Below are 72,089 nucleotides of genomic sequence, written 5' to 3' on the forward strand. Positions count from 1 at the left end.
CATGACCTAAAACATTACTATTGGGACGACCCCCTCCTTTTTAAAAGAGGCCCCGATGGAATCTTTAGACGTTGTGTACCCGAGGAAGAAATAGGAAGTATAATAACACATTGTCATTCAGCACCATGTGGAGGACACCATAGCACATCTAGAACCTGCGCCAAAATCCTCCAATCTGGACTCTTTTGGCCCAACCTATGGAAAGACGTTTACTTTGCCGTATTAAATTGTGATAGGTGCCAACGAACCAGAAATATCTCGAGACGTGACGAAATGCCTCAAAAGGGCATCCTAGAAGTAGAAATATTTGACGTCTGGGGAATAGACTTTATGGGTCCGTTTCCATCATCATTCGGAAATAAATATATACTCGTAGCTGTCGATTACGTTTCGAAATGGATAGAAGCTGTCGCCTCTCCTACAAACGACACACGAGTAGTAATCAAAATCTTCAAAAACGTTATCTTCCCTAGGTTTGGTGTGCCAAGACTGGTAATTAGCGATGGTGGGTCTCATTTCATTTCAAGAATCCTTGAAAAACTCCTTCGAAAATATGGAGTAAATCATCGAATAGCTACACCATACCATCCACAAACAAGCGAACAAGTAGAAATATCTAACCGAGAAATAAAGCAAATATTGGAGAAAACTGTTGCTATATCTAGAAAGGATTGGTCATCCAAGTTAAATGAAGCTTTATGGGCTTATAGAACAGCTTTCAAAACTCCAATTGGAACCACCCCATTCAAACTCGTTTATGGAAAATCATGCCACCTTCCGATAGAGTTAGAACATAAAGCCTATTGGGCCATTAAGAATTTAAATTTAAATTACACTACTGCTGGTGAAAAACGACTTCTAGACATAAATGAATTGGACGAACTTAGACAAGACGCTTACGAAAACGCCAAAATCTATAAAGAAAGAACGAAAAAATGGCATGACAAACGTATATCTAGGAAAAAATTTAGCATAGGCGATAAAGTACTATTATTTAATTCTAGACTGAAATTATTTCCTGGAAAGTTACGATCTAGATGGTCTGGTCCTTTCGAAATTACGAAAATATTTCCGAGCGGAGCGATAGAAATCAAAGGAGAAACCGTCAAACCTTTTGTCGTAAATGGGCAACGTCTTAAGTATTACCATCATCTCGAACACGACGAAAACATTCAAATTTTTAAACTTGACGAGCTGCCCGCTCATTCAGAAAAATGATCTTTATTTTAAATCGTCGAGCTTACGACATAAAACAAAGCGCTTGGTGGGAGACAACCCACAGTTTTTCTTCTTATTTTTATTTTTTATTTAAAATATTCTATTCTATTTTTGAATTATTTTAATTTCCTATTTTTTGTTTTTATGCTTTTCTTTCCATATCTTATAATAATTATTATAATTATAACCGCTATTTTAAATCGTAAAGAAATATCTCCTTTTTATAATTATAATTATTATTATAACTTGTTACACTTTTAATTTTATTTTTCTCTTTATTTTTCTTTTAAACAACACTAGCCTAGTTCTAACTTAATTTTCATATTTTCAACTTATAGGCTTACTTAACTACTAACCCATCAAGATGCAAGAAGTTGACAATATGGAAGTTGTGTTCCGTGGTAGAGGGCAAGAAGCGAGATATGCTAAGCTAGCTGAGAGGCAAATGGATTTGACTCGCTATCCTCACCACCCGACTATGGAAAGGTTAGGTATCGCAGAAAGCGTCATGCACTTGCTGAACCAAATCGGTTGGACCGGTTCTCACCTGTTCCGCAAGTTTAGTACTTACCGAAAGCTCACTCTGGAATTCTTGAGCTCTTTGACTTATCTGCCTAATTGTGGACAAGGATTGAGGAAAGGAGTTATCCTCTTTCGACTCTTTGGATTAGAATATCAGTTTTGCATCCGAGATTTTGCTGAAATGTTGGAAATCCCTCATGGATCAGATGCATACACCACAGTCCCTGAAGAAAGTCTTGCCTACTGGGAGTTGGAAAGATTTTGGGGTAAGATCACTGGTAACGACAACCCTGGAGAAAACGAGTTTCAATCCGAGAACATTCATAACCCTGCTTTCAGATACCTGCATAAGATCATCGCTCACTACATCTTCGGTAAACCCGAAAATGTCACTGAAGTTTCTAGAGAAGAGTTATTCATCATGTTCTGCACCTCTCAGAATCGTCCGGTCAACGCTATCGCATTTATGCTAGCAAACTTCGAGCGCATCACGCAAGACGGAGTTTCACCTATTCTGATCGGCGGATTCGTCACTATGATTGCAAATGCTATAGGTCTGAGACAACCACTGCTTAGATTGACACCTTTTGGTTCCTACAACTCTATGAACATTCGCTTTTGCTTTAATCGTGGTATCATTGGTAACCTTGGACCTGATCAGTTTGATTTACTCATTGATAATAAAGTACTAGATTAGTTCACCTTACCGAATCCGAGGATGAGTGTGCACAACCCTGCTAACTGGCTTTACTATGATCAAATCCCTGAAAGAGAGTCATCTCTAGAAAAACCACAAGCTTATAAACATTTAGATGATGCCATGTATGTAGCAGAACAAGATTCTGAACCTGACACTCCTCCTGGATACTATGAAAATGGACATATACCCGTAGATTATCTTGAACCTGAATACGAACCTATGCATGAGGATGATCATGTGCCTGAATATGAGCCTCTACCTGAAGATGAACCCACTCCTGAGTATGAGCCTGAGACTCCTACTAGTTCACAAGAAATTCAATCTGAAGACATGACTGACGTCGAGCTTGAACAACAACAACCTGCTGCATCTGCTGAATCAGTGGCCCCAAGAAATGCTCCTCCAAGGATCGAGCCTGCTCCTAATCAGAACACGCATGGGCAAGCCATCGATGCACTGCAACACGAAGTACAACATGTGCGCAACGAGCTACACACTCTGCAAATGCACTTCTTCAATTTCATCGACACCGTCAATGCTCAATTCGACGAAGTTTTCAAACACATTTATTCTAATGTGCACAACAACAGACGTGGCTAGATGTTGACGCTTAGATTATTAGATTTTATTTCTAGTTTTAGCAATTTCCAATTCCTAGTTTAGAATTTAATTTTCTGCATTTTTACATTCTGTTTCTATCAACACTCAGTACCAGTTTTAATTTTAATGCATTATTTATATTCATTTACTGCTACTGTGTTATACTGCACTGCTATTAACTGCTATATATTCCTGAACGCATATAATATATTCAGCTTGGTTACCATTATTTTTGCTGTTTATAGTATTAAAATATGACACTGTTCTGAACAATTTATCACACTATATTGTACCTGTCAGAAACTGTCCAGACCAGTACATGCGTGAAAACCACTCCCTAGGCTAAGGAGACGCACGTCTCCACCCATGTGGGACCACCCATCTGCATGTTACAGACAGGAGACGCACGTCTCCATATCTTGTCCCCCAGCAGACTGCCTGCCTGAGACGCGCGTCTCCCAAGGGCAGCAGCTGCTTTGCTTCGTTGACCACGCAGAGGCATCAATTCTCCCTCTAAGAATTTTGAATTTTGAATTTCAAAATTCTTCATTCAATATTCTTCCTTCTCCCCATAATTTCTTCCATTTAAACACCATAAACCACATTCATCCTCCATCACCACCTCTTTAACTCTACATCATTTCCCATTTCTCTATTCCATTCAAAATTCAAACACCACCATAAATCTCTATCAATTCTATATTTACTCCACCATTTTCAAACCTCACTATAAAACCACACCACCACCACTCTTTTTCTCCACAACCTCCAAACCATTTTTTTTCTACTCTTCTATTTCTCCACACTATCTCCTTCCAAACACACAATGCCTCCGCGTTTAATCATTCGAAGCGTACGCCCTGAGAGACCTCCTCCCAACCTTGAACACATTATATTTTGAGAGGAAGACGACAATGCTCAACGAACCAAATACCTCGCTTTCTATGAACGTTCGGTTGTCCCCACGAAATTCGTGAACATCGAATGTCTAGAAACTCTGGGTCTGATAGATGGTGTCACCTGTTTGCTCACAAAATCTAGCCTACACCACCTCTGTACCGAACCCGTACCCACTTATGAGCTGCTCGTCTTAGAGTTTTTAAGCTCTTTCCATTACGACACTCCTTCTGATCAACCACTTTTAACCGGTAACATCCAATTTCGGATGTTTAACCGTGAATTTATTTTGGATCAAGAAACAGTTGCTACGTATTTGCATTTTAACAATGCACCAAATGCTCACCGCACAATCTTTCAAGAACTAAATGGCCGACCTTGGGAGGAACTCGCTTTCGAATTTTGGTTTAATCTGACTGGCGAAATTCCTACCGGTTGGAGGACCCTTCATGCTTCTCATATTCAAAACCCCGCTATACGTTATTTTCAACGTGTCTTGGGTCACACTATTTTTGCAAGATCCAACAACCACAAGGTAAACCAAAATGAATTATTTTTCTTATACTGTGCGCTAAATAATATCCGTTTCAATGCCGCACCATTTATGCTCCAACACATCCAAGGCTGCATCAACGCCCCCGCTACAAACCCTTTCCTGTTTGGCGGCATTATTACTACCTTGGCCTGTGCCTTAGGTCTTGCTGATGACCTCATCTCACTTTCCCACCTCATGATGCCTGCTCAATCCCTCGATCTCACTTACTGCCGTGACTCTCACTTGGTTTCACCCCGTCATGATGGCCGCTACACTCTGGTCATCAACAAAGTTCTAATTCCAAATGTCATCCTGCCATGCCCAGAGCAAATCAACATCCGTTACGTTCAGCGTTGGAGGCTTATTAATGAAAATCCTCAAGAAAACCAACCTGAACATCATAATGAGCCAGTGGATGCAATGGAACAAGAGTTCAACCAAGCACAAGCTGATTTCAACATACCTCCTCAAAACAATCCTCCGCCTATTACTCTCGATGCCATGTATGCTGCAATTCAACGCCAAGACCAACTCTTTCAAGCTATGCAGACAAATCAAAACGAAACACTAAGGCTTATTCGAGAGATGCAACAAGAGCACCGTGACTACGCTATTAGGAACGAAGGCCAATACACTGAAATTGCTACACAATTGCATGATCTTAACATTCGTGTAAATGGTTCTCCTACTGATAGACGTCGCCGTGTTCGTACAAGAGGCGCAAGCAGTTCCCGCAACCGCAACAATGAGGAGTAGTTCACATGCATTGAGGACACTGCATCATCTAAGTCTGGGGGAGTCGTATTACTCGCTTTATTATCATTTCCTTTTATTTTATTTTATTTTCTTTCCTTGTAATGTTTTCTTTTCAAATTCAATAAAGCATATTTATGGAATTTCAAGTCTTATATGTTTAATTCCGTGGCTATTACAATTTCTTCCACTCTCTTGAGCCATAACAAAATTTTTTACTCCAAAACGATAAACGCATAACCCCACACGTTCGAGAAGTACGAAGCTACTCAAATACTTAACACATAGAAATCACAATAAAGATTCAAGACAATACCCTTATCGTCCCGACACTCTAAAACCCCCGAGTGTGCGTAACCGATTTGAGTATCCTTTATACCGAAAACCATCGACTTTAATTTTTGAAGTAACCCTTATTAGTTTATTCTAGCAGTCGGCACCGTCTTAGACACCAACTACGCAGAGAGTCGATGAATATAAGTGTATGATCCTTATAATTATAATTATGTGCTTAACCGCTAATAGAAATGTGCCTACTAAGTAAGGTGATCCTCACAAGATCATTTAACCTAACGGTCACAGATCTCAAATACAAAGAAATTAAAAACTCATTGTTGATTGGTTCAGAAGTTACCTGGTACTGAACTTGGTAGGAAGGACTATTGTCCGATTCCCCACAATCTACAAATGAGCGCTAAGGAGTATACCACGTAAATGTGCCAGAACTCCATAAGAAGGATCATAGTCACTAACCGGCTACTCTGCTATGTGCGTGTCAAGATAATGGGCTTAATGTGACTGCGCGCGAATGAAAAGGGTAAAACAAGATGATGAGTCAAGGTCAAGCTATAATGGCATGATTCGGATTGGTATGCACGCTGGGAGTTGTCTAGTGTCGCTACTGTAAGTCTATTGCTAGGATCTACCGCATAATTTTCAAACGAAAATACTCTGTAGCTGAGTATGACCGAACGACGTGGTGGAAGTGTATTTCATTTCACTGTCCTCCTGTTTTTATCTTATTATTTGCTTGAGGACAAGCAAAGGTTCAAGTCTGGGGGAATTTGATAACACGATTTTATATCATATATTTAGCCTGAAATCCATAAATATTTATAGCATTTTCCGTTAATTATATTGTTTTATTATGATATTATGCGAGTATTTGCTTTGTTTCAGGTTTTACGCTCTTATTGAGATTATTTGTGAAAAGGAGAAGAAATGGAGCTAAATGACTACTATTTGTACCTAAAAGATGAAAAAGGGGTGCTGAAGTAAGAAAGGGGTGCAAAAAGGAGACCCAAAAGCCCAAAGAGAGAGACCAGCCCACGAAGGAGCTGGAAAGACCTAAAGAGCACGTGGAGACGCCCGTCTCCAACGTCTCTCTCTGCCACGTCACGATGAGGAGACATCCGTCTCCAACTCCCCCTATATTTTCTCCACTTGAGACGCATGTCTCAAGTCATTTTGCTGAGTCTCCCTAAAAAAGTGGAGACGTGCGTCTCCGAGTCCCAGCCCAGAAGTGCTACATTCACGGAATCCAACTGCAAAAGTTCACCTATAAATAGAGGCTGCTACTTCAGTCCAAGGGGTCCGATTTTCTGCTAACGAAGTGCTGCCGAAATTATTCTGCGACCATCATTTACTTTGTTGCTTTCAATTCAACTGCTTTAATTTTCTCACAGAAATTTCCACTCCGGAGATTGTTGTGAACCTTTTATAAATCTAGCCTTACGTTAGATTTATCCTTTTTATTCCTTGTTTTAAATTTCTGCCCGTTAATTTCCGAAGAACGATCCAGCCAACCTGTGGTGGAAGTTCGATACTTCAAGATTCCATTCAATTCAGATTTATTTTATTTCAGGTTTATCATTTACCACTTTATTTATTATTGTTATTGCATGATATATTGTATGCCATTTAACATGCCTTTTATTATAAACCAAATTAATTTATGCATGCTTAACCGTATTAATATGTCTGGCTAATTAACTAAGATATCGGTATGTAAAGTAAGTTAACCGTGGGATCCGAAATAAATTGGCTTAATTATATTTTATTAAATATCACTTGTTTTTGGTTTGTATGTCTAATTTAATTAGTAGTCTTAAAACCAACAGAGCGAAAGTTTGAGGGGTTAAGACGGTCAAAGGTTAAAATCAATAGAGCGAAAGTTTGAGATCTTTAACTGGATAGTAGACATAGGACATTAGTTTTAAGGATGACGAAAGCGTATTAAAACTAATTAGAACTTATTTATTTTCTAAAAATGTTTTTACACCCGCGCGGGATGGCGAAAGCGTACGTTAGAGATATTAGCATGTTCCGAGTCAACAGAGCGAAAGTTTGAGATTAGGAGATTTAAGTAGATAACAATTTCATAAAACAAGCATTTTATTAATTACGTTGTTTCCAAAAAGCTTTTCTAAAATCTAATGGGATGGCGAAAGCGTACATTACGAGTTAGGACAGTAGTCTAAATCAACAGAGCGAGAGTTTGAGAGGAGGACTTTTAATCAATTGAATTAATAAAGATTTTTAATCGAATTAATACATTAGCCAATGGACCCTCGGATCACCTAAAGTTAAACGAAATACATACCGATATCGATCTATTATTATATTTCTTAGAATTCACAATCACTTCCCCTTAGAAACAATCAAAATATTACTAGTCTTAGCTTTACATAGTAACCTTAGATAACGGTAGATCGATTCATAGTCCCTGTGGATTCGATATCTTTTAAAACTACACGACACGACTGTGCACTTGCAGTCATAAGATTAATAGACACGTAAAGTCGCGATCAAGTTTTTGGCGCCGTTATCGGGGACTATTTAAGTCGATATCGTAACTCACTGTTACACCGTAGAGACTAGGGCAATTCTTTCCTTTCTTTTTGAACGATTGTATGCCAAATACTCGTTCACAAGGAGGAGATTTAATACAACGAATTAACGAGATCGAACGTTTTATTAACGTCAAACGTCGAGCTCGCAATCTTCCCGAAGTAGCACCAATTCCGATTAATCAGGAATTGATCTTTACTGATCAAATCAATCAAATTACCCCGAAGTTAGAGATGGCTGCTATTCGTCCTTTTAGAGACTATGCCGCTCCTTCACGCGCTGAACCGCACTCAAGTATCGCACCACTTGCGATTGAGGCGAACAATTTCGAACTGAAACCTTCGTTGGTACAAGCTGTTCAACAGAACCAATTCTCTGGAAGCACTGCAGACGACCCCAACCTCCATTTATCTGTGTTCGTGCAATATGCCGACACTGTCAAAGCTAACAACGTTAGTTCCGAAGCTATTCGATTACGGCTCTTTCCTTTCTCCTTGAGAGATAGAGCTAGAGCATGGCTTCAATCCATACCTTCTAATTCCATAACTACATGGGACGAATTGAAGAGAGTATTCTTAGCTAGATATTTTCCGCCTAGCAAAACCGCTATGCTAAGAGGTCAAATCAACGGATTTACCCAGAAAGATAACGAATCACTCTTCGAAACTTGGGAACGATACAAGGACATGCTTAGACTATGCCCTCATCATGGACTCGAACCATGGCTGATCATCCATACTTTCTATGGTGGTCTACTTTATAACACTAAAATGACTATAGATGCCGCTGCTGGCGGAGCATTAATGGACAAACCCCATGATGAAGCTTACAACCTCATAGAGAACATGGCACAAAACCATTACCAATGGGGTGGAGAACGAGCCGCTCTAGAGAAAACCCAAATCAAAGGAGGAATGTACGAAGTAAGTGGTATAGACTGCGTTAACGCTAAAGTAGACGCTTTAACTCAAAATATCGAAAACTTAACCATCACTCCTTCAGCCACCGCTGCTGCTGTAGCACCTAACTGCAAAATTTGTGGATTGACTGGACACGCAGTTGTCGAATGTCAACTCTTGACTGGTATCCCATCTGATCAAGTAAACTATGCTCAAGGAAACCCTTATTCTAACACGTACAATCCTGGATGGAAGAACCACCCAAACTTTTTGTATAAGAACAACAATGCGTTGTACGCGCTTGGACAAGCACCTGCTGTCCCACCTGGCTATCAAAAAGCGCCTGTAGCTGCTCAAAACGCCCCTAGGAAGTCGAACCTAGAAATCATGATGGAAAACTTTATAGCTTCCCAACAACAAACCAACAAGGACTTCCTAAATCAAAACATCCATAATAGTGAGCCACTAAAACAATTATCGAACAAAGTAGATGCTTTAGCTACACATAACAAAATGTTAGAAACTCAAATTTCACAAGTAGCTCAACAACAAGCACCTACCGCTGCCCCCGCTGGCACGTTTCCTGCTCAACCACAACCTAATCCTAAAGGACATGCGAACGTGATAACACTACGAAGTGGAACGAACTACGATGGACCTTAAGTGATTAGTATCAATTTTATGTGGGAATGACTACTTATTTAGTTATCTTAAGTGATTAGTCTCAAATTGTTGAATTCATGATTTGTATCTTAAGTGATTAGTATTAATTTTATGTGGGAATGACTACTTATTCAGTTATCTATCCGCCTTGACTTCTTTGGTGTGTTCTTTCCCCTCTCTCTCTCTCTCTCTCTCTCTCTCTCTCTCTCTCTCTCTCTCTCTCTCCATTGAGGATAATGTATGTTTTAAGTGTGGGGGGATGTCATTTATTTTATTTCTGTTGTTTTCTTCTTTTCTGTTTTAAAAAAATGCATGTTTTTTCATTGGTTTTTGGGGTTGCAAGTGTTGTTTAAATAATTTATTTGTTCTCTTGACTAAAGAATCATGGTGTGATGTGGTTGACTTTCTTTGCATTTTTAGTATGATAAAGTGGACTTATTCTAATTAAGCATCATTTTTTGTAGATCATTATCTTTGGTGAGAATTTGAGTCTTATAATGGATGCCAATTTTCATTTCTTTTTCTTTCTTGTGTGATTTCACTCATGTTTGTTAGTTACACTAAAACTTGAATTGAGAGCATTTTTAAATAAGAGATGAGAGGAAGAAATATCAACCATTAGATTCATCAAGAGAGAGAAATTAATATATTCCAAGAATTAGAGATTAAAGACTAGTTGATATGATTTAGTTAAGTAAAATAATTTCTTTTATTTTTAAAATTTAAAAGTAATTAAATTTGTTTAGTTATTTAATTTTATAAAATTGTTTTTGTAAATTATGTTCTATTTATAAATTCTGAAACTGAAAAATAATTAAAATAGATTTGCGATATATTGAATTTTACTTTTGGTAATTGAAAAGAGAGAAAAAACAAGAAAAACAATATAGTTTTTTTTTTTATCAAATTTAGGTGATATCTAAAATGAGGGAGCATTTAAGTCCCTCATGGGTGTACCACTACTAGAATACCATTAGATCTATTGAAGTCCCTCATGGGTGTACCACTACTAGAATACCATTAGCTCTATTGAAACAATCTAAAGGTTCAAATTCTTTTAAATCAAAGAAGTTACAACAATGTCTTCCCCTATCCAATCTTCACCCCCTTAATATTTTTCCTAGTGAAACCTTTATAATATCAAAGGCTTTATTGATGGCACAGAGAGGATAAACATTTCCAAATTCAATAAAACTAGGTGATCATTTCCATGCCGTTAATACTTTTTTAGAGAAATATTCATAATAACAATTTACAATGTTCTTCCCCTCTCTCTCTATATCATCTTCCTTCATTGTCTCTCTTTGCTCATTTCTTTCTATGTGTAAATGATTTATTTTTTATATTTAATGAGAAAGAAATTGATCAGAAATCAAAATATAAAACAAAGATGATTAGTTTTTTATATTTAATGAGAAAGAAATTAATCAAAGATAAAAAAATAAAACAAAGAGAAGAAACTTAGAATTAACTTATAAAGAAATTTTCAATGGGTCTCAAAATTTAAAAAGGAAAAATAAAAATCTAAGAACCACACCATGAAAATGTTTAGAGGACAGTGGTTAGGGGATAACGAGGAGTAGGGGTGCTCGCGGTGCGGTTTGGGCGGTTTTGACGAAAAAAATCATCCGAACCGCAAGAGAAAAAATAGTGCGGTTTGGTTTGGTTCGGTTGGCTTTTAAAAAAAATCCGAACCAAACCAAACCAAACTAATGCGGTTTGGTTCGGTTCGGTTTTTTACAAATATTTTATTGAGCCATATATATATATATATATATATATATATATATATGACAACATAATTTTATATTTAGACATTCATACACTAACCAATAACAACAAAATTCGTCATATTTTGACAACGATTTTCTATTTAATATGTAAAAATTAAATTAGACAAAAATGGAATATTAAACATAAAATAATAGCATAAAACAATATAAAAATTATTATAATGATACAAAAAAATAGAAGAGACGAAAGATTAGTGAAGGTGAAAAAGAAAACGAAAAAGTGTTGAGAGATTAGAGAAGAAGATGTGCGATAAAAATGAAACTGAAATACGGAACATTTACATAAAAATGAGAAGGTGAAAAAGAAAGAATATAGGAGAGTAAAGATTATAGAAGAAGAGAGAAGATGTATGTGGCAAAGAAGGTGAAATAATGTTATTAGAGATTTGAGAAGATCGGGACTGAAATTATATGTGTAAGGATGAGAAAATTGTTCGTAATCATAAGGCTAATGTATAATAGGTTTAATTTTGGGTTGGATGTGAGTTAAGTAAAATTTAGGTTGTAACATAATGCGGTTTGATTCGGTTTACAAAATACAAACCGCAAACCGAACCACACCGTGCGGTTTTGTTAAAAAATGACCAAAACTAATCCGAACCAAATGCGGTTTTTTGCGATTTCGGTTTGGTTTAGTTTGGTTTGCGGTTTTCTATTGGGTTGGTTTGGTTTTGAGCACCCCTAACGAGGAGGTTAACAAGAAGAAGAAAAAGGAAAAAAGTAACTGTAAAAGAAAAGGAAGAATTCAATACTAGCAAACATAAGTGTTACCTTTTTTATTTTAATAAATCTCAACCCTTAAATTAATTTAAAAGATCTAATATACATTGGTGAGGGACTTAATTGCTCCCTCATTCTAGAATTCACCTGAAGTTTATAATTTATAATATTGTGTAATTCAAAAATGTAATATATATATATATATATATATATATATATATATATATATATATATATATATATATATATATATATATATATATATATATATATATATATATATATATATGAGGAGGGTTATATTGACTCCAAGAGTAAGTGTTCAACACTTACTCCATATAAAATTAACTTTTAACATTTCAATTTTAAAGTTTTCATACTCACCAAAAAAAATGGTATATATATATATATATATATATATATATATATATATATATATATATATATATATATATATATATATATATATATATATATATATATATATATATACCATTTTTTTTGGTGAGTATGAAAACTTTAAAATTGAAATGTTAAAAGTTAATTTTGTACCTTAAGAGTGTGTTTGGATGGAGCATTTTAACGAGGGAAAGTAATTTTTTTAGGGAATTTAAAATGATTTAACCAAAATCCATTATTTTGATACAAAAATGAAGAATTGTTAAAATGATGGAAATTTATGAAATATTTCATCTAAGTTAAATTTAATTATTTTGAAATGACACCAAAAACCAAAGAATTTAGAATTCCTCTCATGTTCTATAAAATATATTTGTTATTATTATTTCTTCAAATTTTATAAATTGGTTCTTATATTTTTCAAAATTATAAATTGACCCCAAAAATTTTCAAAAAATTACAAATTGGTCTTAATAATTTTTAAAATTTACAATTTAGTCCTTCAAATTTTTAAAAATTGCAAATTAGTCCCTGCTTTTTTATTTTTTAATTTGGTCCAAAAATTTTAAATTTTATAAAAAATGACACCAAAAGTCTAACAATGAATTATCTTAATACTCCATCCAAACAAAATAATTTAAAAATAAATGGATTTGAATTGAATCATTTGAATTGCTTTAAATTTTAAATTGCTTTAAAATGAACAACTTTGGTAGCTGGAAAAATATATAAAAGTTGAAAAACTTGATAGAAGAGGCATTTACATTTCTGGGCATAAATGAGAGCATATAACTATATTAGTGAGTTAGCTAATGGCATTGAAAGTATAGAAGGTTCAATTCAATATTCTATTCCTTTTGGCATCCGACCAAAAAGTAAATATAAAAATAAAGACCACATATCATAAAATCTAAAATTCATTGATAAAAATCAAAACATGAACAGAATTTAAAATCTACCGAGGAAGAACTCGAAGCAGGTTCACGACTTCAGAAAGCATGCTCACCAACTTCTTATAGTCTTCTTCTAGCCTGTCCACTTTAACAGAACATGTAGCAAATTTTTCAAAATCTGCTCTGGTCAAGGTCACCATTTCATCATTATTATCAGAATTAGCAGAAGCATTAGCTAATTGATCTAAAGTTATCTCAGATTTTCCTTCGTAATGATCTGGATTCAATGGCATTTTCTTATTCAATGAGTTGTGACACAAGGAAGCTACTCGTTGCAAGATGAGGGCTTGTTCAACAAGATGTTCCAGTCTCTTTTCAGGTATCATCACAGTCGGGGGAATCAGATCCTGTAGTTCCTCCAATAGTTTTGACCGAGTCCTAGCTCCTTGGCCAGACGGTGACAACATGCATGAAGAAAGTTTGCGAATTTTAGTACTGTCATCACAAAGATGTGTAATCTCAGTCCTCAATGTCTTTAATGCCTCCATGACCTTATCCTCGTCAAGAAGCTCAAAAAACTTCTGTTCTAATATTAAAATTGAGGCAGCCTTGATAATGCTTTCATCTTCTAGACCAATTTGATTCAATGTGGCTACACTTTTGTCCCAATCACCATCAAGTATCTGCTGCTTAAACAGATTTACCGCAGACGAATTCAGAGATATGCCAGACTCCTCCTCTAAGTGTTCCCCACTCTTTTTGTAACCAAGAGAATACAATGCCTTCGTAATCATCCTTACAAACTCCCCTCTTTTTAAGACCCCTTTTGAAGCAACATCTTCGTCGTCCCCTTCGGCTGATACGTCACTTGAACATACAACACGCACCTTAGAAGTTGAACCGTTAGAGAGACTGACTAATTCTTGAGAAGACAATTTTGCTCGTTTCAAAGCTGGTTCTTTATCTTCCACACTTTCCATCAAATAACAACCAGTAACAAAATGCCCTACAAAAATAGGTAAGATAAATTTCTGCACAGGAACAGCATAACTAAATAATCAAATACCATAGAACTCAACAATGCATTTTGAAACACTTATTTGGTGTTACCATAAACAAATAACCTTGAAGCTTGTTGCAATTATTGTTTTGAAATATAAATAATTCTTATTCTTGTTTACTTGAATTACTTTGGCCATATACCCGCATGTTACGCAACAAGGAAATGGAAGTAGTGTTGAAAAACTGCTAACGTAGATATAAGAAAACTAAACTGTCTAATTGCAACTGTCTTCTATGTCAATTGCCAACTTAAAAACTTCTTATTTTCCATTGATAAACAGAATAAAATGATAAGCTTTTTTGGGAGTTTGAAGAGAAAGATGTAATAAAAAGAATAGAGAGACTTAAGGGCGAGAGTTTTTGATATTTAATTTTAATCATAATACAAAAGCCCTTAGTTTGGAGAATTTATAAATTATATTGAAGGAGAAGTTTTGAAGGTTTTGGAGAGTTTGGATAAATTGTTAAATTATAATCTATATTGTTAAAATATTTTAAAAAATAAAAATATATTAATGATAAATATTCATTTATCATTCTATACAAAATCATTCTTTAAAAAAATGTGAAACAACAACAACAAGCCTTATCGCACTAGGAGTGGTCAGCTACATGGATCAACATTCATTGTTCTATCCAGGTCTATCTAAGACCAAGCTTTTATCCAAAACGGTTTTGGCAAATACCAATACCAATACCAATACCACCATTTTCTATATTAAAAACCAAATTGTGGTTAATTCACACCACGACGACCGGCCGGAATCAGTGTCGCGACACCTGTACCGACCAAAATCGCGAAAACCTTTACGCGACCGTTTTTTAAAACCATACTCTTGTAGTTTTTCTAAATCTTCCTCTACCTTTAGTTATTTGACAAATAATTTATCAGTTTTCTCTCTACATGCATAAATCATCTAAATCTATTTTCCACTATCTTTTCTACAATAGGCCGCAAAATCACGAGAGTTTACGCAGCATAGATAGAGGATTCAAAAATCGTGAATCGTAAAGTCCTACTATTGGTAGAAGAAGAGAGAAGTTTGAACCTGAATCAATTCAGAAAACGGTGAGTCAACAACGTCAGAGAACGTCTTGTTGAATGAAAGAGGGAGCTTGAACAAGAGTTGGAGGAAATTATTCTGTTTCTCACAATAATAAGGAAGAAGAATGAAGAAAGAGAATTTAAGCTGAAATAACTTTAGTAACGGTTGAGTATAGGGGCACCATATGATATATTTTTCTTTAAAAGGAGTTATTATGATCCTGTCTATATGAATTTCCATTTTTAAAATAAATAATAAATAGGAATTTAATAAAATCCAGCCCATATCCAGACCCGTTTTACAAAATTTCTAAAAAAAACCTTAAAAACAGAATACCGAGTTTATCCATATGATCTTGGCTATGATTCAGCACGCCGGCATGTGATTAGAGCATCAACTCGGGCAAGTTCACGAGTTAACTCGCGATCCTGCATACACTAAGTGCCATCCCATCACTCTATCTAATATTATCATTTATTTATTTCTTTTCAAATCTCCTTCTCAGAAGCCTTCTCCTCTGTATCTCCTAACTCGCAAACATAGCCTTACACATAGATAAAGGGTTTTAAAAAATATGTGATATATTAGTTTTTTCCTAAACCCTAAATCCTTACAACAATGAACAAGTGATCAAAGTAAACACTAGAAACACAAAGCTATATTCAGCATCAAAACACACTACAATCTCTAACCCTACAGAACAACACCAAAATTGATAACAAACATCATTTGAGATCAATAAATTCAACTTTCTAATTTAACAAACAAAAATCACAACTTCATAATCGAAAGGATGTGCAACATGACAATTTGAATCGAAAACCGAAAATCCAGGAACTGCAAAAGAAAAAAAAATACGGTAGTGATAATGATCAACCTACTTACCAGAGAAGCGATATGAAAGTCGCCGGAGCCAGATGAATAAACCGCAGCCGATTCGACCTTCTGTTGTTTCTTCTTCCTTTCTTATTTTGTTTGGCCTCAAACCGTTCTCTTCGTCTTTCTACTCTGCAGTTATCGAGCAGAGGAAAAGAGTGGAGTGGGAGTTCTATATATATAGAGAAAACTTTGGACGATTATTCTACTCAATTGCTCTTTATTTTATTTTTTTCTTTTAGTTATTTTATTTATTAATATTCCTTAATCTATTATTCTTTGAGTTCAATTTTAAACAAAAATATTTAATTTTAGATTTATTAAGACACGTTCTAGTAGTTTTTGTAATTGTTAAATTTTGAAAATTTTAAAATTACATATTCCAGAGTCCTAGAGAATAACTATAGTTATATTAATAAAAAAAAGTTGACAGATTTGATTAGAATAACTATAGTTATATAAAAATGTTAGATCCCTAAAGAAAATCTTTGTCGTTTAAGAGACGATTAAAATGTCGGATCTTCAAGGGAAATTTTTTTTGCTTTAAGAGGCAATCAAAAAGTTGAATTTCTAAAGAGAATTCTTATCCTCCTAAGAGGTGATCAGAAATGTTGGATTCCTAAGTAGGATTTTTAATTACACTAGAGATGGAGATCGCTGCCTTGAATCCAGAAGAAGCCCAAATTTTTATCAAAACTTACCGCATTATTTATGGTCGGGATCCAAGTGATGTTGAGGCTAAGGATCATTTGACGCGTAGAGCTCAACCGAAGGGTGTCAATTGGCTCAAGCGCATTATTTATGCCTTTCTATGATTTTGTGTTCACCTGGATAAATCTAATGTTGCCCTTTTTCGAGTTCAAAATAGAGTTGTTGAGGTTTTTGAAGATTGCCCCCTCACAGCTTCAGTGCTTAGGCTTATATAAGAGTGTTCCAATTCTGGACCGAGTATCAATCTTGGAAACCCGTATGCCAATTGTTCTTCCATATTTTCGCCATAATACATACTTCTAGGTATAATATTTGGGATCTAGGGCTCTTCGTGCTAGACCAAAAGTTTCACGGTTTAGCCTTTTTTGAGAGCTATGATGATTTCAGGAGACGCTTCGTGCTGGTGAAGCTTGTACTCTAAAAGCCCATTCCATGTTCTATTATGTCCTTAAGCTGTCGGTTATTCTTCCTTCCCGGATTCCTCGCACTCCTTAGGAAGCGCTTCCTACGATGTTTGAAAAGGATCTTGCCTACGCTCAAAATATTCCTGAAGCAGAAAAGATGGAGCTTTTCTCAAATTCCATTTTTTTACACTTACCAGACTGCTTCTTTATTCTTCGTAAATGCTGCTAGGTGGGGGATGTTTTGGCCATGAGCAGTCCTTTAAAATATAGGGATACCTATAAGAAGGGGTGTGAAATTATGGAACGAAAATGGTCTAAACATCAACAAGAAGTGTCAGCCCTTTAGGATAAAATCTATTGTGAAGGGAGACAGTTTTTGAGTCTATTTGACAATTTTAGAGTTGGAGGCGAGGATTATTAGAAAAACTTGCAAATTACAATGTTGGCAGATTTTATAATTTAGGACAAAGGTTTTGAACAACCTTGTCAATTGAGTTATAAAATAGTTTAGAGTAAAGTTATTGAGTAGTTGGGAGTTAAATTTGAGTAATCTAGTATTTAATTTGAGTTAAAGTCCTAGACAATATATTACATGTGCATAATATTGTTTATGATCAAATTTCTAGTAGTAAAATGAAATAATATATAGTAGTAAATTTCTAGTAGTAAATAATATTGTTTTTTTTAAGAGTAGTGTCACTTAAACTAATTAAATAAATACTTAGATTCTTTTTTTATTTAATAGTGTACTCATAGGATATATATTTTTATTTATTTGCCGGTATATATATATATATATATATATATATAGGCATGACAACGGGGCGGGTCGGGGACGGTTTTTACCTCTCCCAAACCCAAACCCGAATTCTCAATCAATCCCCGTTATCCGCCCCAAACCCAAACGGGGATGGGGAATTAAAACCCAAACCCGTCCTTAACGGGTTCGGGTATCCCCGCCCCGCCACCATGTATTTCGTAAAATCAATTTTTTTAATAAAAATATTTACTTTTTCAAAAATCAAATTACATTATAAATAACAAAATAAAACAATCTCAAAAAATTTCATACATATATTTCAAATATTTAAAATAATAAATACAAATCAAATTATTAAAATATTAGCCACATATTTAATAATATAAATTATGAAATATAAATAATAATGTACATATTTAAATAAACGGGGCAGGTTCGGGGACGGGTTCGGAGTGGGTACTAGTGTCCCCATTACCTTACTCATCCCCATGTTTTCTAATCGGGAAAAAACCAAACCCAATCAAAGCGGGTTTTCCCCGTCAACTTCGGGCTGATTCGGGTGGGTACCCGTGTATATATATATATATATATATATATATATATATATATATATATATATATATATATATATATATATATATATATTATTTTGATTACATGTTATAAATAGATATACATGTAATATTTTTTACTCAAACCAAATTAATTTATATTACTAACAAATAAATTTATCATACATTCAGAAGGATAATGAAAATCACTGCGAGGAACATAAGAGATAAACGTCCTTGCCAAAACATGAGCACCACCATTATCTTGTCACCTAATAAATACAACCATAAACTTGTTGTGTATATTTAGAATATGTCTACAATCATAAATAATAGAGTCATAAGTTACATGGTGAATATCATCTACCATTTTTTTATAGTCTAGCTCGAAAATGACATTTGTAAAATCTGTTGCCACAATCTATTGTAGCGCATTATACAAACCCCAAGCTTCACACTCTACTTCTTGAAGATTCATGTGACACCAATATGTTCTAGCCATAACAAAATGACCAGATCATCTCGAACACACATTCCAATACTTGAGCAAGATTGTTATTGAAATGTGACACCATCTATATTACACTTGAAAGAACCAGTGGGGGGAGGTTACCATTGAATACTTGATGAAGGAAAAGATGCCAATAATTCTCAATATCTCGAGCACAACTAACACAAAAAGGAAATAATCTATCTCTTTTTCCAGAGATTCTCCCGATGAGGAAGGAAATTCCTTCCTAGTATCCACAAAAAAGGTTTTTACTTTCGGGGGATAGATAGATTCCACAATCATTTCCTGTTACCCGAGACTGTTAAATAATCTCCATTGACCAAACGCTCTACACACACTCTATACCCACTTCTGACATTAAACTAATTGTTAGTACCATGGTTTTAGGATTGACAACAATTTTGCTAAAATATGGTTCATGACAGATGTTGAGCAAGATGTTATAACATCTTGATCAGGCTGATACAATAGTATGTGAAGATTGCATAGAAGACAAATGTTCTGACAGATGTTGTGACATGCTGAGCCAACACATCATTACAAGTTGTGTTAAATCTTGACATATTTGATTTAATTTTATGATATTTCTTTTGGATATATCTCAATGATTTGTGCAGGTCAATAAGATTTAATCTGGAACAAGTGAATCAAATCTCCAACAGGATTAAAGTTTCTAAAATTGGATACTGAGACAATTTAGGAAACTTGAAAATTTGTTCTAAGTATTATTTGGGTGAAGATTTCAAAGCCCATGGACTGCTGAAGAGTATTTAAAGAGAATCCTAGACCTAATGTAACTAAGTATTTTCGCAATTGTAAAATTAGGGGAAGGTTATAAATTTTAGGTTTTGAGAGTCTCTTCTGTTTTAAGTCACCCATGTATCTTTTGATACCATGTGGTAGACTGATTGTTACTTGACTTGTCGTCAAGTTATTGTTCTCACTCTTAAAGCTTTTAAGCATGGAGTTGAGTTCTTGGTTGAAGTTTTTAAGCAAGATCAAGTATTGTTCTTAGTTAAGGTTCTTAACTAAGTATTATTTATTGAAAGTGTAATCTTCTATTTTGTTTTATCATTAGGATTGTGACTTGTTTTGAAACAATAATTGGGGTTGAGATTGTTTTATCACTGAGGTGATTGGAAGTAAGATTTGATTTCTCATATCTATGTAGAAGTTACACGGGGTAGTGGTTAGGTGATAAGTCGTAAAATGGAACTGTTTAGGCTTTAAACTAATACTATTATAGGAAATTTTCTTCCTAGCTTGGTAGCCCTCAGAGTAGGTGATATTGCACCGAACAAGGTTAATAATCTGTTGTGTTATTTACCATTCTGCTTCTTAATCTTGCATGATTTTCTGTTTGGTGAAAGTGTCTTATGTCAACAGATGATGTCAAGATTGTCCTGTCATTTTGATTTATGTTGAGTCATCTATCTTAACTGGTGTCTGTGTTTTTATCATTTTATAGCTTAATTCTGCATACCTACAATCTGGTGTGATTTTTTCTGTTTTGTCTATCAATAGATGTTGTAACATCTGCCTTGACGTATCTTCTTTTAGGTACTTCTCTGTTATTTGTGCCTAATTTTCCATTTCTAAGTCTCATACAACAAAGTAAAATACTAGAAAATAATGAAGAATTTTGATTTTACAAGATCAAATATTTCCAAGCACAGGTCCCATCGGGCGTGCCAATTTGTTTACCGTGAAAATTGGTAAACAAGCACTAGTCCTCCAAAAACAAGAATCTTTGGTTACTCACAGGACCGACTAGATTGATCCTAGGACATGTGTTTTTTATTTTAAACTTTGTTCTTAAGAATGAAGAACATTTCGACAATGCTCATGATTTTATGATAACGTTTGTTTTTTATCTAAGTGATTCTTTAAAGTGATAACATAAACTTGTAAAGAAACAAAATAAAGATAATTGAAAGTAAATTTCTAGAAGTAAAATTCTGGAAATAATAAGTTATAAAATTGTAAAAAGATAAAAATAGTGTTTACACGTACATTCTCAGTAGAGTGTTTTCTCAACACGCAGATATTTTGAGTTTTAGTGAGATTTTGTACACAAATGAACACCCTGAATCTTAACACTACTATATATATTACTTCGAAATAACCGTTCTCAACGGCATTTCGTTTAGAAAACACCATATTTCGCTCGGCATGTCTCCCTTTCTCCCTGAGGCTCCACATGTCCTTTGGAAAAAATGGATAAGGACGAAAGTCAGTTATCCCTTCATTCAAATCCAAACTTCCCCGTCGAATGCCGCTCCCTTTGTCGAACCAATATAAGACTTAGCAAATATTTCTAAGTTCATGTCCAACACTTCTTCCTTACAAAAGTGACTTCGACGGTATTTCAACAAATATATTATTTTGTCGAAAAACTCGTAATATCTTAAAAGATATTTTCTTTCCTTTGCTGATACCATAGTATCGAAAACTCCAACTAACAGTCACACAACGAATTATGATGTTTTGGTTTATATATGTACAAAGTTACACACACAAATATATATATACCCAACTAACTGTAACTCCTTTTTTATCAATAAGGTTATGGGTATACATGAATTAAATATGACTAATTATCATTAGTTAATACAAATATTTTTTAAAAGATGGATACTTTGTTGAATAAGTATGCAGGATTAGCTTTTCTTTTGCTTTGAATGAATATTTTTAATAGTTTATTAGCATAATTAAATTATAATACTGAATAGATAATATCGCTTTTTGTATATTCTAATTTGTGTTTTTTATTTGTTTATTGATTTGAACGTTGGAGTGATAACTTGGCATATCCATCTCGCTCCTCTGCATCAAAAGCACACTCCACTGCACCTAAATTGTACCTCAGTCTGTCATCACTTATTTATGGTTCCAGAACGGAACAATGGCTCTATATTTGGAAACAAACATCTAACTCCTGCAAAACTCCACGAAAAACCACTGCCTCTTCACCATAATTCAATAAATATTTGATATATTTCGAGTTCGAATCAACGCTAAAAGTCGTGAAGCAATGGTGACATTAAAAGATACTCGATCATCTGCTCAACACAACACCACCCTTGTGGCCGATACAACAATCAAAGCTCCTAATCTTACAAGGGAGACTTTGCTTCCTGTTATGGTCGAGGATGATCATGTCCTGATGACTTCTTCCTTTTTTCCTCTAGTATATTCCTTTTAACAATCGGCCAAACCATATTCCAAGTGTTTATGATTTTCCAGTCTTTTCAATGCCACTCCAAGGCCATACCTCAAATTAACCTTTATTGCAATTGTTGATTCACGAACAAGAAATTCCTTAAAGCCTCCAGCAAGTACAAGAAAATATAGGTATGCAAGGGGATAACGATATTCTTAAAAGTGTTTATAACCTTGTACATCCACATAATTCACACATAAGGCAGCCTCGCACGACAATTAGGGAGTTGAGCTAGAATCGATATTTGTTAATACCATATCTTCATGCAAGGCAGTTCCCCGATCCTTGGATCGCACCTGATGTTGAGAACAACATACTCCGCCATGTGAGTTTGAGGGAATAAGAGGTAGTCACGCCCCACCAGAGATTTGTCATCCCTACCACTTGCCATCATATTGTTGGACATATGACTTCACACGCAAGAGTGGGGTAAATTGTGGGTTTTAGAAAAATGGTAGTTTGAAAATAATATAGGATCATTTTTCATAGTTTAAAATCACTTTAAAAAGATTTAAAAATTAGCAGCATAAAATAAAATACGGAAAGTAAATAGTTAATGGATAGAGAAATAACACTAGGAATTATAGAGGTTCAGTAAAAAAATAAAAGAACTAATCCTCTACCCAAGATTTTTTCTTTAGAGTATCCAATAAATCTTAAAAGTTTTTAGTAGGTTGAACTCTCGAAGCCCCTTATAGAAGGAAAATGAGGTTTATGGCTAACTTCCAACCAAACATTGAACAAGGAGAGAAGCGGCGAGTCTTCCTTCCAAACGATTGATTGAAGCAGTTAGTTTTATTTTCAAAATTGAAACGGTTAGTCCCCAAGCTAAACTGAGGTTTTAAATGGGATGATATCAAACTTGGGTGAGCTTTTAATACGGGATGAACTCAGGAATCAAACCGAGATTTTGACGAGATGACCACAAACCTAGGATATTTTCACTCGACTGAGCTTAAACTGAGATTTTACACATGATAACCACAAACTAACTTCATTTTTTAATACAGGCTAATCTCAAACTAATGAAAGCTTTTGAACAGCCTGAGCCTTCGAACAGATTGGGTATTGATTAGTATCATGCTCCAATCAATTGGTTGGCCTAAAATTAATCGTTTAGGGTTTTAAAAGTAAAAGTAAAAGAAAAGATATATATTCATCATCATTCATTAATAAAATGTTCTAAACGTCTACGAAGCATTTTTGCACTGGCCCAATCGATTGGGTATAAGTGCTAATCGATTGGCCAATACAAAGAGTTGCCAAGAACTTTTTTGACAGCTCCCGATTCAACCGACGTGACTTTAAAACGATTTTAGAAATATTTTGTTAAGAAAAATAAGTTATAAAACTTGTTTTAATGTGTGTGTGTGTGGTTATGCGTATAACTTTACAAGAAACCCCTTAAGCTTTTACAACATATTGTTCTCTCATACGTGACTTGGCGAACTTTCACACTTCTTATCTTTCATACCTAGAAGCTTGAAGACTTTTTCATATAAATCAGTCATATAGATACTAGCTTGAATTCTTCTTGGAGATGACGCTTGAAATTTATTCTAGGTGAGTTACATATCGTCAAATGATCTTTGCAGTGATCATTAAACCCCAGCTATGCCTGCTTTCACTTTAACTGATTGTTATGCTTGCACTTTAGTTGTTATCGTCAAGGACTAGTTGTCATTATTTAGAGCATATTCAAGTGATCTTGCTTAATCAATAACCTGCAAAACATGGTTCCACTCACACTACTCTCAAAGAGACGAAAGGCATGACATCAAATTGTAGACTCTCTAGAGGAAGAGGAAAATTTTATCTAAGCACATCCTCGATAAAAGGATCCCAAAATCTCTTGAAAAAATTTAAAGTTGGCCAAATATGATGGCTTAAGAGATCTAGAGTAGCATATCGGCCATGTAGACATCAGGCTCGAATATTACCATGTCTGGGGGTTCTGAAATGAAAATCGTTCATGTTAACCCTCAAAGGAGTTTAAATGACGTGGTTTAATGCCCTCCCTAACGAGAGAATCCTAGAAGGAACTCTATGATTATTTTACCTCTCAATTCACTGCTTGAAAATGACAACCCACCACCATATTTGTACCTATAAGGATTCAACAAAAGAAAAAGGAGACCTTGTGAGAGTACATTAATTTGTATACTAAAGTAGCATAAGAAGTATGAGGAAAGAATGATGAATTAAAGTGTTGGATATTCAAAAAGGGATTGAGAATGGGCTTTATGCTTTGTGAGAAGCTAGTGCTAGAATGAACATGTAGCTTAAACGATCTCTTAGTTAAGTCCCAACCCTGCATTAATTATGAAGAATAACTACTGGCCGAAGAGGTCGAGAAAGGCCCGAGAATAAGAAACCTAAGAAACAATTAGAGACCCGAGATAGACTACAAGCATTGTCGAGCCAAGCTCTCTTCTTATACTTTCCTGGACACTTAAAGGGAGAAAATTTCACAAGAATGTGCAAATACCAACTTCAAGGAAGTTGGAATAAGAAACCTCATACAGTAAAAGAGTCACTCGGGACTAACAAAATGAGATTTTGTCGTTTCCATAAGGGCCATAGCCATAACACCATTTGAAGGACACAATCAAAGAATTAATCAAGAAAGGGAGGCTCACCTGATAATATTAGGAAGGTGGTCTAAAATATGACAAGGAAAGAAAGAAATCAACAAATGATCCCCTCGTCGAGAAAAATGATCTCTTAAAAAACCCTAGAGGCAGCAAGCGGGCCCAAAGGAAAGAAATAAAGTAGCAGTGAAGTAGAACAAGCACGAAAAGGCAAACACCATTGCATCACGTTCATTATTGGGGGTCTCCCCAAGCCTATAAACTCACTCAAGGGCACCATTAAAAGAAGAATCGCAAAGCTAATGGAAGTAAGTAGAGAATGAGATATAAATTTTGAAGGGAAATCGGAGAAACCTATCCTCAGATTCTGCAATAGTAAAATGATTGGCGGAATCTCGATTGGAATATTTCTCTTAGTAATAACCACAACTAAGACCAAATTTGATGTATCTTGGATCCTCATAAAGAAGCTCAAACTGAAAAGGAAAAAGTAATCACCGTACATGGGATATGACCTACAAGCCTCTAACGATACAATTACTCGCCCGTGGGATTCATCGAACCAATGGTCACCATTGGAGAAGGAAAGGACATCAGGACAATTAATCTGCAATTTTAAGTAGTCCCTTGTAAAAGCATCTATAACTGCATCCTAGGTAGGCCCTTTACAACGATACAGGACATGGTGGCCTCCACGGTCCACTTAAAGATGAAATATCATGATGTCCACGATGAACTGATGACAATATGTCGAATCATCTAGAACCCGAAGGATTCAAATCTCATTTTAACATTTTATGATTTAAGCAAGATTCAAATATCATTTTAACAAGATTTATAGATTCAGATTGAGGTGTCTGCCTAACTACAAGAAGATCAACTACAGGTTTCAACTTTTACCTTGGATCAAGCCTCATCGGCTGGAAATGCAAAAAGCCACAAGTGATCTCCAAATCCTTTTCAAAAGCAAAGTATAGAGCCTTGTCCAACACTTCCTATGAGGCTTAGTGATTGTTATACCTATTGGAAGATTTCTACATTCATCACTCTAAACTTGTCACCATTTTCTATGACAAGCTTAAGGGCTACTCACATAGCAACCAACCTTTGTTTTTCACGATCGTACAAAACACATCGAGTTAGATTGTCATCTAGTCGAAACAAAATTCAATCTAAAATCATCCACCTAATGTCAATTGACTCTAAAAATCAAGTGGAAGACCTGTTCATTAAACCTTTATACAAGATACCTTATACTCTTTTGGCTACCAAACTAGGAATGTTAAACATCCATTCTAGTTTGAAGAAGGATGTTACCGTTTAAACGTTTTATTGGATAAAATTAGACAATTTCTTTTTACACCCATATGCCTTCTTATAAACCCGCAGTGAAATTTCTAAAATACCCCTATATTTTAGATGTGCATCTCCGAAGGCACGTTTTTTCTTAAAAAAAAAGGTGATTTCGGATGTGCGCTTCCGAAAACACCTTTTTTTTTTATAAAAAATGTGTCTTCGGAGATGCACATCCGAAATAACCCAATTTTTGATCTTGGGATTTTTCGGATATGCATATCTGAAAAAACTCAATATTTATTAAAAAATTAAAATCAAGGTGAATCAATTGTATTAATAATATAATTAATTATATTAATCAAAATATATAATTAAATATATACCATTTTAACCAAAATATATAATTAAATACATACCATTTTAATTAAGATATATAATTAAATATATATCATTTTTATCAAGATATATAATTAATTAAATATTTAACCGCATAATATTGTGACAAATTAATTTTATAATTTAAAAAAAGGTAATTACTTTTATAATTTAACCGCATAAATATTTAACCGCATATTAAATATATACCATTTAAAAAATAATCATTATAGATAATTACTATTAAATTCCATTAAAAGGTAATTACTATTAAATTCCAATAAACCACATTAACCATATAAATTCCAATAAACAATATTAACCGCATATAAAATGTATAAAATGATCTTATTATTATTATAGGTTTTTTATTTTTTAAAATTTGTGAATATATATATATATATATATATATATATATATATATATATATATATATATATATATATTATTATTTTTTAACCATATAAACTATTATAAATAAATATTTTTTTTCAAAATAAAATAAAATTTTTTTTGGAATAATACTTCGGATATGCATATCCGAACTAACCAATATCCGAAATTTCTTTTGGGAAGAGTTTTTTCGGATATGCATATCCGAAAAAGACTTGACATTTTAAATTCAACGTTTAAATTAGAAAAAAATATTTTCGGAGATGTATATCCAAAAAAAATTATTTCGGAGATGCATTTTCAAAATTAGAAAAAATATGAAATGAGTGTCTTCGGAAATACACTTTCAAAAAAATATTTTGGAGGTTTTCAGGATGAGTTTGCACCCCATATGAGGATAGAAAGAAATTGTCTAAAATTATTTGACTATTGTTTGTTAGAGAAATTCACACTAACAAATTCCTTTCCTATGGGCCCATATATTAGTTTCAGCCTGCCCTGTAAAACTAAAAAAATAAAATTTAACTCTCCTTTTTTAGTTTTTTCTATTCTTCATTAATGCATGATGTGCATATCTACTTTAGTTGCCACTTGTTTAACATACTCCATAGATATCTTCAAGAGTCGCATATTCTTAACATATCTTGATCAACCTATACCACTTGTTCAAAAACACTACTAAAGAACAAAATACACTCTTTTCAACACACGTCCTAATAAAACATTGTAACCATTTTATGGACAAACCTTGAACCACTTATTAAGAGATAATCTTTGAGACACTTTTAAGTTTTATCCATTCAAGAGGCTGAATTTCTTCCAACAAATGATTTTTCATATTATTGTGCTTCTTAAAAGGCTTGTAACAACTTGAAATTCTTAATCAAAGAGCAGGTTAAAAAAGCCATTATAAATTAAAACTCCAAGTGCTTGCTTACTTAAGAATAAGATTTACATGCAAAATAATAGCCCTTCACCAAAGTTCTTAATTAGGCAACACTGAATGAACTTGCAGTGTCCTCCACAAACTTTCTTGCTCCCTTAAACCACCTCTTGTCACCAGCTTGAGCCTTGCAAATGTATAGCTTTCCATCATTTACAGTTGCTGTAATCAGCTGGTGCTTTCCACCTTCATCTCCATCAGCAGTCCTTGTCAATACCGAAATGTTGTAATACTGTTTCCCGCCAATCACTGGTGCTGAGCTCTCTAAGATGTTTGCAACAGCTACAGCATTTGTGTCGAAACCTCCCTGAAGAATTCAAGTTAAGAAATAGTTGGATGAATTGTACAAATTAGTGAAAGATGAACAGCAAACGCAAAAAGTTACAACAAACACTTAAAACCAAAGGCATGTCTGGTGTCTGACACATGTCAATGTATGATATCAACATGACATCGGTACACGTGGTTTACATTCAATCATTTCAATTTTCTTAATGCATGGTAGTTATAAATCATCAACAAATTACCTCTGAATCAGTTTGTCCAAAGAAGGCTTGTTTTCCAAGCAAATAGTTCACCTGCAAAGAGGAAAATCAAATCTTCAATTTCAACAAAGAAATGTTGTCTTTGCCTTTAAAACTCAAAGGCATTGTTCATTTGAATATTGGAGGAAGTTTCACTCAAAACCAATGCACATTTATTGGTTTATATTGTTCACATTCCTTCCTTACATAACAACGAATTCTGCCATTCACTACAAAAATCATCAAAAAATTCTTCTTTTTACAGTATGAAATCCATAGATAACTCCTACTAGTGTCAATCTTATTTGCAGCCAACCATCGAAGAATTTAGAAATTTGAAGTTACGGGGATAATACTTGTATACATTAAGATGGGAGTAAAATAAGGACATATATCAAGATACGGAACTCAAACTCCATCGGGCAGGGTTGAATATGAAATAATGTATCAGCATAACAAAATCTATATTAATGATTTTATCAAAATTTTAGTATACATAGAAAAGAGGCAAAAGTTTGAGATTTTTTCAAAACCTTAGATAGGAACTCTTCAGGTGAACCATAGTCAGTGATGGACTTCTTGTCAGTTGTTTGGACTAAAACTGAAACATTGCTTGTTGCATCAAAATTGTCCTCATATCTAAGAACCTGACCAGGGAACTCTCTCTCTTTGCTTGGATTCCACTTAGCTGGCACCAACAGTTTGAATCCATCTCCATTGTATGGCAAGTAGTCTGTGTTTGTCTTTGCCTTTCCAAACACATTAGCTGAAACCAAAATAACCAATCAAACAATGCATTTTCTCAACCATTAATGAAAATATTTCACTTTAAACTCACATCACATTCATGAGTTTCGATCATCATGTCAAAGACATAGTTGATTCAATTCGGATTCTATGCAGTCACATAAACTCTAAATTGTATTCAAAGTAAATATAGTAAAACTACATGTCATTTGATCTTCGTCAGACGGTGAAAATCCACTGAACACGTAAGTAGTCACGGATCTCCACCGTTCGACAAGAGATCAGATGACCCATATCGAAAACTATATTCTAATCTTAATCAAATGGTTGGATTAATAAAAGAGTATTTGAGAAGATACCAGCTTCTCCATAAGCAGCATCAGCAGGTGAAACCTTGGAGCCAACAGCAGCAGCACCAATGAGAACAGAAAGTGCTAACCTACGAGACACAACAGCATCAACAACATCATCTTGTTTCTGTGCCTTGCAAACAATATGGTTTGGTTTGGTGGTAACAACTTGGCGTTGAGATAAGGTTCTAGATGGAGTAGTAAGAGCATATTGGTGGTGCAAGAAACATTGTGTAGATGCCATTTTTCTTAGAGTATGCTGCTATAGTTTTTTTTTTTTCTTGTGAACTTGACACTCTAAGAGTAAAGGCTTGTGAACTTTGAATTGGATTTAGATATGGTGGATCTGATGTGGCAATGAGCATGTGGTTGGTTTTGGATATTGGATTTTGGAATGGATGAGTGGTAAAGTTTGATTGCATTTGTGATGTGGGATAAGGTTGTAAGGGCTGTGATTGGTTCCACATGGCATATTGCACATTTATTTTGTTTTTGGCTTCTTGTGCACTTAAAGACATTACTATTATGTTCACGAGGGTTTAATCATAGTACTTTATTTTTTGTGAAAAATTAATGTTAAAAAAACTTTAGTAGAACACGAAAAAATAAAAACTGATTATTAATATATTTTTTCTATTTTTTTTATAAATTGAGTTATATATATATATATATATATATATATATATATATATATATATATATATGACACTAATGTGTCAAATTTAATAATATGACACATCTGATAACTCTTCACATCGTATCTATATACTAAAATCTACCGTTGGATTGAAAGCTATTATCATATAGATCACGTTTATAAAATTTAGGATTAATACCTATTCTCTTTCTACCATATGGGCATGAGCGTTTTTTTGAAAAATTCTCTATAAAAAAATTATATGAATTTCCCTAATATTTGAAGATTATCTCATTTTTTTAATTTATTATTATTTTTAAGATTATCTCATTTTTTTTAATTTATTATCCTAACCACTAGGCTGAGAGTTTGACTTTTTATTATCAATGCATTGAATAATATTATTAGGATAATTTCTTTATATTTACAATTCCAATGTATTATTACATGACATTTATAATATATTTATAATATATTCATAATATATTTAAAATATTGAAATATTGATAAAATATTTATAATATATTTAAAATATTGAAATATTCAATATTCTAATATTCAATATTCTAATATTCAATATTTAAAATATTAAAATTAAATATATTTAAATAATTAAATAAAATATTGAAATATAAATAAATAAAATATTGAAATTAAATATATTTAAATATATTTAAATATTTAAATGTTCAAATATTGAAATTAAATATATTTAAATAACTTGAATATATTTAAATAAATAAATAAAATATTGAAATATAAATAAATAAAATATTGAAATATATTTAAAATACTGAAATTAAATATATTTAAATATTTAAATATTCAAATATTGAAATTAAATATATTTAAATAAATTAATAAAATATTTAAATATGAATAAATAAAACATTTAAACATATTTAAAATATTGAAATAAAATATATTTAAATATTGAAATTAAATATATTTAAATAAAGTAATAAAACATTAAAATATATTTAAATATTGAATATTAAAATATTTATCTATCTAAATAAATATATTCAAATATTTAAATATTTAGATAAATAAATAATATATATATATATATATATATATATATATATATTTAAATGTTAAAATATTTAAATATATTTCATTTCAATATTTTAAATATTGAATATTTAAATATATTATAAATATTTTATCAATATTTCAGTATTTTAAATATACTATAAGTATATTATAAATATCATGTAATAATATATTAAAATTATAAATACAAAAGAATTATGCTATTAATAACATTCGATGGACACATAACACAAACCAAACATTCAGCCTAGCGGTTAGGCAGTTGAATTGCAAATGGGAGGTTGTGGGTTCAACTCTTTACCTCCAACAATCTACCATTTAAGAGCTTCAATGGTTCTGGAAAATCCATATTTGCCCTAACCTCTTCATCTTCCACATCCCCAAATTAAGGGTATTTTATGTCCTAAAATTACTTTTTCTAACCAATGATGTCATCTGTTTATATTTCAGATATGTGTTTACTATTTTATGCCTTTGATTCCTCTCTTTAAATGGGTTGCTGATGTCAAATAGTTTCTAACCAATGAGACCTTTAATTCAAAATTTTCTTTCTCTTACTTCCTATGTACCCTCACTGCATCTCTCTTTTCTCTCTTTCATCCTCTTTTTTTCTCTTTCTCTCTCTGCGCACAGGTTCCTGTTCTTCTTCCTCTTCCTCAACCATATTTATCTTCATCATCTTCCACTATCGTTGAGATTCTGTATTCGGTAACATTGTCACCATCCTCTTCTCCATCATATGATATTTTTGTATCCCACCAAAACAAGAATGATGTGTGAATTGGTTTCGGTAACATCGTCACCATCCTTTTCTCTTTTGTTTTTCCGTCTTCCATCTCTTTTGAGGCAGTCTTTCTCTTTCTCTAACAATGACGAAGAAGATTGTTGAGGTATGGTTTTTTCCCTTTCAGTTTATATATATGAAATTGAAAAAACCTAATCCATAATTTTTCGTTGATTTCAAAGTCTTTGATACGGCTTTAATTTATGTGATATTTCAGGCAAGTTCTAACGCTGCCCTTATTTTTGTTTTGGCAAATTGACGAGGTTATGTAAAGAGTTGCAGCAGGGTCGGTTTGAAGTTGCAGGGTCGGCAGATTTTTGTTTGTGATTTTGTGGTTTGACTTTGTGATTTTCGTTGAAAATTTTTTATTTTTTCTCAAACTGCTGTATTCGATGTATTTTGTTGATAAAGTTTTGAATTAGCAATGTTTGATATAGTGGATCTGGGGTGTTATCATTTTTGTATAGGTCGATTTGTGCAGGTTTGAATAATTGCAGGAGATAGCAACGAAATAATCATAGTAAATTCGCGCCAGAAGCGTAGCAAAATTGTAGCTGATTCTGGATTCAAAAAGAAGAAGGAGATGAATAGTGACGATGACCTTTTGACCGGTGGCGTGGCATTTTCACGCGTTCTCATTCGTCCCTCCCATACGCGTGTGCCCAGTGTTGACTTGCTTTTGAATTTTCCAACTAGCACTTATTTTCATATTTATTATTTCTTATTTGATTTATAATCAACAAAGGCCAATAACAAAGATGGTGGAAAGAGTACGTCGATGAACCACTAAACCTGGGTTCGATCCCAGCTCATGCCATTTTATTTTTCTAGTTTTCTTGTTGAAGGATAGAAAAACACTTAGAAAGGGGGGTTTGAATAAGTGTGACTTTAAAAACTCTTAAGATAAAAACAATGAACACAATTATTTTTATCCTGGTTCGTTGTTAATGAAACTACTCCAGTCCACCCCCTTAGAGTGATTTACCTCAACTGAGGATTTAATCCACTAATCAATCTTGATTACAATGGTTTTCCACTTAGATACCTTCTAAGTCTTCTAGAGTATACTGATCACAACTTGATCACTCTAGGAAATCACCACTTAGATAACTTCTAAGTCTTCTAGAGTCTACTGATCTCACTGATCACTCTAGGAACCTTTTACAATCAATGTAAAATAAATGTTACAAGAGTATAAATTGCTTCTTAGAAAGCTATAATCACAACTGTGATATTTCTCTTAAGTTCTAAGCTTAACACTCACTAAATATTACAAGAGTTTGTGAGCTTGAAGATGAAGTTCGTAAGTTTTGAATTCAACAGCGTTTCAGTATGTTTCACAATAGTTGTTGCTGCTTTTGATCAAAACTTCCATATTTACAGGCGTTTGAGAAGATGACAGTTGGGTTGCATTAAATGCTTTACGTGAATAGTACAACGCTGCATTTAATGTTTCACACTTTTGTCAACTACCTCGAGCCATACTTTTGCTGCTTTTACTGACTTTGCCTTTTGTAGCTTCTAACGTTCCTTTTGTCAGTCAGAGATTGGACTTAATAGTCTGTCATCTTGTACTTGCTTCTGATCTCAGATTTCTGAATACAACGTTTGAATATCATAGTCATTCAGCTTGGTGCAGAGCATCTTCTTGTCTTCAGACTTTGAAGTGCTTGAGCGTGATACCATAAGAACTTCAGTGCTTCTGCTTCTGATCTCATGTTCTTCTGATGCTTCATAGACCATGTTCTGATTCTGCTTGACCATCTTTTGATGTCTTGCGAGAGCATGTTCTGATGTTGCAATCTTGAACCTTCTGAGTCAGTGCTTCTTAGCGTTGAATTGTGCATACTCTTTATATATTTCATGAAATGGAAAATGCAAAGAATTAGAGTACCATATTGTCTTATACAAAATTCATATACATTGTTATCATCAAAACAAGAATATTGATCAGAACAAATCTTGTTCTAACAATCTCCCCCTTTTTGATGATGACAAAAACATATATAATTGATATGAATTTGCAATCAGAATATCAGATGACAAAAGACAATTACACAGATATAGCATAAGCATATAATCAGAGTGTGTGAATATGTCTCCCCCTGAGATTAACAATCTCCCCCTGAAATAAATACTAGAAGAATTTATAAATAAAAGACTTCCCTGAGTATTTTTCGTTTCAGCAGAGACTTTCACTTTGCCTAGAACTTTAGAAAATTCAGAGCTTCTGCTTCTTGCTTCCATAGGACAGCTTCAGAGCTTTGAATTTCTTCTTTGTTGTCTTAGCATGCTTGATTGAATCAGAACATTCTTGAATGTATTAGAGCATCATCAGAGCATCTTTACATCCTGAAATGTTTCAGAACATACTAGACAAAAAATATTAGTGCATGAATGTATCAGAACATTCTTAAGAAAGAGCATGTATCAGAGCATTTAAGAGAAGAAAATGTATCGGAGCATATTCTACAAAGAGAATATCAGAACATTCTTCTTGCTTCTGATCTTGAAGCTTCACAGCACTAAGCTTGCTTCAATTTTCATGAGCATGCTTCTTTAGAATTGCTTTTCCTCATGTATTTGCTTCTCATGTTGAGCTTTTTTCAGAATATCTTCAATCCTTCAAAAATTCTCAAAGACATAGATCTTGCAAATAATGTTAGGAAATGTTGAGACTTAATCCCAGCAACTGATATAATAAACCAAATCAATTATCATGTTTCTCCCCCTTTTTGTCATAACATCAAAAAGCATTAAAAGATTCAGATGATAAAAGATACATTAAGTGAAGAAGATAATGATTTCATTGATGAACACAATATATCAGAAGTACAAGAGATGGAAGCACATGCAAGAAATAGATGCATAAAATAAGAAAACATCTAAGACCAAAGACACACTACGACTAGGCTAGCTTAGAAGCTAACATGGACAGAAGGTTTTTAATCTCAGTAGTGTCTTCTGTCTGCGTCTTCATGAAAGATCTGAACTCATTGTGAGTATCCTCATGCTTGTCCAGACGAGAAGCTAAATCAGCTTGATTCTGTTGAAGAGCCTTCATGGTGTTTATCAGCATTGAGGGTCCAGCAGAAGAAGATTCAAAACTATTGTCCATAAGAGGAGGATTCTCATCAGCAACATCGACCATGAGAACATCAGCTTGATTTTCCTTAGCAGGAGATTTCATAGCAGGATGATTCTCAGCAGAATGAGTCTCGGCATCTTGATTCCCAACATCAGCTTCTGATTCAAAAGCAACTTCAGCATATACAGGAGAAGGGATAGCAGCATCTGAATTCTCAAGGGCCAGAAGAATGTCAGCCAAATTCTGAGGAGGTGTAGGAGCAACTGGTTCTGATGGATATTCAACTTCTGGATATACCATACTTGGTGCTTTAGCAGAGGGATTCTCCCTTAACCAGTTGAATATGGACTAAAGGTCTCTAGTCAAAACGTGATACTGAGGCTTCCACACAACCGTAGCAAGAGGATGAACTTCTTCAAGCTCATCAAAAAATTCCTTCTCTTCAAGAGATTTCCAGCTTCTGATGGGATGATAGTACTTACCATCATCTAACTCCAAAAAGTAACCAGAAGGTCCGGATGCATCAGCCAAGCATTTCTTCTGGATGTACAGAAGATTAGTCTGAATATTCTTCTCAAAGATTTTCCATAACTTTCCAGTAGTAACATGATCCATCTTGGAGTCATGAGCAGCTCTCAGAGTATCCAACCCTATTCTGACCTTATACTTTAACAAGTCATAACAAGTATCAAAAGAGGATTCAGAAGGATTGAAGGTGAAACGATAGTCAGGGTAAAGAAGACTATAGGGTTTAGATTCTCTTGAGAACAAAGCAGGGGTAATAGAAGAGGATAAGGAGGATGAAGAATCTACGGTGGAGGTGGTTGAGATAGCATTTAGTGGTTGAGGGTTTAGAACTGGTGTAGAAAGAATTGGACGGTTTCTTTTTGTAGTGGTGGAAGAAGATGGAATTTCATAAGGAGGTGGCTTTTTCTGAGGGGGGAGGTCAGAAGAATCTGCATGGTAAATTTTATGAATGAGCTTCTCAAACTGTTCTTCGGTTCTGGGTATTTTGAGAGACTCTGTAGGTTTCTTCTGCTTCTTTGCTTGCTTAGCATCAGGTCCTTTTTCTGTGACCTTTCTCTTCAGCTTCTTTTCTTTCTTCTTCTTGTCCTTCTTTCTTAACTCATCCAGAGATGGAAGAGTTCTTCCTCGAATCCAAGCAGGATCAACAGAAGTTTGTGCTTTAACACATGACTTCAGATAGCGTTTAACAGATTTGTCTAGCTCCTCTTTGAACATGTGAGAGAAACTCACAATAGGAGTTCTTCTTGTCAGAATATCTGGAAACACTTTTGGAGGAGTGGTCGCCTTTTCAATCAGCTGCATCCTTTTTAGAGACTGAACATTCAAAATACTCCCTCGGATAGCAGTCAAGTTCTGAGATGAGCCAACTGCTCTCAGAATATCTATCAAGCCACTCTCAATCAGAATATCTGAAATCATTCTTCCAAAAGGAATAGTATTCTTCTTGAGGTTGGGATACTTCTGACGTTCTTCATCTCTTGATTCTTCAATATTTGTCTTCAGATGTTGAAAAAGAATGTGTGGTAGATTTACTCTCATGCCTTTTTCAATGCAGAATAATATATACTTCTGATCCTGATTGACATAGGTAGCAGAGTTTGATGGTTTTCTATGATAGAGAGATCCCAGAATGATCTCAGCCCATACTCTGTAGGAAGGCTTCAAGTCAGTAGTGTAGGGAGAGGCAACACCAGAAGAAAACACCTCTCGATCAATTTTATCCCAATCAGTTCTTCCATGAAGAGCCCCAGTGATTCCATCTATACCATCAAGACCATACAATTTTCTTATCAGCTTCTCAGTCACAACAACTTCATGCCCTAGCACAAAGGAGATGATGGCAGTTGAAGTAACCGTAGCATGTGTCCATAATTCCTTAACCAATAAGGGGTAAACTGGTCCAATCAACCTTTCATAGAAATTTTACCATCCTTGTACTAGCATTGCAGTTTTGGTTTTGAAATCATGTGCCATAAGATTTTCAAAATCCACCATTGTTTCGCAGAGAACCTCTAGTTAATCATAAGGAATCGAACAAGACTTCAAAGGAAGATTTGCAGATTTCTTTTGTTGAACTTGATGTGACGATGATGCCTTGCGTTGAACAATTGAAGATAAAGCCATGGATACACACTGAGATTAGGGTTTAGTAACTAGGGTTTATGCAAAACGAGAGAGATGAACAAATATAGACAATGAACAAAGAGAGAGAATGGAAAGAGATGAAATGTTATGGAGATGAGTTTATATAGGCACGGATTTGAAAACTAAATGCAATTAAATTCTAAAAATGAACAGTTACAAAATGCAGAAAATCAAATGCATTTATGTTGAGTGACGTTAGGGTAAAACGTGATATTTGAAATGATTTGCACAGTTACCTAGGGCGGCGTCTCATCAGCTGCACGCATGCTTGTCCAATTAGAGTGAACACGTGTTCATCTTCTGGAATAGCTGGTGACAGCTGTTTTGCTTTAAAAGAGATTTTGAATCAACTTAGACATATGAAACGTTAGGAATAACAGAATCAGAATATCTAACTGATTAACAATCAGAACTTCTTATAAGAAAATAAAACTTATCATTTCAAATCTAATCCATATATCAGAACTTCTCATCCTTTCATTCTGGGCATAAATCCATACTGATATTCTTCAGAATGAACTTAAACCTATCTTCAGCAAGGGGTTTTGTAAAGATATCAGCCCATTGATGGTCTGTATCAATAAAGTTTAAAGATAGAACACCCTTCTGAACATAGTCCCTAATGAAATGATGTTTAATCTCAATATGTTTAGCTTTGGAATGTAAGATTGGATTCTTAGATAAACAAATAGCAGAAGTATTATCACAGAAGATAAGAATGTTACTCTCATATATCTGATAATCTTCTAGCTGACTCTTCATCCAGAGCATCTGTGTACTACATCCAGCAGCAGCAACATATTCTGCTTCTGTTGTAGAGAGGGCAATTTTAGCTTGCTTCTTGCTGTACCAGGAGATCAGGTGACTTCCAAGAAATTGACAACTTCCAAAAGTACTTTTCCTTTCAACTCTATCTCCAGCGTAATCAGCATCACAAAATCCTACTAAGTTATATTCTTCAGATCTTCTGTAGACTAAGCCAACATTAGTAGTACCTTTCAGATACCTCGGAATTCTCTTAACAGCTGTTAAGTGAGATTCTCTAGGATCTGATTGGAATCTTTCACACGGACAAACACTGAATAAAATATCAGGTCTAGAAGTAGTAAGATATAGAAGATATCCAATCATACCTCTGTAGAGCTTCTGATCTACCTTCTTACTTACCTCATCCTTACCTAGAACACACGTTGGATGCATAGGAGTTTTTGCTTCTTTGCTTTCTGAAAGATTAAACTTCTTCAGAAGTTCTTTCACATACTTGGTCTGATGAACATAAGTTCCTTCAGAAGTTTGATTGATCTGGATCCCAAGGAAATACTTGAGTTCTCCCGTCATGCTCATTTCAAACTCAGCCTGCATAGACTTAGCAAACTCCTTTCCAAGTGTAGCATTAGAGGTTCTAAAGATAATATCATCAACATATATTTGACAAATTAAAATATCCTTTTTAAAGGTTTTAAAAAAGAGAGTAGTATCCACTTTTCCTCTAGTGAAACCATTATCCAGAAGGAAAGAACTTAATCTTTCATACGTAGCTCTAGGAGCTTGCTTCAGGCCATATAATGATTTCTTTAATTTAAAAACATGTTCTGGAGACTTAGAGTCTTCAAAACCAGGAGGTTGGTGGACATATACTTCCTCATCTATATAACCATTTAAGAAGGCACTCTTAACATCTATCTGATACAGAGTGATGTTATTCTGAGTGGCAAATGAAATTAATAAGCGAATAGATTCTAACCTGGCCACTGGTGCAAAGGTTTCTGTATAGTCAATGCCTTCTTGCTGACTATAGCCCTGAGCAACCAGTCTGACTTTGTTTCTTACAACTTTTCCTTTTTCACTTAGCTTGTTTCTGAAGACCCACTTAGTTCCAATGATGTTAAATCCTTTTGGTCTTGGAACCAGATCCCAAACATCATTCTTTGTAAACTGATTTAGTTCTTCTTGCATGGCAATTATCCAGTCAGGATCCTCCAGAGCTTGATCAATGGAAGTTGGCTCAATCAGAGATACTAGACCAAATTGACATTCTGCATTATTCTTAAGGAATGCTCTTGTTCTGATAGGATCATCTTTCTTTCCAATGATAACATCTTCTGGATGAGCAGAGTTGAGTCTAGAAGATCTTCTGGGTGTTGGCTCTTCAGATATTCTAAGATTCTCTAAAGAGGCAGCAACTTGATCTTCTAAAACTTTTCTTCTGGGTTCTTCATGATCTAAGTTAGAGATTTCTATATCTGCAAAATTCTCAAACTGCTTTGGCTTTTCAAGACCAAGCTTATCATCAAATCTGATATTGATTGATTCTTCAACAACCAATGTTTCAGTATTGTATACTCTGTAGCCTTTAGAGCGTTCAGAATATCCAAGAAGGAACCACTTCTGTGCCTTATAATCAAACTTATGCAGATGATCTTTAGTGTTCAGAATATAACATATACATCCAAATGGATGAAAATAAGAAATGTTGGGCTTTCTGTTCTTCCACAATTCATAAGGAGGCTTATTGAGAATAGGTCTTATAAAGATTCTATTTTGAATATAACATGTAGTGTTTATTGCTTCTGCCCAGAAATGCTTAGCCATATTGGTTTCATTGATCATGGTTCTGGCCATTTCTTGTAGAGTCCTATTCTTTCGCTCTACAACTCCATTTTGCTGTGGAGTTCTAGGGCAAGAGAAATCATGGGCAATACCATTTTCTTTGAAATAAATCTCAAAGAATCTGTTCTCAAATTCGCCACCATGATCACTTCTGACCTTTATGATTTTACACTCTTTCTCAGATTGGATCTGAGTGCAGAAGTCAAAGAACACTGTATGAGACTCATCCTTGTGTTTCAAGAACTTTACCCACGTCCATCTGCTATAATCATCTACGATGACTAATCCATATTTCTTCCCTCTGACAGACGCTGTTTTGACTGGGCCAAACAGATCAATGTGCAGAAGTTCTAGCGGCCTAGAGGAAGAGACAACATTCTTAGACTTGAATGCAGGTTTGGAAAACTTCCCTTTTTGACATGCTTCGCAAAGAGCATCTGATTTACATTTCAGATTAGGGAGTCCTCTGACCAGATTAAGTTTGTTAATCTGAGAAATCTTTCTCAAACTAGCATGGCCTAATCTTCTGTGCCAGACCCATTGCTCTTCACTAACAGACATAAGACAAGTTACCTTCTGATTCTTAAGATCTTGAAGATCAATCTTGTAAATGTTGTTCTTTCTCTTGCCTGTAAATAGGATTGAGCCATTCTTTTGACTAATAGCTTTACAAGACTTTTGATTAAAGATTATGTCATAACCATTGTCACTTAATTGACTTATGGATAATAAGTAATAAGCTAATCCATCTACTAGCAGAACATTAGTCATGGAAGGAGAGTTACCAATACTTATGGTTCCAGAGCCAATGATCTTGCCCTTCTGGTTCCCTCCAAACTTAACTTCTCCAGTAGATTTAAGCACCAGGTCTTGGAACATAGACCTTTTTCCCGTCATGTGCCGCGAGCACCCAGAGTCCAGGTACCATGACATGTTTTGCTTTGTCTTCTTTGCTGCCAAGGATATTTGCAACAGGGATAATCTTTTCCTTAGGTACCCACAATTTCTTGGGTCCTTTCTTGTTAGTTCTCCTCAAGTTCTGATTGAACTTGGGTTTAGCATGAAAATTAACAGGAGGTACAACATGATATTCATTAGTTTGCGCAACATGATATTTTCTAGTCTGTGTCACATGCTTCTTAGTGTGTGTAATGTGAAAACTCTTAGCATGTGATGTGAGCCTAATATTATGGGAGTGGCCATACTTGAATTGATCATACAAGGGCTTGTATGTGATTTTCATATCATCCACAGATTCAAGTTTGTATGGGGTTTCACCCTCATAGCCTATGCCAACTCTCTTGTTTCCACTAACTGCATATATCATAGAGGCAAGTTGACTTCTTCCAATACCTCTAGATAGAAATTTTCTGAAACTCAAGTCATATTCCTTGAGAATATTATTCATGCTTGGAATAGACTTTTCTGAACTATAAGATGTTTCAACATCTTTGGATAATTTTAAAACTTTTTCCTTCAGTTCAGAATTTTCTAATTCAAGCTTCTTAGTTTCAGATGCAAAGAGCTTTCTCAGCTTTTTGTATTTGATACTAAGCTTAGCCTTGATTTCCAGAATTTCAGTTAAGCTGGAAACTAGCTCATCTCTAGAAAGTTCAGAAAATACCTCTTCAGAGTCTGAGTCTGATTCTGATGTAGATTCTGATCCATCATTAACAGTGGCCATGAGCGCAATATTTGCCTGCTAATCTTCAGAGTCTGATTCTGATTCTGATGAATCTGAATCGTCCCAAGTAGCCATAAGGCCTTTCTTCTTTTGAAACTTCTTCTTGGGCTTTTCCCTCTGAAGCTTTAGACACTCACTCTTGTAATGACCTGGCTCCTTGCATTCAAAGCACGTGATCTTCTTTTTGTCAGATCTTCTGAGTCCAGAAGATTCTCCTCTTTCAGGCTTTTAGGAACTTCTGAAGTTCTTGAACTTCTGAAGTTCTTGAACTTCATTTGTTTACTCTTCCAGAGTTGGTTTACCCTTCTGAAGATCATGGACAGTTCATCTTCTTCTTCTTCTTCTTCTTCTGATTCCGACTCTTCAGAATCTTCTTCTTCAACCTGAAAAGCGTTAGTGCATTTTTTATTATTTGATTTTAAAGCAATAGACTTACCTTTCTTCTGAGGTTCATTAGCATCTAGCTCTATTTCATGACTCCTCAGGGCACTGATCAGCTCTTCAAGAGAGACTTCATTCAGATTCTTAGCAATCTTGAATGCAGTCACCATTGGGCCCCATCTTCTAGGCAAGTTTCTGATGATCTTCTTGACGTGATCAGCCTTTGTATATCCCTTGTCAAGCACTCTTACTCCAGCAGTTAGAGTTTGAAATCTTGAGAACATTGCTTCAATGTTTTCATCATCCTCCATCTTGAAGTCTTCATACTTCTGGATTAATGCAAGAGCTTTTGTCTCCTTGACTTGGGCATTTCCTTTGTGAGTCATCTTCAAGGATTCAAAGATGTCATAGGCAGTTTCTCTGTTTGATATCTTCTCATATTCAGCATGAGAAATAGCATTTAGCAGAATAGTCCTTGACTTGTGATGATTTTTGAATTGTTTCTTTTGATCATCAATTTCTTGTCTTGACATCTTTACTCCACTAGCATTTACAGGATGTCTGTAACCATCCACAAGAAGATCCCATAAGTCACCATCTAGACCAAGAAAGTAACTTTCCAATCTATCTTTCCAGTATTCAAAGTTTTCACCATCAAATACTGGTGGTCTAGAATATCGATTTCCATTTTCATTGTTGTTTTGATCATTAGAAACAGGTGTAGCAGTTGATGCAGCTATTGATGGATCAACCATATTGACTTTGTGTTTTTCTCCCTGAATCTTTTTCTAACATGGTTAAGTGCTTGCACCTAGAACCGGCGCTCTGATGTCAATTGAAGGATAGAAAAACACTTAGAAAGGGGGGTTTGAATAAGTGTGACTTTAAAAACTCTTAAGATAAAAACAATGAACACAATTATTTTTATCCTGGTTCGTTGTTAATGAAACTACTCCAGTCCACCCCCTTAGAGTGATTTACCTCAACTGAGGATTTAATCCACTAATCAATCTTGATTACAATGGTTTTCCACTTTGATACCTTCTAAGTCTTCTAGAGTATACTGATCACAACTTGATCACTCTAGGAAATCACCACTTAGATAACTTCTAAGTCTTCTAGAGTCTACTGATCTCACTGATCACTCTAGGAACCTTTTACAATCAATGTAAAATAAATGTTACAAGAGTATAAATTGCTTCTTAGAAAGCTATAATCATAACTGTGATATTTCTCTTAAGTTCTAAGCTTAACACTCACTAAATATTACAAGAGTTTGTGAGCTTGAAGATGAAGTTCGTAAGTTTTGAATTCAACAGCGTTTCAGTATGTTTCACAATAGTTGGTTGCTGCTTCTGATCAGAACTTCCATATTTATAGGCGTTTGAGAAGATGACCGTTGGGTTGCATTTAATGCTTTGCGTGAATAGTACAACGCTGCATTTAATGTTTCACACTTTTGTCAACTACCTCGAGCCATGCTTTTGCTGCTTTTACTGACTTTGCCTTTTGTAGCTTCTAACGTTCCTTTTGTCAGTCAGAGATTGGACTTAATAGTCTGTCATCTTGTACTTGCTTCTGATCTCAAATTTCTGAATACAACGTTTGAATATCAGAGTCATTCAGCTTGGTGCAGAGCATCTTCTTGTCTTCAGACTTTGAAGTGCTTGAGCGTGATACCATAAGAACTTCAGTGCTTCTGCTTCTGATCTCATGTTCTTCTGATGCTTCACAGACCATGTTCTGATTCTGCTTGACCATCTTCTGATGTCTTGCGAGAGCATGTTCTGATGTTGCAATCTTGAACCTTCTGAGTCAATGCTTCTTAGCGCTGAATTCTGTATACTCTTTATATATTTCCTGAAATGGAAAATGCAAAGAATTAGAGTACCACATTGTCTTATACAAAATTCATATACATTGTTATCATCAAAACAAGAATATTGATCAGAATAAATCTTGTTCTAACACTTGTTTTTATTTTCATTATGGTTTAAATCTCTTTTGTACTAATCGTCTTTTAATTAAGTATTAAACAACAAAATCACAAAAAATAGGACTAGGATAATTATTTAATTAACTTTTTTAAATTAACTAATTTAAGTTAGGCTTAATTGCAATTTTGGTCTTTCTATTATCATTTTTTTATAGTTTTAGTCCCCCTATTTTAAAATTCTAAATTTTAGTCCCTTTATTTTAGTTTTTTAAGGATTTTGGTCCCCTTGCAAATCCGAAGGCAATTTTTAATGAAATGGAACTCACATTGATGACATGTTCAACATAAATCTTAAATAAAATTAGTTTTTTTGAACATTTCCCTGTTGAACTAGCACTGACACATCATCAATATGAGCGTCATTTTATTTAAAATTGTCTTCGAATTTGCAAGGGGACCAAAATCCTCAAAAAACTAAATTATAGGGACTAATTTTCAGATTTTAAAATAGGGGGACCAAAACTCAAAAAAAAAAATGATAACAGGGGGACCAAAATTGCAATTAAGCCTTTAAGTTAATTTAGAATTAAGACTATTTCAATTTTTGTTTTCATTAAAAAATTAGTCTAAAAATACCAAAATTTTATTTAGCTTAATTAGTTTTTTAATCATAAAAAATACAAAAATAAGTATTTCTCTTTAGGTTTTTTTATTTGATTTAAATTTGGTACATATTATTATTTCGTCTCGATTAAATAGTAGGTTTCCATTATTTAAATTAATTAGTAATTAGGTTAATTAGTTCTCATCCTAATTTTCTTGTAATCCTAAAAATCACTTCTTTATCTTTAATTTTCTCTTGATTTTATTTCGTCCACTATTTAAATCTTAGAAAAATTGTATAGGACATACAAAAGACCATGTAATATTATAGATTTATTCTTCTTGCATTTTTTCCTAAATAATGTAGCTGCTAAGGGATGTAATAGTCTAGGTCTATTTATTTTCCGCACCCCTTTTATTGTTGATTTATGATTATGTATCTCTCCCAAGGCCTTGTAACAGTAACTAGAACTATACCTCTGCTTTTACTTTCTGCACCTTTTAGATACTTGTTAGATGTATGCCTTATGATTGTATGGAAAGATAAAATCAACTGTTAGATCACCTTTAAATCCAAGATAAAAGAATAACTGAATACAACATACTCTAACATATACACCTCTAGGGTATCCCCTCTTGGTTGCCTTCTCGATTGTAATGGTCATGTCCCTCGAACGTAGAGGTAACTTAGAAAAAGATGACCTTAAATACATCATTATAGTCCCTTCAAATAAAGATCATAGTCCCTCGACGTCCCTACGAGTTTCCTATGAATAATTGATCTTTTCCCTCGAAGTACCTTCGAAAAAATGATAATAGTTCCTCTAAATTGCTAAGGTATCTCTACCCTGTTGCCTTCAATGACTATAGATGACCCTTCACTCGTCCCTTCACATCCAATGGATAGGACTACCTACCCATAAATGGTATGGATAGTATTATCCCCAAGGAAAGTAATAAAGTATAGGAAATACCAAATAACTAGGGTTAAGTTACTCTTAACTTCTTGCTCAAAAGAAAAATGTTTTCCACACCACCTATTTTCAAACAAAGATTTCAAAACACTTTGCATACATTCTTGAGGACTGATACAAGAATCATTGCAAAGTTTTGCCTTACTATTGGCACCTCCTTTTCCAAACACACACACACACACACACACACACACACAAATCAAACAAACAAATGAAGTGAGCTAAGAAATTAAGAGCCCATGGATAACCATGGATACAAAGGGTGACAACACCTTCCCTTTGTATAACTTACCCCCTGAACTCAAAATCTTTAAAGGTCTTTCCTGTTCTTTTTTCCTTTCCTTATTGGATAAAATCAAAGTCGGTGGTGACTCTTGCTAACCACAACATGTTTTGCAAAATAACAAAACAAAAAATCAGTTCTACCACCGTATTACAATAAGTGTCCTAGAACTCTATGCCTCAAGATGCTAAAAGTGTTTTAAGTAGATAAGGTTTTGTTGCCCAAGTGACTTCAAACACAAGAGGGGAGAATTGTGATAATGTTTTTCTAAAACTCACATATTTTTGTAGGCGACCCTTATTAATATTTCAATCTCTTGCTTCATATAATGACAATCATCGGCATTGTGGGATCTTATTCTGTGATATTTACACCATATATCTAGCTTGTTTCCCATAATGTCTCCTTTGGGTGGGTATGCCTTTAGGACAACCTTCGTACGATAAACTTCTTGAAGAATCCACATTTTCTTCGTGTTTAATAGAGTGAAGTGTTCCAAGGGCTTTAAGGAGAGTTTGAAGGTCGCTCAATCATGAACCTCTATCGCATTTTGGTATCTTCTTTATCCATCGATCTCTGATTTTCCAACTCCTCGATCACATGCATCCCTTGTTCTCTTCTCGATATTGCTCATTTCCCTTTTTATGTTGCATTTCGCCTCGACCTTGATCTCCTCCATTGAGGAAGCTTTTTCGCTAAAGACTCGTTTAAGTGTCCTTTCTTGAGGTTATTCTGGAAAGTCCCTACGAGCATCTCCTGATTGGGATGTGCGACCTTGATGGTTTCATCATTAAAGCGAGTATCCTTGGCATACACTAAAGATGCTGGTGGTGGATACCTTTCTATGTTTGCTAGCTGAAATGTGGTGTACCATTTTCCTTGTGAGATCTTGGTATATGGTGATATATAGCCTATGGAGGCTCATGTACCAATAAAGGGTTGTCTTCTCCGATATTCCCACATCATTTTTCATTTGAGGGAATCAATAGCTCCAATGGTGGTCATCTGTGTATTATTATAAATAATGTGTTTTTGGGGACCACTCTTGCGTCAAACATTGCCAGGGAGGGAAGCTTGACATTATTTGGGACTTGTACATCCAAGATCTTTACCATAAAGGGTTGAGGGTCCATTAAACCCTCCCAATCTTCGATTGTAGGTCACATCTGCTGTTTCTATAGGCCTTGTACATTTCCCTACAATTTTTCATTTCTGATGACGTAATTTCTCCATCATCGTGAGCATTGTCGCTATGACGACTCAATCATTGCTTTGCCGATGGTTGTTGTTACTGACAAAAACCCTTTTCGTCATGAAACGAGGACAAACTATTATTGGAATGGAAGTGTGTGGCCCGAGTCAGTTTTAGCAATCCCTAGGATGGGTGTCAAATGCACACAATGGGTACACTAATCGATAACTCTAATGATGCTTAGCTAGTAAGAGTTGCACACATTATTCTCAGTAAAAATTGTGGATGATGTTCTCTCTTGTGATCCTCTCATTTTATAATGATATTGGCCTCATTTTTTTGGAATACACAATTAATACCTTTAATGCTTATTAGATACTCATGGTTATCCATAAATACGTATCTCGGATATTTGGGTCAACAAGTAACCCATATAAGAACTTAGTCAGTACTCTCTTCTCAAGATGAATTAACTTGCCACCCCTTCACTTATACCTGGTACCCCCCCCCCCCTCATATTTCATGCTTTTACCATTATACTCTTGCCTAAAGTTACCAAATTTCAAAAAGTATGAGTTTTTACCGGAAATTTCAAATTTTCTAATAAAAAAAAATCATAATTTTCATGAGTTTTTATCGGAAATTTCAAAACTATACCAGAAATTTTTAAAATTTTCGGTAAAAACTCATGAAATTTTGTACCAGCAATTTCGAAATGTGTGCGTTTCTACCAGAAACTTTGAAATTTTTACTAAAAACTCTTGTATTTTTTACCAAAATTTTTAAAATATATGTTTCCGAAATTTTGAATGAACTATCTAAAATTTCTTTACTAGAAATTTTGAACGAACTACCGAAAATTTCGTTCGGAATTTTAACTCAAATTTCTCCATGAGCATTTTGAAAATTATTAAAATATAAGAGGATATCATATTCAACTTGGGGGTAACAAGTTAAATATTTTGTTATCGACCCTCTAATAGTATGTTTGTACTGTTATCCCCCACTAAGTGAGCACGTGTTCCATATACCCCTTCGTGCCATCCCTAGGGTGGAACCTATTCAATAATAATTTCCTAGGAAACTCAAAATGCACACTTGCTACTTCGTTATGATAAATTTTTTAATCAATATGAAAAGAATGTTGATCATGATAAGTGCATTTTATAAAAGTTATGAAAAAAAAAAATTTAATCTTTATTGAATTGTCCTCAAAATAAAATAAAAAAACATCCAAAAAAATTTATTAAAAAATAAAAAATTTGATTGTTTATAATACTAGCTTTAAGTGTGATTTTCATCAATATTAGTATAATTATTTTACCTTTTTATTTTAATTTTTCTTTATTAAGATTTGATTTACGAATTATTTACTTCTTTTTCCATTTATAGTAACATTTGTCTAGTATGATTAATTAATATGTCAAAATTATTAAATTATGATGTTTTTATTAAAAATTTAAAGTTTTTTCCCTACAAAAATAATACTTTAGAACTATATGTAATTAGGTCAGCTCAATTTGTAATTATGTAGGAACATTAAATGTAGGAGCGCAAGTTTGTACATGTAACATTCGACTTATTCATTTTTAATTAGGTAAACTATTATGTGGTGTGTTCTGGTTTCAGTGGCAATCGAATAATTTAGGGAAACAATCAATTATATCAAGCAAAATATGTGTATCTCAGCAAGCAGTATTCAAACACAGAAAGGAAGCATTAGCATTTACTACTCTAGGCTATTCTCGTAAATTCATCATAGTTTATTCAATGCAATCATTTGGTACCTATAGTACTGCCAGCTCATGACAACCAAGGCAAAAAGAAATATAACTATTACATTGTAGTGACTCACTATAATAGAAAATTCTAGAGTCTATGATGAATAACATTGCTAGGGTTTCTAGTGATAAAAGTCACGAAACCACTTGGATTTAACATAGTTGCGCTTGGCCCGTATGTGAGCAATGGTGCTAGACCTTTCTTCAGCCTCCTCTTATCCTGCAGCTAGTGTCTCATCCTCCTCTTCTTCTACAACTAGTGTCCTATCCTCCTCTTCATTAATCACTTGGGCTTGTGCAATATTTGGGCTCATAACATGCCCTAGATCTTTGATACCCACCTTGTCCTCAAGGAGAAAATTAGGAAAAGGAGAGATGATCTCAGCAACATCCTCCCAAGTAGTATCTTCGGAAAATAAACCTTCCTATTGAATTAGAACTTTAGGTGAATTTCCAAGATCCATTTCTTTCCAATCAAGAGTAGCAAGAGGTTGAATAATTGGTTGGTTGCCATTAGCATCAGGAGGTAATGTTAAGGAAACATCAGAAGGTCCATAATATGGCTTCAACTTGGAGGCATGAAAACATGATGTATTTTACTAGTGGATGGAAGTTCTAGTTTGAAAGCAACCATACCATATTGATATATGATTTTGAAGGGACCATAAAAACGTTGAGACAACTTCTGCAAACGTTTTCCAGCAATTGAGGACTGCCTATAGGGCGCGAGTTTCACAAAAACATAGTCCCCAATCTTGAATGCCTGAGGTTTACGTTTCATATCAGCATAATGTCACGACCAACTAGTGTTTCTTCCACGACCTGCACATGACTTAAGCCTTTAATGTAATCGGGAAGAGATAAAGGAGTTCTGCAATAGATGTAACACCCTAATTTCCCCAGCATTTATTAATATAAAATCAGAGTAAATTTTTCAAAATAATAAACATACAATTACGATGTCACACTTTCAAACATATTAAACATGCTCTATTATTTATAAATACATAACACAGTTTCAGATGATTTAAAACAAACTTTATAATTCCTCAATGTTACTTTTATTATGCAACAAAAAAATCATAATATATATTAAAACCATTAGCATCCAACAAACACATAACATTTATTCAATTAATAGGGAGTTCATAAGACTCCAAAAAAATCATTCAAAACAACATCATAATAAACTAAGCGTTCATCTCCCCAGGTGTTACGTATCAAAGCATGACGCCGACTCAACATACGCAAAAAGGAAGAGCAATATCTTCTAAGCTACTTCGATAACAGACAATTCCTGATTACCTGCACGTTACCCACGTGGAGGCAACATTCAAATAGAAGGGGTAAGATATCTCAACAATATAAAAGAATGTATTATAATAAGTATATATCAAGATCATCATGCAAATTCATACATTCCATATCTCACACATATCAACGATTATCATGTAATACATACACCAATCACACAACTCAACCATCATGATAACAATTATGTAATACAAAACAACACAATAATCACATACACAATTAATTCACATAACGGCATCCCACACATTCTCAATGTGCAATTCACATTTCAATTATGTATGCAAAGTGATATCACCCATCACGACATAATGCATGCGGTACCAACACAATCAATACAGTTCAATTATATGAACTTGATTTCCATTGGAATCCGAATAAGTCTTAGGCGTACCCCAAAACTACGACATATCTCCACATGACTCTATCCCGAGAATCCGGACGAGACTAGGCACCCATCATGGATTCCCACCTAAGCTGATCTCCATATAATGATATGAATGCATGACATATCATAAAAATAAGCATAATAACATTATGCACACCACGATCCTCTTTGATCACCCGTGAGTCACATACTCACCATAACTCTCCCTTAGAATTACTTCATCACACAAGAATGTTATACAATTCAATTAATCTCAATTCACCACGGAATAATTACAGATTCAATTAAATATCACAAATTCATCACATATTACCATACATATTATTGCTTCATCAAGTTACAATTAATAATAATAACACATCATCACAACCACGTAACATCATAGTATCACAACTCACTACACATGTTATCAATTCATCATGTTATATTCAATAATAACAACAACATTACAAAAACATAATATCATGGTATCACCATCCATTGAGCATATTATCAATTCATCAAGTACGTTCTATAACAATAACACAATGTCACATTATTACAGCAATAAAACATCATTACACATAACAACATACACCCATCTCACATAACATGAAAAATCTCACACGAAAAAGCATCGAACACTAATAAATAAGTATTCACTGTATTTGAAATTATTTTTTATTGGTTATAAAATATTTTAGCTTCCCGTGGATTCAAATAATGAGTCAAACGGACACCCGATTAAAAAATTACGAAATTTTCAAAGCTTTAACAAAACTACAAACACCGACGTAATACGAAAAAAAAATTTAAATAACAATGTTTAAAAAAAATTACCAAAAAACCAAGTTTTTCAGAAAATTTACCAAAGTGTCTAGGTTTTGCAGAACCCCCTGGAGAATGCGCCAAACCATTTGGCGTATTGGTATAAATTTCCTTGAGTTAGCCATTTCATTTGGTGTATTAGTGTTTGTAAAAAGACAAAAAAAACACCCACATAGGCACCAAACCATCTGCGCATACACCTAATTTTTGTACCAATGCGCCAATTCATTTGGCGCATACTCCAGGGAGTCCTGTAAAACCTAGACACTTTGGTAAATTTTCTGAAAAACTTGTTTTTTTGGTAATTTTTTTAAACCTTGTTATTTAAATTTTTTTTCACGTAATACACCGATGCCAAGACAACTCATTACACACCAATTAAATTTATTTCCATAACTTTAAACTATTTTTATTGAAAAGAATATTGCGTTAGCTTTCTAATGCCTTGAACGGGGACCCAAATGGAGTTACGGCTTGAAAGTTATGAATTTTTTAAATTTTTTTTGCCCGTTCCTAGTGTAACTGGGTACCCAAATATTAGGAACCAGGTACACCCAGTAAAAATGCTGAGAAACACTATTTTTCAAGTGGTAACCGGGTAACCATATACCGGTAACTGGTTACCACTGTACCAAAGTAAAAAAAAAATACATTTTTATGCTACGAAACTCACATAATCCACCCAAAACCCCAAATTTGCATATCAAAACATGTTCTTTAATCCCACAAATTCATACATACATATTGCACAATATTACACTCATTCCATGCCATCAATTTCACCAATTAAATCACAAACATGTCAACAATTTAACATTTAGGTTCACATACAAGAACAACAATCTTATGGATAAATTCATACAACCAAAGCAATTAAAACCCCACATACAAATTATTATACAATCCCTTAGAAAGTCGGAACCCCACCCTAACCTTGGAATTACTAGCAGGCTTTCTTCGCCTCTAACAATGGAGTTTCTCCTATTCCATTGAGCCATAGCTTTCTCTCTCCTCTTCTTTGTTCCTCTTTTCATGTGTTCTATATTTTCCCTCAATCCCTTCTAACTTCTGTCTAATATATTTTCTTTTTCCTTAATTCTAATAATAATATTAATAACAACATTACCAATAATATTAATAATAATAAATAAAATAATTATTTAATCCTATTATTACTAATATTTTTTAAATTCTAATTATTAAATCTAAATAATATTAACCTTATATTATTTAAATGAATAATTACTAACTAATATTGCTAATTAGTTACTCACCGCACCACTCATCTCTACACTATTTCTCACACACTCTCAATACCTTAATTTTTATATTTCTAAGATAACTACCCCACACCAAGACATCACAACACATAAAAAACCCATCAACGCATATAAATGCACAACGTCACACAATTAAATTATGATAAACAATTTAAATAAAAATTGAGGAGTTACAATAGACAGTCTGGAAGGGAGAAAAACCAATAGCAGAGTGCACTGTGGAGTTGTAATGCCATTCTGCCCACACAAGAAATTTTCCCCAAAGTTTTGGTTTCTCATGCACAAAGGCACGCAAATACTATTGCAGTGCTTTGTCGATAATCTCCGTTTGTCCATCCCCTTCTGGATGATATGTTGTTGTCATGCGTAACTTAGTTCCACTTAAGGTGAATAATTCACGCCAAAAGTTGAAAAAAATTGGATCACGATCGGATACAATGCTGCGAGGCATACCGTGTAACTTACAAAACATTTGAGAAAATAATTAAGCAACTTTGACATCCGTAAAAGCAGTGGGTAGCATGCCAAAATGAGCAGCCTTGGATAGGTGATCCACCACAATTAAGATCACTGTATTACTTTGGAAATAAGGGAGCCCTATGATGAAATCAATAGAAATGTCTTCCCAAACTCTCTCCGGAATGGGTAAAGGCAGCAAAAGTCCATAAAGTAATTTAGGGGAAACCTTGATTTATTGGCAAACAAGGCATTTTTTAACAAAGGCAGCAACCTCTTTTTTCATACCATGTTAAAATATGTTTTGTTAAACGCTGGCCTTAGGATCTAGAGGGGGGTGAATAGATCGTTCACAGTTTTACGGAGTTAAACGACTTTTTAGCGGAAGTGATTCTGAATCGACTCGCGTCTATTCCGAACCACTATCGAAACGATTGTATATGTGTTTAAAACCAGTCAAAAACTTGAGGTAAGTGATAAGAGTATACGTTGCAGAATCAAAGCGTTGCTCTTATTGAAAATCAGATTAACTTCTTGTATGATGGACAATGTTTGCAATGCAGTAAGAGTGATAGAAACAAATATACGAACACTTGGTGATAGTGATCAAATTGACGGTGATTCAATATGTGATGGATTGTGATATTTATATAAGTTCTTAATTCACAATCTTAACACTCGAATCGTTGATCAATTTGCTATTATAACCAAATATGAACAGAACGTAAATGAAAAGGTAAAAGCGACAAGAACACGATATTTGTTTAGGCAGTTCGTCGATCGTCCTCGCTACGACTACGTCTGCCCCCAATTCCAAACTGAAATTGGGTAATCTTTCATTAATGTTGAAAGTAGTATATACAAAGAAGATAACAAAGCGATAAACCATAAACCAATTATGTCGATCCTTTGAATCTTCTTCCCCCTTAATCTTGAGTCAGATCAAGGTTATCCAAGAGCTTCACTTTGATCCCTTTCTGCAGTGTCTTCAATTCCCTCGAACCCTTGTTCTTCAATCTTCACACTCAGTCGGATCCTCGATGAAACCTCTTGATAAAACCCCCAAGAAACACCTATCTTGGAGGACAAAACCCGCAGATTTTATTCACCAAAAACCCCACAAATCTTCACCCACTAGGAATCTTCAATTCCGTTCCATGGACGTTATCGAACTCGATCACTAACCCTCAACGCAAGAATGATTATGTGTAATTGCGTTGGAGATGACGAAGAACGAAGATGAGAAGCCTTTGTGTATCTTTCAGTCGTTGGTGTTGTTTGTAATAATGAACCTTGGACAATATATATGATAGCTTAACAGTTGGAGATGAGAGAAACAGAATTTTTTGACTTTCTTGATCAGTTAGGTCGACCTCTTTTAGTGCTTAGGTCGACCTAGCAGAACTTGCAGAATTTTGCTCCCAGTTAGGTCGACCTGTTAAAGGAGTAGGTCGACCAGAATCCTCTTCTGATGCATTCTGGGGACATTTTCTCAGATTAGATCGACCTAGTTGTTGTGTAGGTCGACCTAGCAGACTGGTATGTAGATTTCATCAATTTAGGTCGACCTAGATGATGTGTGAGTCGACCTAACAGAAGTATATGGATTTTTCTCCATTTTAGGTCGACCTAGGTTGATGGTAGGTCGACCTAACTGCTGCTTTTCTGCATTCTTCTTGTTTTGCTTGTGTTGAGTCGACCTATATGCATAATAGATCAACCTGTTCTGTCATGAGTGATCAATGCTTGCTTTTCTTTGAGTTTTCTGCTTCCACCTTGTTGCTTGTATGCTTATTGAGTTTGCCATGAATCAAAAACATCTTTGTGATTGTAATCTTGTATTCACATACTCCCCCTTTTTGATGATGGCAAACCAGTAATCGAAGCTTTGGTAGTAAGTGATAAAGACTCAACAAAGCTCCCCCGTACATTCAGCATCTATCTCTCAACAAGTCAATCTCTCAACAAAGCTCCCCCGTACACCCAGCATCTATATCTCAGCATCTATCTCCCCCTTTGTCAACATCAAAAAGAGATACAACGAAAATAGAAGAGTAACGAGAGAAACATAGATAAAATGCTAGCATTCATAGTATAGAAAAGAAAAGGTAGATAGTGATATCATGAGAGTCAAATATGTTTAAAGGTGTATTAAAGATGAGACACATATATGAGCAAGAGAGATATAGGTATGAAGTCACTATAAGCATGTTAATTGATAGCATATTATAGTATCAATAATATTTTTGGAAGTGAACCACAATTACGTTACCGCTTTTTCAATATGTAGGTGTCGACTTTGATGGCAGCCTTTAGTTAATATGGAATGACGCCTGGCTTGATGATGAACTACCTCTATGCTAATAAAAATGTTAGCAGAAAAATATATATATAAAGTAAAGGAATAATATTACGAGAGAACAAACGTAATTAGCCCAAATTAGAGATATCGAGTATACCTAATTCCCTACGAATGTTGAAGTATTGCTCCGTTGCTAGAGGTTTGGTGAAGATGTCAGCTAGTTGCTTCTTGCTTTCTACATGTTCAAATGTAACGTCTCCTTTCTCTACATGATCTCGTAGAAAGTGATGTCTTATTTTAATATGCTTGGTACGTGAGTGTAAGACAGGATTTTTACTCAAGTTTATGGCACTTGTGTTGTCGCACATGATAGGTATGCGATCAAGCTTAATACCAAAGTCAAGAAGTTGTTGCTTGAGCCATAATATTTGTGCACAGCAGCTTCCAGCAGCTACATATTCTGCCTCAGCAGTAGATAATGCAACCGATACTTGTTTCTTGCTATGCCAACTTATCAATGAATTTGAGAATAGATGGCATGTTCCACTGGTGCTTTTTCTATCGGATTTGCAGCCAGCAAAATCTGAATCGGAGAATCCTACCAAATGGCACTCATTTCCCTTTGGATACCATAGACCATATGTAGTAGTTCCACGTAAGTATCGCAAAATTCTTTTGACAGCTTTTAAGTGAGATTCTTTTGGACAGGATTGATATCTTGCACACATACACACACTAAACATAATGTCTGATCTTGAGGCAGTAAGATACAATAGTGAACCTATCATACCTCGGTATAATTTCATGTCAACCTCTTTACCTTTCTCATCTTTGTCTAGATTAGTATTTGTTGCCATAGGTGTGTCAATTTCCTTTGCTTCACTCATTCCAAATCTTTTGAGCAGCTCCGTACAGTATTTAGTTTGATTCACAAACGTTCCATGACTGAGTTGCTTGATTTGTAGGCCAAGGAAGAAATTTAGCTCACCCATGAGACTCATCTCAAATTCACTCTGCATAAGCTTAGAAAAATCTTTGACAAGTTTTGCATTAGTCGACCCAAATATAATATCATCTACATAAATTTGGACTAAGAGAATATCTATATCTTTTCTTTTAATAAAGAGAGTAGTGTCAACTTTACCCCTAGAGTACCCTTGACTAAGGAGAAATTTGCTCAAACGTTCGTACCAAGCCCGAGGGGCTTGTTTAAGACCGTATAGAGCACGTTTCAGCTTATAGACATGAGTTGGATACATGTAATTCTCAAAGCCGGGTGGCTGAGCAACATAGACTTCTTCATTTATATAGCCATTTAGAAAGGCACTTTTAACATCCATTTGGAATAGTTTGAAGTCTTTAGAACAAGCATAAGCAAGTAAGAGACGAATAGCTTCGAGACGTGCTACAGGAGCGTATGTCTCTTCATAATCAATACCTTCCTCTTGATTATAACCTTGGGCAACTAATCTAGCTTTGTTTCTAGTAATAACGCCGTTTTCATCAAGTTTGTTACGAAAAACCCATCTAGTGCCTATTACTTGATGATCTCCCGGATGAGGGACTAAGTCCCAAACATCATTCCGTTTAAATTGGTTTAATTCTTCTTGCATGGCCATTAGCCAATGCTCATCAAGTAATGCATCCTTAGCGTTTTTCTGCTCAACTTGTGAAACAAAAGCAAAATGATGACAAAAGTTACTTATCTTGGAGCGTGTTGTCACACCCTTTGAGATGTCCCCTATTATGTTGTCGATTGGATGATCTTTTACATTTGTCCAGGCCTTAGGAAGTTCTTCATTGTTTGAGATACTTTCTTTTTCAACACTATCATGAGACTCATCTTTCTCTTTCTTAGCATCTTCCTTTGCAACACTTTCACTTTCGTCTTCCTTATCTTTGACAATTTCTTCAGTGGATGGGCCTGCACTATCAAAAGATATACCTTTCTCGACACATTTTGCATAAGATTCATCAAAAAGAACACATGAACTAACTCTTTAACAATAAGTAGTAACTGAATTGATAGAACCTATATGCCTATATGCCTTACTAGATTGAGAGTAAAAAAAAATGCCTTCTTCCAAGTTTTAGCATATAAATGTGGTTTACCCATGTGCCATTAAACATGATCTCTCTTTTCTTAATATGTTCTATTGTGCAGCCAAAATTTGTAAAAGTTACTTTGAAGTCTTTATCGCACAATTGACTAATACTTAGGAGATTATGTTTAAGACCTTCTACTTAGTAACACATCAGTTATAGTTGTGGTAGACGGGTTACCTACACTTCTTTTACCAAGTATAGCTCCCCGATTGTTGTCTCCATAGGTGACATACCCCTTTTTCTTTGCGTGGAACTTTAACAAAGAGTGATATGTCTCCCGTCATATGTCTTGAACATCCGCTATCAAGGAACCACAACCTTTCGGCAATGTCAAGACACTTTTCCTGCAAAATTAATTTATAGTGGAAGGTCCCCAATCTTCATTGGGTCCTGGGTGGTGAGTACATAAACTGTTGCATTTAGGCAACCATTGAAATACTCCTTTAGGAACTAAAATCCTCCTAAATTTGCATTTTTCAATGGTATGTCCCTTTTTGCAACAATAGTGACAGGTAATATGATGAGAATATGCTGTTTTGCTAGTTGATACTTTTGGTACAAAAGTGTATTTACTATATAAAGGAGTATACGATCTTTTGAACTTATTTGGATCAACCGCAAACGTCATTTTTGGTTGTAGAGCCTTATCTAATTTGGCCTTTAGGTCTCTCACTTCTTTTTGCCAAATATGACATGTCTCACAACCAAACCATGATGTAGGATCTTCCTCAATTTTATCCTTTTGAATATCTAGCATAGATTGTTTCAAAGCTTCCATGTCCTTTTCGGTCTTCTCAACTTTTGATTCAAGATATGAAAATTTTTTCTTATTTGAGGCCAAAAGTTTAAAAGCTTCAATTGCATCTCTATGTAGTTCTTCAAAGGCTAATTTTAATTGAGCATGAGATACCTTATCTACAAGTTCAGGTTTAAGATGACTTACACGTTTCTTTTTCTTGTGTTGATGAGCCGTAAGACATAAGTTTGTCAATTCTTCTTCATCGCTTGATGAGTCTTCACTAGATGAATCACTTTCCCATGCTATGTAGGCTCTTCTAGATTTGTTGTGACCTTTGCTTTGGTTCTTCTCTTTCTCCTTCTCAAGGTATGGACAATCCGGTTTGTAGTGACCGACTTTGCCACAATTGAAGCAAGGACCTTTGAGTTTTCCTTTGTTATTGTCATCTTGTTTGAACTTGTTTGATTGCTTTCTATAGTTGATCAACCCTTTGTCAGAATGTTTTGCTCCATTTTTCTTTAGGTATTTGTGGTATCTTCGCACAAACAGTTCCATTTCCTCATCATCGGAGTCTTCATCATCACTTGTATCACTATCCTCTAGCTCTTGTCTTGAGGTCTTGAAGTTTGAAGCTTTTAGAGCTATTGACTTCTTCTCTACCTCTTTCTCCATGTTCTTCTCTTTCTTTGCCCTTTTCTCATGCATGTCAAGGCATTTAAGGTGTTGTTCATGTTCCTCTAGTTTACCAAAGAGAGTGGTAATGTCTAAGGTGTTTAGATCATTTGCTTCCTTTATTGCTGTAACCTTGGGTTGCCATTCCCTGTTCAAGCATCTTAAGATTTTGTTAGTAGCAACTGCATTGGAAACAGGTCTATCAAGAGAATTTAACCGATTTTTCAGGTGAACGAATCTCTTCTGCATGTTTTCGATGGATTCACCATCTTCCATGTGGAAGAGTTCGAACTCTTGAGTTAACGTATTGATCCTAGCTAGTTTGACATCATCCGTTCCCTCGTGGGCAACTTGCAATGTGTCCCACATAGCTTTAGCTGATCTGCAATGGGAAACGCGATAGTATTCATCAACTCCTAGAGCTGAGATTAGAATGTTTCTCGCTTTCCAATCGTATGCATATCTCTTTTCATCTTCAGCATCCCAAGTATTTTCTGGTTTTGGAACAACTGCACCAGCTGCATTTGTCATGGTGATCTGAAAGGGACCATTGACAATAGCTGTCCAGATGTTCCTATCAATTGCATTGATGTGGACACACATACAATCCTTCCAATAGCCATAGTTTTCACCGTTGAAAACTGGAGCTCTATTGTGAGCCCCTTTAGGTCCGGGAGCCATCTTTCCAATAAGTGTTTCACGTAGCACGGAATAAACCAGAGCTCTGATACCACTTGTTAGACGCTGGCCTTAGGATCTAGAGGGGGGTGAATAGATCGTTCACAGTTTTACGGAGTTAAACGACTTTTCAGCGGAAGTGATTCTGAATCGACTCGCGTCTATTCCGAACCACTATCGAAACGATTGTATATTTGTTTAAAACCAGTCAAAAACTTGAGGTAAGTGATAAGAGTATACGTTGCAGAATCAAAGCGTTGCTCTTATTGAAAATCAGATTAACTTCTTGTATGATGGACAATGTTTGCAATGCAGTAAGAGTGATAGAAACAAATATACGAACACTTGGTGATAGTGATCAAATTGACGGTGATTCAATATGTGATGGATTGTGATGTTTATATAAGTTCTTAATTCACAATCTTAACACTCGAATCGTTGATCAATTTGCTATTATAACCAAATATGAACAGAACGTAAATGAAAAGGTAAAAGCGACAAGAACACGATATTTGTTTAGGCAGTTCGTCGATCGTCCTCGCTACGACTACGTCTGCCCCCAATTCCAAACTGAAATTGGGTAATCTTTCATTAATGTTGAAAGTAGTATATACAAAGAAGATAACAAAGCGATAAACCATAAACCAATTATGTCGATCCTTTGAATCTTCTTCCCCCTTAATCTTGAGTCAGATCAAGGTTATCCAAGAGCTTCACTTTGATCCCTTTCTGCAGTGTCTTCAATTCCCTCGAACCCTTGTTCTTCAATCTTCACACTCAGCCGGATCCTCGATGAAACCTCTTGATAAAAACCCCCAAGAAACACCTATCTTGGAGGACAAAACCCGCAGATTTTATTCACCAAAAACCCCACAAATCTTCACCCACTAGGAATCTTCAATTCCGTTCCATGGACGTTATCGAACTCGATCACTAACCCTCAACGCAAGAATGATTATGTGTAATTGCGTTGGAGATGACGAAGAACGAAGATGAGAAGCCTTTGTGTATCTTTTAGTCGTTGGTGTTGTTTGTAATAATGAACCTTGGACAATATATATGATAGCTTAACAGTTGGAGATGAGAGAAACAGAATTTTTTGACTTTCTTGATCAGTTAGGTCGACCTCTTTTAGTGCTTAGGTCGACCTAGCAGAACTTGCAGAATTTTGCTCCCAGTTAGGTCGACCTGTTAAAGGAGTAGGTCGACCAGAATCCTCTTCTGATGCATTCTGGGGACATTTTCTCAGATTAGGTCGACCTAGTTGTTGTGTAGGTCGACCTAGCAGACTGGTATGTAGATTTCATCAATTTAGGTCGACCTAGATGATGTGTGAGTCGACCTAACAGAAGTATATGGATTTTTCTCCATTTTAGGTCGACCTGGATTGATGGTAGGTCGACCTAACTGCTGCTTTTCTGCATTCTTCTTGTTTTGCTTGTGTTGAGTCGACCTATATGCATAATAGATCAACCTGTTCTGTCATGAGTGATCAATGCTTGCTTTTCTTTGAGTTTTCTGCTTCCACCTTGTTGCTTGTATGCTTATTGAGTTTGCCATGAATCAAAAACATCTTTGTGATTGTAATCTTGTATTCACATGTTTTACTTTAATCACCATAGGTTTTATGAACACCACTATGGCCTTCTAGAGGTGAAGAGTGAAATTCTTCAATTAAGATTTTCTTGATGGTGGTAGAATCTGGAATAAAGAGCTTCCCTTTGAAGAAAACCAGTCTATCGTGAAATGTATAGTTAGCATAAGAAGTAGGGTCTGTAGTGATATTTTGAATTAATGCTTGAAGATGAGCTTCTTCCATAAACAAGGGCTTTAGCTTTTGAATGAATTCCTATTGTGGAACAGTTAAAGCAAGACAATGTGCTCTAGAGAGAGCATCAACAACTCGGTTCTGAGCATCAGTAACCCGGTTCGTAAACCACTTCAAATTTATCTTTCTCTCCATATAACATTGTGTAAGAGTCTTTATGCGTATTTAAATCTTAGATAAGTTGATGATGGACAAGCGCATGACTATCCTCTCCCTTACCAAGCAAAGCCAAAACGGCCTGGTAACTGCAATTACCGTCCCCTCTACATTGATGATCCACTCGATGTATTCGTGTATAAAAACCGACATCTCGTCGATGAATGGAATTTTCGGTGGAATTGGTGTCGGAGGCGGGTTGCTTATGCGAGTTCCTTTCATGGAACTTTTTTTAGATTTAGGAGTCGGTTAGTTAGAAAAAAGTTTATCAACGTGCTCACAATAAAAAGGTGACCGTGTTATCGAGTTATCATTTGGTGTAGGCTTGATTTTTTTTGGAGCACCCTTTGTTTTTATCGGTTGAGAAGGAGGTTTCATGTCGGCTGTTTCGGGATATTCAATCTTCCTCAATTGTTCTTTGATGTGGAGTTTCATGGTTACAAGAGTTCGAAAATCTCTCATGTATCGCTTCCAATTCGGTAGAAATAGAGATATTCAGTTTACCTCCTTCCATGCAACCATCATCATCAAAACTAAGTCTTTTCTAATGAAGGCTAACTTCGTCCATTCTTATTGGCTCACCTAGTTTCATAATTTTAGCAATAGCACAAGCACACGGGAGACCATATGTTATAGAAATAGTGCAACCATATTTTGCGCTATCGGAACCTACAGTTTCACCTCGTTTGGCCTTGTGAAAAATATAGTTCAACCTGGACCGGACATATTGCCGATCAATTGAGAATAAAGAATGTTGTCCTTAAATATATGTTCCAACACCGTTATGATCCGACCAAATGTGATTTTTATCTCATTATGTTGGTTTTTAATCATGAGATTTATGGAGTCCCAATCTCGACACAACTCACCCTTGATATTATCCAACCAAATTTTCAAACTAGCATTTTCCAACTCAACTCATTTGGTGGTTGTATTCCCAAGGTGTCAGACATTATCAGTCCATGCATAGACAAACTTCTCCTTATCCTTATCAAGAATGGTGCTTTCAACATATTTCAATAAATCGGGATACTTTTCACACACTTTTCGAAATTGAATGATGGATGTGGCATATAATTTGTTATGAATTCAATGCCACGAACAAAGTATAAAATAAGGGATGAATAAAGGACAAGGAAGAAGAGGAGAACACAAATATTGGTTATAACTGCTATTCTTTTACTTTCTCTTAAAACAAGATTACAAGTTTACAAGAATAACAAATAACCTCTCTCACCCTAAATTAGGATTTGCAGCTTAGCAATGATGAGAGACTAGTATACTACTTATAATAAAACCTAACATACTAACTAATGGGCTTTTTCCACAAGGCCCATTACACAAGCCAACTTAATAAACAAGCTAACTTAACAAATTAGGATTTAAACACTAAAACCTAATTTAACATGCTAACAACCCTAGCATCTTCGACACAAGCATGTGAACAACCTTCGACTTCATGCTTAACCCTGTCGAACCAAGAAGCTACCCTTCGGCCATACTAGAGTTCGATCCAATATCTCACATAATTCTTTTGCCAAAGAATTTACAATACGATTCCGTGAATCCATTATTTGTTCAACAATTACATCGGGCTTCACTAATTTCCAATTTCGGACTCTACTTGTAATGTCCCTAACGCGGGTTTAACCTTACTTCTTACACTACATGTTATATGATATCGACAAAGTAATGCATTAGAAGAAGGAAAAACCTTTGTCACCGCATTCATCAACGTGGTATCGTAGTCTGTAACAATTGCCTTAGACATTTGACTTGGTTCTTCAAAATTGACGCACACACCTTTAGTGTCCATGTAAAATTATCCTCTTTTTCACACTCCAAAAAAGCAAAACCAACGACATATGTCTTCTCGGTATATGTGTTACGACCGGCTTTAAAATTTTAAGCTTTTTTTAACCTAAAATAACAGAGTTGCCACCTATATTTTATTATATCTAAAGATAAGGAAAAATATGGGATAAAAACCTAATTAAAGAGTTTCTGGGTAAGTTGAGAAATTAGGGTCGAGGGAAGGTGTTAGGCGCCCTTGACCCTTCCTTAAGGTTTATAGTGTCTCTAAGGTTTGTAAGAGTATTATGATAAGGCTTATTAAAAGTTGTAGTTAAAGGTATACAATAGGGTAGAGAATAAAATCTCAAGCCTACTTAATTTTAGGGAAAGGGGACTCGTTTCGGTTGCCCGAATGCCTACGTACCTCCTTAATGGAGGATCAGAGTCAACGTAGTTCGTAGGATTTGTTGGTGTTTTTTATGGGATTGTACATTATTTTGTAGGTTGGGTATGTTTTAGTGGGTATACGCAGTTCACAGTTTTTTTTCGTAGTTCGCAGTTATGATTAAAGTTTTTGGTGTACAATCCCTATTTTTAAATCTTTGTGTATTGAATAATTGTGTTAAATTATAGAGTTTTAATTGAATTAGAATAATTATATTTTTAAACGTTTTAAATTGAATTACGCATTCTTAGCTACATGTATTCGATTATCACTCAAAGGCACTAACCGATTGTGCATGATTTATTTACGGGGCTTCAGATATTTGACCGGTGCGACATAGAGAATCGACCGATTCGAAGACGGGATGAAATTAATTTTCACATATCACTTATCCGTTAAAGAGGAATTAAAAGATTTTTGTGCTTTTATATTTTTTAGATATTTAATAGTTAGAAACCTAAACTAATTTAATAATATAATAATTAAACTAACCCTAATTATCTAACTAAAACTATTTTTATTTGTCATAATCTAAACAATATGCAAGAAAAAATAAATAATTAAGAAACAAAAACAAGATAAGGATGGCCATTGGTATAGTCACATGAACACTTGTTTGGCTCTTTTCCAAAACACAAACGTGTCACTCCTATGCATAGTATGGTAATTTAATACTTATCCTCTCTATTTCAATCAACAAACACACATATACATTACCACATGTTTTAATAAAAAAATGATCAAAAGAGTACCGGAAAAAAAAAGCCGTGTGATTGGAGACGGAAGAAAGATGGTCGGAATTGCATTAACGTTTTGCTATGGGAAACGTCCGACGTCAGATCGGTTATCTTCGGTGGTGATCGCGGCTCTTTTTGCGTGATTCCGGAGGAAGATTTGTTGCCTTTGTTTTGAAGGTCATATCGTTTTGTGATAGCAACTCACTCTTTCGGGTTTCTCCGGTTTTCTTTTTTCTACCTCACTAATGAGAAGTGTTTTACTTTTTATAGAGAAGATTAGGTATAAGAAAATTATTTGATGTTAATGATTCAATCGGTGATTAATGTCAATGGAGATTTCATGTCGTTTTTTGGAAAGATTATTTTGGAAAGCTCTCCATCTTGAATATTTGGGACTTGATGATAAAGGGTGTGATTCAATTCTTTTCTATCTTTGGTACGATTTGGAGTAAATGGGGAATAAATATATTTTGATTTGTGTAATTGAATCGGGAGAAATTTTGTATTGATTTGGAGATTTGATTTGGAATGATTGTTTTGGAAGTTTTTGATAGAATGTTGATAAAAGCATGTTCATCTTGTTGGACTTTTTGGATCCTTTTGTGTTTTTTATAATTTTCCTTAACTACCAACAAACGTAAAATATTAATACATCATATTAACTACTAAAAAAAAATTATTAATTTATAAAAACTAATATAATATAAACTAAGCCTAATGATAAAAATATAAATTTAATCTAAAATTAATACCAATAAGAATTATAATAATCATAATAATAAAGAAGTATGATAATACTTAATAAAATTACTACTAAAAAAACAATAAAAATGTGAGAAAATAAGAAGACTAAAATGTGCATAAAATATACAAAACGAGAATTGAAACTAAATATATTTTTTGTGATTTTTAGTTAATAATGGAAATAATGCAAAAAATGAAAAAAGAATGTTAGAAATAAAATAAAAAATGCAAAAAGTGACGACTGTGGGATTTGAACTAAAGACATTTCAATTATATTTCCATACAAACTCCTTAGCCACTCGTGCTATATTGTTTATTGAAAATAAAAATGCACTCGAAAGTATATGAAGGTCAAACAAATATTTATCAACAAAATAACTTAAGACAAGCTATTGTATATTTTTAAAATAAGCAAACATTTAATTAGTGTTAAAATGTTAGTATAAAGAAACCCAAAGTTTAAGATAATTTAAGTGTTAGAAATAGGGTGGGCAAATTTTGGGGTATGACAATATGTAACACCAACCATCTCAAATAATGGACGTCTATACTTATTAGTCTTGTAGGTAGAATCGAGAATGAGCACTGTCGAGAATGTGTTGAACAAATTTATCGAATCCGAATGAGCCCAAAAAATATATCGGACCGTAACTCCATCGTCACAAGTTCTGTACCGGGACACGTAAATGTTATCACCCAAAAATTTTAACAATTGTTGCATCTCACTTCTATCTCCCTTAATCGGCTTGTTAGTCCGGTACCGAATGTTGTACACTTGTCTTATATTTGATACATTGTCGGGTTCCTTCTAGTTCAATGTGACAAGTATATTTTTCGGTTGGACAAGATTCAAGTTCATGTCACTAATACATGTCTTCTCTTCCGGTTTGAGCCGACATACACTAGGATGACCTTGTAACTTTGAACACAATTCATGGTTATGCAAACCACAAATAACACTAAATTTCCACTTCTTGCTAGCTAACATATAACCATTAATTTTAAAAGGACACTCACAATTTCTACTGCCCATGTCGTCTCTTTTAAACTTCCGTAGAGGAGTATGGTATTTCCCGCTTCTTTTGCACAACATTGTTACAAAAGCGTTTCTTCTTTCCGAACCATTATCCGATTTTTTTATTACCACACCAAAGCCGAGTCTAGTTGCAGTCATACGAATCCATGTGAGCATGCTATCACGATCATCAAACTCTTGCTTGTTATTGAAGTCACCGCAAACATCTACAACCTTTATGACAACCCCTTGAACAATCAGAGAAACATCATATGTAGAAACTAATTCTTTTAAGATATTATCGGGTGAACCATTACCTATTTGTAAGCAATAACAAAAATAACACAAAATTACAAAACTGCGGCAAAAAACACCACAAACATGTTCCAGAGATATACATACGAAACATGTTCATCTCCAACGCGTTCCGAAGCTGTACCTACGGAAGAAACATTACTTTTTTTTACAAAAAATTCATGATTAATGTGAGCAATGTAATGAACAAAGTTGTATCTTTACATGAAATTCAGTCTTCTCTTGCTCCCTTAAATTTGTTGCACCAATAAGTTGAAGCTTTAGAGTGAAAATGATATTAATGATGTAGAGTTTTTTAGGTTGGTGAATGTGAGTGTTGAAGAAGAAAAAAATAATGGGGGAGTGATCATGCTGGTTCAAAGTATAATAGAATGTTCCGAAGCTATATCTAAGGAAATTTTGGCGCTAAGACGTTTCGTAGATATAGCTCTGGAAAATTCCTGAACTGAATTAATGTGAAGTTTTTCCCATGGTTTACCAATTTAAAATACTTCTATAGATGTAGCTCCGGAAAAAAACCAAATTTTGTTAAAAAAAATGTGCTTCCTAATATGTATCTCCAGAATCATTGGGCATAAATGGAATTGCGCTAGGTGCCTAAGAGTATCAAGGGTGGATTAAGAAACTCTTCTCTTCTTCTGCAACTAGTATCTCATCCTCCTCTTCATTAATTATTTGGGCCTGTGTACTATTTGGGCCCATAACATAAACTCCAACCTACTCAACCCAAAAAAAAGGAAATTCTGATTCCACCCCATGCTTTTCCAACGCACCACACAAAATTCAAAAAATGCCCCCAAAACTGGAAATATATCCCCGATTCGCACCATAATTGACTTTAACGTTGGAACTAACCGGAACAAAAGGCGCGCTGCCTCTTCCCCTCCCATTACAATTTTAAAAACAAAAACTAAATACACCCACATCTCAAAACTCTCTTTAATTTCACTTTCACCAAAACAACCACATTTGCAACCGGAGTCGTTCTAAGGCATCAAGCATCAATGTATCAAGCATCCAAAAACAGTCAAACAGCAAAAAACAACAACAATCAATAAAGTAAGTTGAATTTGAAATTTTTAGAGTTTATGTAAAATCCACTCAAAGCTGTGTTTTAGGTCAGAAATTAGGAATTTGTGGCTTGTTTTCTACTTTATAAATCATTTCTAAGGAGTTAGACATGTCTTTTAAATGATCAATCGCTATTTACTTGAGTTCTTTTATGGGGGTGTGGTGCCATTAACATACCTCTGAAATCGTAGCAAAAACAAGAAATATAACTACGGTTTTTGTAACACCCCAAATCTACCCCACGATCTACTATGGAAATCAGAGTGCAAAAATCACAAAAACGACATATTTGAGGCGTCACATTATCAACTTAAAACATACAACATAACAGCTCGTGAATAAATATACATAACACATATCCATGGAAGGAATCGTAATCCAATAGTCATTCAAATCAAAACAACTTTAAAACATCACAACAGAATTCATAATTTCTTAAACTTCAAATAGTAGCATCTTGGTTCAATATGAAAATGCAAGACACAAACTTCTTCAAGGGACAACATCATAATCCAACATAAGCATGACAAAACGAAACAAAAGACAACTAGGCGTCAATCCCCCCTAGTGTTACGTATCAGAGAAATATACACCAACTCGAGCTACTAAAGATAATGGCTACTCCTCATCGATACCTGCACGTTACCAACAAAGGGTAACATTCAAACATAAGGGGTGAGATATCAAATAGTATAAAGAAACATATGATAATACTTATAGCAAAGATAAGATCATATACAATTCACCACTTCTTAACTTAAGCACTTGCATCACAATAACAATGTTATTAATCAATCATCAAAACATATTCTAATTACAATTATCTCATCAACACATAATAACATCACTTCATAACCACAATAATTCGAAATGAAACTCAAATGCGACTCAACAATATGCATATGCATGTGGTACCATTTGGAGTAAAACTCCCGTCTCAAACACTTGCCTCTTGGGCCATCGTCACTTTGCCATTTAAGGCCATCGTTGTGGTTGCCATTGTTAGGCCGTCTCAAACAATGCAATGGATGCGACTCGATGATGCACATCCACAAATACAACATTCATGATACACAACAACATCGTCTCAAACAAAAGCAACTCAAATACCAATGTTCTATGGCAACAACAACATCATTACTATGATAGTAATTTATGACATCCCAGTTTACGTCTTTACGGTATACAAACTTACACAAACATTCAACTTCACAAAACATCATTAAATTGGAAAATACAATTCAAGCAAGTTCTCAATAATTTGTTCAAATAAATTTCATTAGATAGGCATTGATTTCAGCTTTACGGAGGTTCAAACGGCGCTTAAAAAGGAGTTACGGATCAAAAGTTATGATCATTTGAATTTTCACAAAACAGGGCATTTTCGCCCGGCGGAAGAAATCCTTCGCCCGGCTCTCCAAGTCAGTAGCGTGAACGCAAAAAACCTCACTCGCCCGCTGCTCGCCCGACGCACGCTCGCCCGACGGATGACACCAGAACAACAAAATTTTGTGCGTTTTCAACACTTTCAACACCAACTTAAATCCGATTTTTGCCAACCAAAACTCATCCAAACCACAATTTAAGGCACATATAACCAGTATTGAACATCCATTAACAAAAATCATCATCAAAAACATGTTTAGAGCATAATTTCATGGAAATCTATCAAAAACCCTAATAATTTCAATTCACACATTCATGGATACTCAACATATAATCAAAACCCCACCATAATTACCATCATACAATCCCTTATCATGAAAGAATCCCACCCTTACCTTAGGTTTGGATTGAACTCAACTATAATCTTCAATCTTGGGATTTGATCTAGCTTTCTCCTCTTCTCTTCTTTCACCAAAAGCAAATTCTAATTTCTATTCTCTAAATTCCCTTGTTTTGTTAAACCTCACTAACTTATTATTACTAATGGGCGCTAATTAGCACCCCTCACTTACTAACACTAACTTAGGCCCAATATCCCTAGCCTCATTACATTATTATTAATAATCTCACTTACTCATGTTATTTACCACTAACTCTCAATAAAATAACATAATGTCAATTAAGCACATAATTCACATAACCATCAATTAATTCACACAACACACAATAACATACATAATTAAAATAAAAACAGTTGTTACAGTTTTCATCAAGAACAAAATCGGAAGTGCATTTTCGGGTTTTTCCCTTATGTGTTTTCAAGTTTGTTTACAACATTATTCATTGAGTTAACATTTTTTCCGTGCTTCTACAGGAGCAATGACTGACAGAGCATCTCAATTGAGATACGACAGGGTGGCACAACACGATTCTGTGCAGAGAGAAAGGAGTCAGGCAACCCAGCCTCCTCTTGCATCTAGACAGGCCGTACCAAATGCACCAGCTACAACTTCATCTTCCAATGTTCTTCCTGCTACTCCTACTACTCTGGCCTCCCACAGCAGACGGGATTCTCCAGTCCATCCTTATCCATCACCGTCCTCCCGCGGACGCACCTCTCCACCTTCAGCATTTGAGGCAGGAGAGGCCTCAGGTTCTCAGGCGACACTAGAGGTACCAAAGGCCCAACCTCAGCCTCAGTCAGAGCCTCCATCCCAGCCTCCATCACATACCCAGATGACACTAGAGGCGGCTCGTGCAAAACCTGCACCGCGGGCACCTACACAGTCTGCGGCGCCTCAGGCTTTTGGAGTTGGACCGTTTGATTTATCCTTTCTTCCTCTTTATCCTGACCATGTTGCTAGACATATCTGGGAGGGACATGTATGAATTTTGAGTTTTGATTATTACATTTTAAATTATGATTTTGTTTTCGAATTTTGAATTTTGGTTTGTTGATTAAATTCGTCAAAATATTTATGCAGGATCCTGATACACTCAAGGTCATTAGCCATGGGCGGAAGATCTGTAGACTGATACCCTATACAGAGCCATGGTTTGATGAGCTTTTAGAGCTTACAGGGTTGAAATATTTGGCCCTGTGTGGATTCAGCGTGGCCAACTAGGGTATGATTAACGCTTTTGTCGAGAGGTGACACCATGAGACGTCGTCGTTTCATATACCACACGGTGAGATGACGGTCACGCTCGATGACATCTCGTGTCTGCTGCATCTTTCAATCAGAGGGAGATTCTTGAATCATGAGAGGATCGGTAAGGAGGATGTGTTGGTTGAGATGTTGGGTGTTACCCCTGAGAGTGGCCTGGAAGAGATTGATAAAACCCGAGGTAGTCACGTCAGGTGCAGTTATTTGGCTCGGGTGTTCGAGAAGGAGGTACAGTGTGCACGAGAGGCCGATGGTGATGCCGAGCAGGTTACCATGCATAGGAGGTATGCTATGAGAGCATACCTTTTGTATCTTGTTGGCACACAGATTTTTGTGGACACTTGTGCCACTTACACTGATATCATGTACCTGTGGTATTTCGATGATTTTGAGACGATCAACCAACTGGGGGGGGGGGGGGGGGCTGCTTGCCTGGTATAACTGCACACGAAGTTGGATGAAGGGATTAAGTGGAATACGAAGCAGATAATCGGCAGCATGTCGCTCATGACGGTATAACTTCTTTTTCTTTGTGGCCTTTGTTAATTATTTTGATTCGGAAAACTAACTATTTAATTTTTTTTAATTTAGGGATGGATCCTACAGCACTTCCCCTGCATCTCGGGTTGGTCACTTGTGGAGGGTTATACTGAAGATAAGCCTCGTGCCTGCGCATACGACCCCCTCCGAGGGAACCAGGCGATAGAGTCGTTCCGGTTGTACATTGACCGACTGACACATGAGGACGTATACTTCTCTTCATACGAAGACCACTGTGAGACGATACCATTTGACGATGCGTCGCTGTTTAAAGGTTGGTTGGCTTGCAGGATTCGCAAGACGACTGTCTATATGCCTAAGCGGGTGATGCGTCAGTTTGGGTTCACCCAAACTATTCTCTGGAATCCTGCTGTAGTTCCTCCTCCGACGGTGAGACAGAGGGATATGAATGAGCTTTTTGATGATTTTGAGAATCATCTTGTTCTTGAGGAGGCCAGAAATATAGTGCCAGTTTAAAACCGCAAATATACTTTCGATTTTCAACTAATTTTAACAATAAATGATGCCCACCGGAAATATACTTCCGATTTTAGAGAAACATTTTAGAAATTACAAAGAATCTTTCTTTAAATTATGAGATGGAAAAAGACTTTCCCATAAAAATTACTTTAGAACTTTTTAAAAATATATATCATTACGTGGATT

General features: G+C 34.9%; 4 protein-coding genes and 1 non-coding gene across 7 annotated transcripts; 2 read left to right on the forward strand and 3 right to left on the reverse strand.

The window, feature by feature from the left end:
• Nucleotides 1–2,560: 2,560 nt before the first annotated feature.
• On the forward strand, nucleotides 2,561–6,456 carry LOC131659156 (early nodule-specific protein 2-like). Its single transcript, XM_058928387.1, has 3 exons — nucleotides 2,561–2,908; nucleotides 4,824–4,975; nucleotides 6,405–6,456. Exons 1-3 carry the CDS (start codon nucleotides 2,561–2,563, stop codon nucleotides 6,454–6,456), a joined length of 552 nt encoding a protein of 183 aa, XP_058784370.1.
• Nucleotides 6,457–8,683: 2,227 nt separating this feature from the next.
• Nucleotides 8,684–8,790, reverse strand: LOC131593771 (small nucleolar RNA R71). Its single transcript, XR_009281152.1, has one exon. It is a non-coding gene; the product is annotated as a small nucleolar RNA R71 (small nucleolar RNA).
• A 4,554-nt stretch (nucleotides 8,791–13,344) lies between these two features.
• LOC131656802 (WD repeat-containing protein 26 homolog) lies at nucleotides 13,345–16,589 on the reverse strand. 3 transcript variants are annotated; one of them, XM_058926408.1, is made up of 3 exons: nucleotides 16,436–16,582; nucleotides 15,554–15,646; nucleotides 13,345–14,448 (listed from the first exon to the last, which is right to left on the reverse strand). In XM_058926408.1, exon 3 carries the CDS (start codon nucleotides 14,420–14,422, stop codon nucleotides 13,505–13,507), a length of 918 nt encoding a protein of 305 aa, XP_058782391.1. In that variant the 5' UTR covers nucleotides 14,423–14,448; nucleotides 15,554–15,646; nucleotides 16,436–16,582; the 3' UTR covers nucleotides 13,345–13,504. The 3 variants fall into 3 exon arrangements, with proteins under 3 accessions (XP_058782391.1, XP_058782392.1, XP_058782390.1); XM_058926409.1 differs by lacking the exon at nucleotides 16,436–16,582 and adding an exon at nucleotides 15,887–16,399; XM_058926407.1 differs by lacking the exon at nucleotides 15,554–15,646 and having other exon boundaries at nucleotides 16,436–16,589.
• Nucleotides 16,590–28,136: 11,547 nt separating this feature from the next.
• On the reverse strand, nucleotides 28,137–30,117 carry LOC131662500 (oxygen-evolving enhancer protein 2, chloroplastic). Its single transcript, XM_058932303.1, has 4 exons — nucleotides 29,815–30,117; nucleotides 29,242–29,474; nucleotides 28,712–28,762; nucleotides 28,137–28,491 (listed from the first exon to the last, which is right to left on the reverse strand). The coding sequence occupies exons 1-4, from the start codon at nucleotides 30,047–30,049 to the stop codon at nucleotides 28,231–28,233; spliced, it is 780 nt and encodes a 259-aa protein (XP_058788286.1). The 5' UTR covers nucleotides 30,050–30,117; the 3' UTR covers nucleotides 28,137–28,230.
• Nucleotides 30,118–70,910: 40,793 nt separating this feature from the next.
• Nucleotides 70,911–71,900, forward strand: LOC131659157 (uncharacterized). Its single transcript, XM_058928388.1, has 2 exons — nucleotides 70,911–71,150; nucleotides 71,475–71,900. The coding sequence occupies exons 1-2, from the start codon at nucleotides 70,911–70,913 to the stop codon at nucleotides 71,898–71,900; spliced, it is 666 nt and encodes a 221-aa protein (XP_058784371.1).
• Nucleotides 71,901–72,089: the final 189 nt, after the last annotated feature.

This window comes from Vicia villosa, linkage group LG3 (genome assembly GCF_029867415.1).
Source record: "Vicia villosa cultivar HV-30 ecotype Madison, WI linkage group LG3, Vvil1.0, whole genome shotgun sequence".
Lineage (NCBI taxonomy): Eukaryota > Viridiplantae > Streptophyta > Magnoliopsida > Fabales > Fabaceae > Vicia > Vicia villosa.

Excerpts from the sequence above, each read along its gene's own strand:
- LOC131659156 (XM_058928387.1), top strand. The coding sequence starts at position 2,561 with ATGTATGTAGCAGAACAAGATTCTGAACCTGACACTCCTCCTGGATAC. Across the intron at positions 2,909-4,823 it reads TCGATGCACTGCAACACGAA|CGTTGGAGGCTTATTAATGA; the intron begins GTACAACATGTG and ends CGTTACGTTCAG. Across the intron at positions 4,976-6,404 it reads CCTATTACTCTCGATGCCAT|GTTTTACGCTCTTATTGAGA; the intron begins GTATGCTGCAAT and ends GCTTTGTTTCAG.
- LOC131656802 (XM_058926407.1), bottom strand. The coding sequence starts at position 14,422 with ATGGAAAGTGTGGAAGATAAAGAACCAGCTTTGAAACGAGCAAAATTG.
- LOC131662500 (XM_058932303.1), bottom strand. The coding sequence starts at position 30,049 with ATGGCATCTACACAATGTTTCTTGCACCACCAATATGCTCTTACTACT. Across the intron at positions 29,475-29,814 it reads TGCTGCTTATGGAGAAGCTG|CTAATGTGTTTGGAAAGGCA; the intron begins GTATCTTCTCAA and ends TTTTGGTTTCAG. Across the intron at positions 28,763-29,241 it reads CTGAAGAGTTCCTATCTAAG|GTGAACTATTTGCTTGGAAA; the intron begins GTTTTGAAAAAA and ends TCCTCTTTGCAG.
- LOC131659157 (XM_058928388.1), top strand. The coding sequence starts at position 70,911 with ATGACGGTCACGCTCGATGACATCTCGTGTCTGCTGCATCTTTCAATC. Across the intron at positions 71,151-71,474 it reads CCGATGGTGATGCCGAGCAG|GGATGGATCCTACAGCACTT; the intron begins GTTACCATGCAT and ends TTTTTAATTTAG.